The sequence below is a fragment of the Cydia strobilella genome, chromosome 7, assembly GCF_947568885.1.
Source record: "Cydia strobilella chromosome 7, ilCydStro3.1, whole genome shotgun sequence".
Lineage (NCBI taxonomy): Eukaryota > Metazoa > Arthropoda > Insecta > Lepidoptera > Tortricidae > Cydia > Cydia strobilella.
The window spans coordinates 13,128,457-13,200,545 of record NC_086047.1 but is presented as its reverse complement, the minus strand read 5'-3'; the positions used below and the strand labels follow the sequence as shown (position 1 = coordinate 13,200,545).

Below are 72,089 nucleotides of genomic sequence, written 5' to 3'. Positions count from 1 at the left end.
AATAAGCTATCGATATTACACTTTAAACAATATTAATGAGCAAAAAACAAAGGAATTAATCACGAGGCTAACTATCAAGATGGTGCTCGAAACCAAAAGTGACCTTTTTGGTTGAAAAGTTGGTTCTAGGATAATATCGACACGTTATTAGGTAAATTAACCTTTTTAGGGTTCCGTATCTCAAAAGGAAAAACGGAACGCTTATAGGATCACTCGTGCGTCTGTCTGTCTGTCCGTCTGTCACAGGCTATTTTCTCCAAAACTACTGGACCAATTAAGTTGAATTTTTTTCTATATCTTTTTTTTAAATAATGTTTACCATTAAATAAAACTATGAAAACGGATTATATCGCGTATATTCTTAGACAACTTTCTTAGATCACCTAAAGACTGTTCTCTCCCCTTCTTAGATGTATTGGTAAAAAGAAATCCTGATAAAAATGATAAGTGTATAGGAAACCTACTCATACTGATAGGTACTTAAATGGCAAATCGCATCACCATCCCAGTCAACTTGCTACAGTAGGCAAATCTTTGTTTCAGAGAGCCCAGAGGATATGTGATGACCAGCATCTGGCCGCGGAGCTCCAGCATGCCAGGCGCGCGCTCCAGGCGAACGAGCTCAGGATACCGCGGGTCAACCAGAGGTCCCACATTAAGATCCCCACAGTCGAGCGCAGGCCTGCCATTCTGCCTTTCGTCAGGGTGGTCACGGACAGGATCAGCCACATCTTGAAGCGTGCTTCTATAAACGTGTGAACGTTGAACGTGTGCTAGACCCCGCAAACTGGGCAGAAGATATTTACATCAAGCCTTAGAAGTTGAATTTTCGCACCTTTCGGAACAGTCGTGAGTCAGAAGCATCAACTAAGGCCGATGAATAAAATTACTAAAACTATGAATATTATTTATCAGACTGTTAGAGGACTTAACGTGAGAGGCACGCTTGTGACAAGAGGTACTTGGAGTAACTTCCCTAACCTCTGCGGGTTGTGTGGGATTATGAGTAGAGAAGAGTTACATTTCAATGTTTCGGTGGCTTGAAAGGCCCTAGATACAAGAGATATCTTCCTAAACTGTTGATCCGTATTGTGTAATGCCAATTTTTCTAACCTTAGAATGATGTGAGACAACCTCGAAAGACACCGCCTCCGACACGACGTCGTGGAATGATCCGCCTGCAACACCTGGACGAGTTTTTCCTCACAGACCTGGAATTCGTCATCAACGGACAAACTTAAAATGTACTGACTACTCTTAGCGCTATCGTGCGGTGTGCCTTTAGCAAGTCTAAATTGTCTTTTTAAGCCCTCAACAGTGGACTCTTCATTTGCTTCACAGCCTCTAGATCGTAGCTCAAAGATTAGTTCGTCTTTGACCAAACAGTCCACTTCTATATGCAGGGCCATTAAGCCTATGCGTTATTTAAAATTAACAGAAATATCTGTAAACACAAAGTAAAAAAAAAAGTAGATAATTCTAGATATTAAGTCGAGTTTGTAACCTAATTATAATGTTTAAATTTACACTAGTTCAGTGTAAACAAATGATGTAAACCAGCACACAAAGCGAGGCGTCTTAAAACTAAGTGTGTTATATTATAATATCGAGCTCAAAAAACAGCTGAGAGATTTCTTTAGAAACCACCGACTGTAATAACAATATGAGAACTAAAAGCGTCGCCCCACGTTGGGCGCCAATTGTAACCTGTATATTATTAAGCTATGGACTATATATGCAGGTTCTCTCAGGGTCGTGAGCCTCGACGCTGCTATCACAATACACGTCTGGCAGTTTCCTAAGGTATTTAGATAAAGTAGATTGATCCAAGTAGATAAAGTATGTTAAGCTAAAGAAAGACTGGGCGCCAGCACACATAGAGCGTGCAAAAGAAGGAAGATTATTATGAGATGAAATAAACTTTGTTTGAGCTCAGTTACACATTTAATTACAATCCTTAAATAAATAGATGGCGGGCAGTAGGCCTGATACAGAATTTACATACTTATGGTAATTATGCTAGGGTGAACTATGCTATAATGAGACGTTAAACATGAGAAAGTCTATGAAGTCCTGTTTTCACGCTTAGCACTTCGCACTTGAAATCAAATCTAAGAGGCCACTATTATATGTTCCTTGCTAGGTTAATTTAAGTCTTAAGAGATCACCAAGAGAAATTAGAGTTGACCACACAGAACTGCGGCTACATGCCGTTCCAGTGGCGCGCAGCAGACGGCAGGAGTCGCGACGATACGCAGCGAGACCGTCGTTGCGTATCCAGCCAGTCGTTCTACCGGTACGCCACAGCCGCGATGAACAGCACGGAGTCACAAGAACAATACTGCAAGAGCAGGCTGCGCTAGCACGTTCCAGAAGACAAAGCCAGGTGTGCAGGGGCGAAAGGAAGGACCCGGAGAAAGGACCGGCTTTCAAGCTACAAACAAAATTACACATTGAAACACATGTTGGCCAAAGCGCATGCCCATGTGCACCTTGATTTTATCTCCCACGAAAACAGACCAGACAATAATTAAAACTCCTACATTACTCTACTACTCATGAGAAAACTATTAAATTTGGTACCCATGGTCATTATTGCCACGTATGCACAAAGACAAAGAAAAAAACTACACTTTTCCATATTAAATCACAGTTCCTTACCCGGACTCTTGATGAAATTGTTGGTATCAACCTCTAACATGTTGACCCGAAGCCAAATTAAAATTATTCACAAGGAATTCAAAAGAAAGGACGCCATTGCCACGTTGTGTGCTAAAACAAAGAAACCAAAAATTAATACAAATCAGCACTTTAAAAATTGGGCCGTGCCTTCACGATGACAAATATCAAGAAACTTACCCCGCTACGGGTTATAAGCTGCAAAGTGTATTTGCATGTTTTACGGGCTGCCACCCAACCAAAATTGACTCTCAATCGTTGATGGCTGCCTTCTCACATCATGCCGAATTGAAAAGTGACGGAGCGCCGTCCACCTTCCACGTCCCCACGTATTAAGTTGCCATATCAACAGAGGACAAAAAAAAACTTTTACTCAGCCATCGAAATTATATTTATAGTTGGTCAAACCAATCTGTCAGCCAGTGACAACCAGGAAAATCCCATTCATCCCTTTCTTTCGGGCGCTAGTACTAGTGCAAGACAAAGACGGCATGATTCTCTCTGTCTATGTTTGAAATGAGACAGACTATAACAAACAACAAACAATTGACAAACTATAAGTCTAAAATAATTTGAGAAAGACGATGGAATATATGGGAAAATAATCCGTGTGCGCTATTTTCAATCATACTTCCAGAACAAGACCTTAAATAATGTAGCGAAACATCTGAAAACACGCCTTGCAGTAAATGTTGCCAGGTTTATGCAAAGGTGTTACCCGACCTCGACAGATGGCGTTAAACGCCTTCAGCCTTCAATTTTCAGAAAGCTAATTATGACCTCGCTTGTATGAACTTTGCTCCAAATTGAGCTGGCAGGAAGTTCTCTATTCTGATGATGTTGACTTAGCGGTTGACAAGTTTTATAAAATTATATATAGCGTATTTGATGCATCTATTCACGGCGGATTTAATTGCTGACATAAAAACAAAAGCACGTATTCACCGAGACTGGAAAGCTACTAAAGATGTGGCTCTTTACAGGCAATTTGCCCACCTCAGGACGAACTTAAAAAAGCGGATTTCCTTAGCGTATGCTCGTCATATTGATCGCATTCAAAGCATGCTTAAATGTAATCCACGTTTATTCTGGCAGCACATAGATAGCCTTAAGTCGATAGGAGGGTTTGCGTCTAAAGTTACCCTAGAAGGGAAACAATTCGTCGGAGTGGAAGCAGCGGAGGCCTTCTCCAGATCCTTCTCCAGTGTCTTTTTGCCTGACGTTCCTCGCCTTGCTTTAACTTCTCTACAGAGTAGTTCCCAAAAAAGTTCTGCACAATACGTTAACATAAATAACATATTTATGCAGGATGTAGTGACTGGTATTAAACATCTAAAGGGTAATAGCTCAATAGGGCCCGACAACTTACCGGCTTATGTTGTCAAGGGATGTATGGATTTCTTTAAAGTTCCTATACATCACTTGTTTAATTTGGCTCTTTCTACTGGCTGGTATCCAAATCAGTGGAAAACAACGCGGGTAAGACCTATTCCAAAATCTAAGGACACCGCCAGTGTCGACAACTACAGGCCTATAGCCGTGCTGTCTACACTAGCTAAATTATTCGAGTCGATACTTCACAGGTTGATAACAGGGCAAATAAAACCGTTCATGTGTGACTCGCAGCATGGTTTTAGAGCGAAGCGCTCCGTAAACACCAATCTGATGACCCTGACTGATATTATATCTGAGCATCTTGATAAAGGCGTCCAAGTGGACGTACTTTATTTTGACTTCAAAAAAGCGTTCGATCGCGTGGATAACGATGTACTTTTACACAAGCTGAATGGTCTAGGTTTTTCGCCTAAGTTGCTCGCTCTATTTGCGAGTTATCTACGCGATCGACAGCAGTACGTTCGTCATGGATGCTTTGTTTCAGCTCCTTATCACACGAGTGTTGGGTCAGCCGCATTCGAGGGAAGCCAGTACTGTCAAACTGGTTTAATTTGGCAGACATTCAGACGTACTCTATGAGTAACCACAATTGAAATGAAACAGTACACTTGAAACAGTGTCAGTCAGGGTTCCATACTCGGCCCTCTTTTGTTCGGGTTGATGGTCAACGATCTGGAGACAGTAGTCAAAAACGCTAAGTGCTTGTTGTATGCTGACGACCTGAAGTTGATTTATGGTGTAAAAAATAGTGTAGACTGTATTTCTCTGCAGGATGATATTAATTCTGTGATGCGGTGGAGCGTTGAAAATAAACTCCTCTTTAATGTAGCCAAATGCTGTGTATGCTCATTCAGCCGAGCTGCAGAACCTCTGCTTGCGCAGTATACACTCGGACCTGATACGATTAACAGAGTCTCTTCTGTGAAAGATCTTGGGGTGGTGTTTAACTCGCGTCTTACGTTCCACGATCATATACGAGCGCTAGCCGATAGTTGCTTCAAAAGACTAGGCTTCGTAATCCGCAACGTCAAGGACTTCCGTGATGTTGAGGCCATAAAGCTTGTTTTTAACGCATTGGTGAGAAGCAAGTTGGAGACCTCGTCAATTGTGTGGATCCCGTATGAGTCGACTTACGCCTTACTTCTAGAGAAGATTCAAAAGGCTTTTCTTAGATTTTTGTATAAGAAAATATATGGTTTTTACCCATTTTTATATCCAACCAAGTTTTTGCTCGGAACACTCTGTTACAACTCTCTAGAAGTAAGGCGTAACTGCAACTTGCTTGCTACCGTTTGTCGCATACTGCGTGGCGAATCAGACTGCCCCGATCTTGTGAGTCGCGTGCTCAGACTGCACGTACCGGATATCCCTAGGATTAATCTGAGACCGCGGGTGCGCCCACTGTTGGCGGTGCCAGCGGCGCGCACTGTGTCACGCAGAAATTCGCCGCTCCCTCGAGCATTGACATTACTCAATGCGCTCCTGACGTCAGCACCTGATTGTGATTTGTTTGCATGGAGATGGACGACTGTGTACCGTGAGTGTCTGAAGTATTGTGAGACTATCGATGATAGGCCTTCCACAGTCGGTGTATAATACTATGTTATGTGATGTGTTATTTCTGTTTCTTCCTATGTATTTCGTATCTTGTACCTACTTTTGTATTATATTTTTCTTGAAATGAAACATTCTGTTAGGTTAAATTTCTCGGCGCATTGGTATTTGCTGTAATGCCGTTTAACCATAATTGTATTAAATAAATAAATAAAAACATATTTCAAGCCAATGAAGAAGATGTCACAATTCCTGAGGCCTGTAAAATGCAATACCCCTCTACAGATTGCAGGAGTGTATAGGCTGGACTGTGAGTGTGGCCTATCATATGTCGGGCAGACGAAACGGAGCATTTCCACTCGGGTGAAGGAACACATAGCTGATGTCAAGCACCGTCGACCTAGGTCTGCAGTCTGTGAGCATGTCATGGATAAAGCCAATCACTCAATCAAGTTTGATAAGCCTCTGGTTCTTGCCAAGGAGAAGCGTTACATACCCAGAATACTGCGCGAGGCCATTGAGATTAAAAAATATCCAAACTTTAATAGGGAAGATGGCTTTTCTCTACCACCAGCTTGGGATCCTGTAGTCCTGTAGTCCATCTGATAAAGGAGCAAGCGAGACATAGACTGTGAGACCTTAGTGTTGGACGATGTTGGACATTCTGAGTATAATATGTTTTGAAAAGATGTGTCCCGCCGAGTTTGTTGCCGGTCCCATATTGGGATACCCTCCTACAATTTAGGAGGGAATTAAATCTTCCCGGGTCCGAGGTGTAGGGTTGGAGCCGGCGTAGTTTTTATCGCGTATATATATATATATATATATATATATATATATATATATATATATATATATATATATATATCTTTACCTGAAAGTAATTGTAGTGTATAACTAGCCTTATGAACCGATTTTGCATGTACAACCAGCCTTAAAGTTTATAGTCTATGATGGTTCATTATTTTTTAGGGTTCCATACCCAAAGGGTAAAAACGGGACCCTATTACTAAGACTCCGCTGTCCGTCTGTCCGTCCGTCTGTCCGTCTGTCTGTCACCAGGCTGTATCTCATGAACCGTGATAGCTAGACAGTTGAAATTTTCACAGATGATGTATTTCTGTTGCCGCTATAACAACAAATACTAAAAACAGAATAATATAAATATTTAAATGGGGCTCCCATACAACAAACGTGATTTTTTTGCTGTTTTTTCCGTAATGGTACGGAACCCTTCGTGCGCGAGTCCGACTCGCACTTGGCCGGTTTTTTAGTATGTGGGTATTTTTGCACTTTGTAATTTTTCCTTAGTCACCCGTTGACCACGAACGCTGTAAAGAGTTCGAAACGTCGGGATGTATTATAAATTCAATATACGCGATATAATCCGTTTTCATAGTTTTATTTCATGAGTAACTATCGCGGTAACCGAAGACAATATAATATTTACCATTGTTTTTCTAGTGAAAAACTTAGAAATTAAAATGTAAAAAAGTAACCGGGATCAAGATTATTTAGCTCAAATATACTTCGGCTGCTAATTGTTTTATTACCCTGTTGTAAAAAAGCCATTAGTCATAACATTTATCGGTGCAACTGCAAATAATATTTCCTCGACCATACTACATAAAGATAAGTACGTTAAAATTATATTTAATAGAATATCGAATCGTACGTCGGTACGGTACGACTTAACTATGTTTACTACGTTAACATATTGGCTTAATTTTTAGGGTTCCGTACCCAGAAGGTATAAAAGGGGACCCTTACTAAGACTCCTCTGTCCGTCTATCTGCCACCAGGCTGTATCTCATGAACCATGATAGCTAGACAGTATTTTTTTTTACAGATGTATTTCTATTATCGCTATAACAACATACACTAAAAGTACGGAACCCTCGGTGGGCGAGTCCGACTCGCACTTGTCCGGTTTTTACAACTACTATTGAAAACGGGCCCAGTGTTCAAAAGAGAATTAAATTCACATAGGAAAAATAAAGAACGTTGTCAAACAAAGGCAGAGGCATTTGTCAGTCTATAATGACCCTGCATGGATTTTGACTCTTGGAGACCCTATACAACTCTAAGGATAATTTGATAAATTATACTTATAATCTTATAGTGATACCTAGTTGATACAAAATATTACTGGTTTTATTAATTTTAGTAATATCCAAGTAGCTTGAACTATCAAAAGTATTGGTAATTATTATAAGGTAAATGCACGGTAAGCGAACATACCTGCCTCCAGAATTTTGAAAGAAATTCCATTGAATGGGCGATGTTCGGCTGTAAAGAAGAAGTAGCACAGTCATTTGAGCCAATACAGCCTATTTTTGAGGAGTCCTTGCAAGATCTCAAAAATTTGCACCATTCAATTACTGCCTACCTTTTCCTCCAAAAAATACTCTCTTACATGCCTGGAAAAAGCGGGTTTTGGGTACCAAGGCATTAAAATAGTCGTAAAGACGTGCAAATACCGAAAATAATAAGCGATTTGTTTTTGGTTTGCGAAGTGAGATGAGGTGATGACTGATGATGATGACAATTTTTTTATTTTCGGCACAGATTTGTCTAAAAAAAAACTCCTGGAAGATGGCACTTTTAAAGTTGTACCAAAACCCTTCTGTCAACTGTACACGATACACGCTATGTTGAACTACTTACGAGTCCGATAGTTGCCGCACCATTGTGCCAGTCATATACGCTCTTCTACCTGACAACATGGAGGAAACGTACGTCAGATTGTTTCAAACAACACAACACATCCAGCATTTCAAGGCTGACTTCGAATTAGCTGTTGAATGCCGTATCTCAGGTATATCCGTCAGTAAATCTATCGGGATCCTACCTGCATTTTATAAAAGCTACCTATATTTGGAGAAAATGAATCTGGGAAAAAAATCCTTAGGTTACTGACGTATCTGCCATTGCTACCGAATGAACATATTCCTGAAGCATAGTGTTCTCTTGTTTCAAAATTTCATCGTGTGCAAAATATCGACCAATTTAGAAAATATTTAAAAAAGTTTTGGCTGTCAATAATAACTCCGGAAATATTTGGTTGCGCTCATGAAAAATACCGCGCATATTATCATTTAGAAGAATGGCATAACAGGTTCAACAAAATGCCGTGTAAACAGTCAAATATATTAAAAATGTTGTTTACCCTAAAAAAGGAAGGTAATCATTACAACATATGTATCAAATCAAACAAGCCTCTGCTCACCGAGAAACTAAAAAAGTGGTAGGTAACTACTGGGAATTATTTTTCCCAGTATACATTCGCGCAACTGTACAATCGCCTAATGTACCCAGAAATTGATTGGCATATTATCTGACCTTCTCAGAATAAAGCCTATAACAGAATCCAATCAACATCGAATCGGTAATACTCGGAATTACACACACTAAGATTCTGGATATGTAATTTTCTCACCTACTCAGAATTCGGCATAATGAGAATCTGAAGTGCTAGAATTTTGAGATTTTAATAACCTAACATTTTAGAACTTGAATAACTTAGAAAATGCCCTATTCATAATCGAACCTATTTCGAATCCGGATTAAATAGAAACTGGCAACCTTAGAGTCGTACTTACTCAGATTAATACCTAAACCCCAACTGATTTAATACGAATCTGTCCTGGCACTCCTGGCCCGCCTAAAGGCTCCCAGAAAAATAACACTCAAATGCCTGACTCGGTACTATGGCAACTTGATAAACATATTACTGGACATAACGCATACTATCTACTATACGGATGTTGTCGCTCAAGCGTTTCCGGTAGATTTATTGGACGACAGCGCCATCTACGGAGCATAATACGAAGCCTCGGCAGAAGTTGCTCAACCGTACCGGTGAATTGGTTAGTTCACAACTTCCATCACCACGCGGCGCCTCTGTAGAGGAACGGAGGTGGGGACGTGACGATGAAGACACGGCCCGGCACTTTGCCATCGAGCAGCGTCGTGAGCGGTCATAATTGTATCGTCCAATTGGTGAACTTTCCTAAGCTTATATCAATTTGTGGTAAAGTAACGTTAAGTAATCTAGTAAATCATTGATCTAGCCAAATATCCATTGCAATTAGTAAACCCCCTTGCAGATTACATGTAACACATCATAAATCAATATATTGTAAAGATTCCTAAGCGATTTAAGATATATACGTTAATTTAAATAGTACTTACCTTGCCCTGTATTATACTTAGATATAAAATAAAAGGTGTTAATATCTACTCAGTGTTCTTTTTACTTTATCAGAAGTGTTGCGTACCTTGTGCGCCCTCAACAATGCCACGTGCTCGGAAGAGAAAGGCGGGGAAAAGAAGATCGCGCCATCGGTCTACTAGCTCTGAATCGTCATCTACGAGCTACAGCAGTTCAAGCAGCTCTTCAAGCAGCGACAACAGCCGCGCTAGGAAGCGGCGTAGACGGCAAAAGAACAAACGAAGCCGAGATGCACTGCCAACCGTGAGTCAAAACATTGTTTTATCGTCAGTGATACCCGAATTCGATCCGTTAATCGATGACGTTGATAGTTGGTTAGATGTCGTTGAGGCTAACGCGCGTACGTTTGGGTGGTCAAACAGTATGATAACATATCAAGCACTACAAAAATTGAAAAATACCGGTAAAATTTGGTTAGATTCTTTTCAAAAGAATGAGTGTAAATGGACAAATTGGACATGGAAACAGTGGAGTGGTATGTTATCAGACACGTTTCAAGTTAAACGAAATACTTATGTGCTTCTCAAGGAATTGATAGAATCAAAACCGGTGCCTAAGCAGTCGTTATATGAATTTTACTTTCAACAAAAAGCCAAAATTGACAGGTTACATTTAGGTTTCCGAGAACGCGACGTGATATCAATTATCGTTGGTTCGATAGGCGATGTAAACATTATAAGCGCTGCGGAAGCGGGTAGTTTTAAATACTGTGACGAGCTCGCTTCATTCCTGCACGGGAAAACCTACACAGAACTCGAGAAATCCGTACCTAGCAAACATAGTACGACTACCAAACATCCTTTTCGATCGAATAACACGATTTCAAGTCAAACAATCACAGAAAATAAAGTATCCAGTAGTGCAACTGAAATTTCTACGCCAAGTAGTAACAGGAATGCAACCAACGGTGTTACTTGTTATCGTTGCGGTGAACCGGGGCATAGGAGAATCAATTGCACTATTAAAGATAATGTCAAATGTGGCTCGTGTAATAAATTGGGGCATTTAGAAAAAGCTTGCAAATCGAAAACAAGTATGAAATTCGAAAAGGATGCGGAAGTCAAAATGATTAATGATTCTAAGGAAAAATTTTTCAAAAAAATTTCTTTGGACGAACTCGAATGTGAAGGTTTCTTTGATATGGGGGCCGCTTGTTCTCTGATAACGGAAGATTTCGTCAGAAGGAATAACTTGCATACATTTCTGTTAAACGCTCCTGTCAATCTTTTCGGATTTAGGAATGATTTATCGGCTCAGGTGACTCGCGCGGTGGCGGTTAATTTAAAAGTCGATTCAGTTGCGATGATTACGACGTTTTATGTAATTGACGAGTTGTCGGGTGGCGATATTCTAATAGGTCGCAATTTTACAGAAGATAAGAGGATTATGTACGTTCGACTCGGTAATAATTTAACATTTCAATCGGTCCAGTCATTGGAGGTGCTCAATATTGACACTAATACACTGAATAGTAGTAACAGTAAGGAGCACGAATCAATCCTGAAGGGCATTTTTTCAAAATACCCTAAATGTATATCCAATGACTTGACAGATTTGGGTAAAACAAGCTGTGTACAACTTGATGTTGAGTTGACAACTGATAAACCAGTATGTCAACGACCGTATAGAATGTCTGAATCTGAAAGAGCTACCACTCGCGAGATATGTAATGATTTATTAAAAAGTGGTATTATTCGTAACAGTAATTCACCTTACGCAAGTCCCGCACTGCTTGTTAATAAATCGTCAGGAGCCAAACGTTTATGTGTAGATTACCGACAACTTAACAAGATCACGGTCAAGGAAAAATACCCAATGCCGTTAATCGAAGATCTCATTGATAGGCTTAGGGGTTGCAAATATTATACCTCGCTAGATTTGAAAAGTGGGTATCATCAAATCACAGTCAAACCCGAATCGGTCCATAAACTAGCCTTCGTCACGAGTGATGGGCACTTCGAGTATGTTCGCATGCCGTTTGGGGTCTGCAATGGGCCTGCGGTCTTCCAACGACTGATGGACACAATCTTAGGTAATTTGCGTTTTGGGCGTGTCATTTGCTATATGGACGATTTGCTCATTGCCACAGAGACTCTAGAAGAAAATGTCGCGTGCTTAGATAATGTACTGAAACTACTTGAAAACAATGGCCTAACTATCAATATGGAGAAGTGTAAATTTTTTCAAACGGAGGTCACTTTTCTAGGGTATCTAGTCTCACAAGAGGGGGTGCGGCCTAGTGATCGTAAATTAAAAGCAATAAATGACTTTCCCACCCCAAAAACTGTTCACCAGCTAAGACAATTTCTGGGACTTGTAAACTATTTTCGAAAGTTTATTAAAGATTGCGCTTTACTTTGTAAGCCTTTAAGCAATTTACTAAAGAAAGACTCTGTGTGGCAATGGAGCGACGAGCAAGACACGGCGGTAGCAAAATTAAAGGGTGCTTTAGTAAATAACGTCACATTAAGCATTTTTGATCCCAAGTTGCAGATCAATCTATATACTGATGCGAGTCGCGATGGTCTTGGTTGTATTTTAATGCAAACCACGAAAAATGGCGAAAGACCAGTGCATTTTTACAGCCGACAGACAACTAATGACGAAAAGAAATATCATTCTTTTGAGCTCGAGCTATTAGCCATAGTTACGGGTTTACAAAAATTTCGTCATTACTTGTTGGGAACACAGTTTAAAATCATTACCGACTGTAACGCGGTGAGGTGTGCATTAACTAAACAGGAAATAGTGCCACGCATCAGTAGATGGGTTTTGTACACTCAAGAATTTACGTTCGAAATACAACACAGAGCTGGGTCACAAATGCAGCATGTCGACGCTTTGAGTCGCAACCCAGTTAAAAATGATGACTTACCAACTGAAAGGGACGAAGTTATGTTAATAACTGAGGGCGATTGGCTTTTATCAGTGCAATTATTAGATCCAAATATCAGTCAAATTCGAGAAATCTTACAGTCAGGCGAGGCCGAAGCAAATAAACAATTGTTTAATGAATACGAATTAGTCGGTAACAAGGTATATCGCAGAACAGAATTTGGTAGACGCTGGGTAGTTCCAAAGAACTGTAGATGGCAGGTTATCCGATTAAACCACGATGACGTTGGACATTTTGCGGTGGACAAGACAGTCGAAAGAATAAGAGCTAAGTACTGGTTCCCACGATTAAAGAAAACTGTCGCAAAATATATAAAAAATTGTCTCAATTGTATTTATAACAAACATGTCCACGGCAAGAAGCCCGGCGAGCTTTATCCTATACCTAAACATTGCAGACCGTTTCACACGCTGCATTTGGACCACTTGGGCCCATTTGTCAAAACTACGCAGCAAAACAGCCACTTATTAGTAATGGTAGATGCATTCACCAAATTTGTGTTCATATCTGCTGTAAAGAACACTAAAAGTCAAATCGTCATAAATGAATTGAATAAGTTGTTCAAATTGTTTGGGCCACCAAAACGGGTTATTTGCGATGCAGGTAGTGCTTTCACGTCAAAACTGTTTACTGAATTTTGTAAAAACTCGGGAATTAGGGCTCATATTATTGCCACGGGTGTTCCTCGCTCTAATGGACAGGTGGAACGTTATAACCGAACCATTTTAGACGCTTTACGTAGTTTAGGCGCGGACACTGATGACAATAAATGGGACCAACATATTACGAAAATACAACAAGGAATTAATAGTACAATTAATAAAACAATAGCTGCGGTGCCAAGTGAAGTATTTTTCGGGTATCGAATTCGGACTAGTAATGACGGAATCACTGATGATGATAATGTTGAGAACTCGGTCGATGTGACGGCACTCAGGAATCAAGTCGATTCAAACATCAAAAAGAATGCCGTAATACAAAAACAAGCATTCGATGCTAAACGAAAAAAAGCGCCTATTTATATGATAGGTGATTTGGTGGTACTTAAAATCCCGAGCCAGTCAAATGATGGACAAAGTACAAAGTTATTGCCGCTTTACAAAGGACCATTTCAAGTAACTGAGGTTCTAGGTAAGGATCGCTACAAGGTTGCTGACATGAGAGGAGCAGAAAGAACTTCAAAACGTTACGATGGTACTGCATGTGTTGAGAACATGAAGCCATGGATCAACTTTGGAGCAGATTCTGACTCCGAACGGGACCCGGATGTTGTCAACAGTATCGAAGGTAACATCTAACTAAGTATTTTTATCAATATTTGCATAAAACAGTTCATTTAATATTTGAAAATGTTTGTTACAGTTTGTTGATTTGAACATACTTACTCGAACAGATTAAACATCCAACTAAAAGGCTTTTCTTGATCTAATGCAGTAGCCTCGTACAGAGAACGTAGTGTGAGTACTTAAATTGTAGAAAATAGGAAGTGAATGTCACTTACTATTTTATCGGGTATGTGGTGATACACGACTTGTAATCTGAACATTACAAGTTCAAACCAAAACGGGGAGTGAGTTGGCCGGCGATGGGATAACAAACTCCACCCGAATAAAACAATTTATTTACTTGCACTAGTCTTTTAAGGCTGCTTTATTTATACCTACCTAGTGTCGAATAAAATAACTTATACATTTGTGTTCTGTCCTCAGCTCCTGCATAAGATCGGGACGTGGCTCGGGACGAGCACGTACTCCAGGCTGGCCGGATGTTGTCGCTCAAGCGTTTCCGGTAGATTTATTGGACGACAGCGCCATCTACGGAGCATAATACGAAGCCTCGGCAGAAGTTGCTCAACCGTACCGGTGAATTGGTTAGTTCACAACTTCCATCACCACGCGGCGCCTCTGTAGAGGAACGGAGGTGGGGACGTGACGATGAAGACACGGCCCGGCACTTTGCCATCGAGCAGCGTCGTGAGCGGTCATAATTGTATCGTCCAATTGGTGAACTTTCCTAAGCTTATATCAATTTGTGGTAAAGTAACGTTAAGTAATCTAGTAAATCATTGATCTAGCCAAATATCCATTGCAATTAGTAAACCCCCTTGCAGATTACATGTAACACATCATAAATCAATATATTGTAAAGATTCCTAAGCGATTTAAGATATATACGTTAATTTAAATAGTACTTACCTTGCCCTGTATTATACTTAGATATAAAATAAAAGGTGTTAATATCTACTCAGTGTTCTTTTTACTTTACGAATAAACATAGTTTCTGTAAGTTGGAAGTTATGTAATGCGTAGATGGTTGCTTGCGATTTGCATATAAATTAGCGTTAATATTAGCACAGTTTAGAACTCAAACGCGATACGAACATGAGACGGATGGTCCGGACGGACGGAGACGGAAGAAACTATTTACAATACCTTGTATTGTACAACATTATTTTGGTACACTTCGCAAGAATTTGTAAGTATGTAATAAATTGGTATCAAATGAAATGTACGTTTTAAACCTTTTTTAGTATGGTCCATTTGAAGGAAGGTAAATATAAAGACAAGGGCGTCGGCAAATACAGTGGAAACCCGTGCATATTGCTAACCCGTTATTTGATCATGAGTAACGGGCACTCAAAGCAAGTGGTAGGACATCTGACATATAATTGTATAAATTACAACCAGCGTGTGCACGCTCCTCTTTAAGCAGAGAGCCGAAACTATGCTATAGGTATATGCATCTATTCTGTGGTGTATTGACTGACTGAGTGAGAAGTACATCGGTGTGGTTCAAGGTTTGTGCGATTGATGTGTGTTATGTAGTAGGTCAGTAAATAAAAATTAAATACTTCAACTAACTATTTTCTATAAACTGAAATATAGTGGCAGAGGCCGGATTCGAACCGGCGGCAAATTAAATTATTTTATTAAACCTATAGCTAATGACGTTGGCTGCCTAAGCTGAAGACGCATGACAAACTGGAAGGCTTGGTTATTTTTTCCGTAGTTTATGACATGTTTCAGTTTATAATTTATATAAAGTAGTAAAAAACACAAATCAAAATAATAATTAAATAATTTGATTTGTTCCCTAGTTGTAAGTATTTTCTAGTTAAAAAACCCACCAGGCAAGTACCTCGTAGTCCGTCTCAGTTAAGTCGTACGTACCATCGCCCACACTGCTAACTGACAGTTCGTAAACCTTATTACAAAAGGTCCACAGATGGACAGTTAAGAGGGTCGCTGTTTGTACCTACCTATGAGTAGGTAGTGGTAGTGATATTATTATGGCTGTAGCCTTCTGTAAGGTGGAGATAGATAGTTTTCCAGTCAGGTTGCTGCAAATATTAGCGAGATGACCTTCCAAATTCCAATATGCCATAAACCTACACCTAACTTTATGATAATCGATTAATCGCAAATACGAGTAAGCGAAATTTCAAGCATTCCGCAACAGAATAGCGATGTTACGCAGGTAAATCAATATTGCTCTATTGTAATTTTCGTTAATATCTACTAATCTAGAGTCACTTCATACTTTGGCAACGTATACGAACGCATCTTGCTTATTGTTAGTACAGTAGAAAGTGTTTTTAGATAAGTTGATATTTTGCAATTTTCTAATAAAAAAATATATAAAACAATTTTCGAAATACATATTGGCAAAAAATCCAAATACGTACAAAAATGTGATATTAGATTAATATGAAAAAGGATAATTTTAAGAATAATTGCATTGTGACATTGTCTTTCTATTATTCAAACTCACGAGCTTAGAACTTGGTAATTTCGAAGTTACCAAGTTCGTGTGTAAAAGTAGCTTGCTCAATTTTTGTGATATATTGCTTGTATTAAATCCTTACGTAACCATTTCCTCCATTCTATTCCTAAATTTCTAAACATAAAGCCAATTCATTAGTAATGGTAGACAATACTCGCAGTTCCGAATAGCTTATTGTATTTGCTTCGCTATCTTGATTTTCAATAGGTACAAGAATCTCTTAATTATATTGTCAATAAGTTTATTAATTAGCATCACTAAGACCTCGCTTCAAGTGAACCAGTGTAAATATTATGAACTTCAACTATGAATAGTTAACGCATCAACCAACGAATCTCGAGATTTACAATAGGCTAGGCTTGTCTGTCCCAATCGAGCCTGTTTTTATGAGAAACCTCATTAAAGCAATAAAAAGTTCAGAAATTAGTCAAAGTCTCTCCGAAGGCGCTCAAAACGCTTTATGATAAATGGCCGTACATGGTGAAGCCACGACGTTACGAGCCGTAGGTACTGAACATATGGAAAAACCAGTAAAGCGTCTGCTAGATGGTCGCTGACAAGGTGACAAGCCTTCAGACCGTCTGACCCTTGGTCTGTGGGTCCGTCTGAATTGTCTGGCTAGACGGTGGCAGACCACAATGTGTTTTGGCTGTAACTCGCGAACGGACAACACGTATTGCAAGCGCACAAAATGTTCCCTAATCTATGAGAATTTCAGAAAGTTGGCGTGGTATTAGTACTCATAATAATAGTTACTTAACGTTTAGGAGAAATAAATTATATTAAGTATTTTTTTTATAAAATAAAACTATGAAAACGGATTATATCGCGTATATTGAATTTATAATACATCCCGACGTTTCGAACTCTTTACAGCGTTCGTGGTCAACGGGTGACTGAGGAAAAATTACAAAATGCAAAAATACCCACATACTAAAATAATGAACAATCATAGACTACAAACTTTAAGGCTGGTTGTACATGCAAAATCGGTTCATAAGGCTAGTTATACACTATAATTATTTTTCAAAGATATATATATATATACGCGATAAAAAAAAAAAAAAAAAAAAAATAATACCCTGTAAAATGCAATACCCCTCTACAGACTGCAGGAGTGTACAGGCTGGACTGTGAGTGTGGCCTATCATATGTCGGGCAGACGAAACGGAGCATTTCCACTTTATTTTCAGATTTAATTTTTTTTGAAGGAACACATAGCTGATGTCAAGCACCGTCGACCTAGGTCTGCTGTCTGTGAGCATGTCATGGATAAAGCCAATCACTCAATCAAGTTTGATAAGCCTCTGGTTCTTGCCAAGGAGAAGCGTTACATACCCAGAATGCTGCGCGAGGCCATTGAGATTAAGAAATATCCAAACTTTAATAGGGAAGATGGCTTTTCTCTACCACCAGCTTGGGATCCTGTAGTCCACCTGATAAAGGAGCAAGCGAGACATAGACTGTGAGACCGTAGTGTTGGATGATGCTGGACATTCTGATGTTTTGAAAAGATGTGTCCCGCCGAGTTTGTTGCCGGTCCCATATTGGGATACCCTCCTACAATTTAGGAGGGAATTAAATCTTCTCGGGTCCGTGGTGTAGGGTTGGAGCCGGCATAGTTTTTTTTTTTTTTTTTTTTTTTTTTATCGCGTATATATATATATCTTTGAAAAATAATTATAGTGTATAACTAGCCTTATGAACCGATTTTGCATGTACAACCAGCCTTAAAGTTTGTAGTCTATGATTGTTCATTATTTTAGTATGTGGGTATTTTTGCATTTTGTAATTTTTCCTCAGTCACCCGTTGACCACGAACGCTGTAAAGAGTTCGAAACGTCGGGATGTATTATAAATTCAATATACGCGATATAATCCGTTTTCAGTTAGTTTTATTTCATGAGTAACTATCGCGGTAACCGAAGACAATATTATTTTTTTTATAACCATTTTATTTTTTTCCAAAAATTAAACATCCTCAGTAATTATAAAAATCGGAACGTGCAACCCAATATAAATTATGATTTATATTATTGCTATGTTCCCTTATTACTCCTTCATTTTAAACGAAAGAAAGCATGAAACATGGCATGCATGTAGCTGGTGTAGGTAGGAATAATAATAGACTAGAAGTGGAAACAGCATGTATAGTGGATACCATGGCTGCCATAAATGTATTAATAGATACAAAGTAAATATTTGAAAATAAAGATTAATTAAAAACCTGTGCAGAGAAATGTGGACAAACTTAGAATAATTTACGCAAATCTGTGCCGGTAATGTGTTTTATAGGTATTTTGTGGCACCTAAGGGTCGGCCTTATGGCGCCTCGTAATTTAAACGCTAATGTAGTTAGGGTTGGTCTATAATTTTTCATGCAGCATTTTACAAGCCCCAGGCTAAACTCAAGTAGGGCAGTGCTAAACTGTTTCCGCATAATAAAATGTAGCCAGGTATGTTTTTCTTTACATTGAGTACCTATTCATCAGCGTATGTTATTAGTAATAACATATTAATAACGAGTAATAACTTATTACTTACTCGTTTTTGTAGACGAACTTTTAACAAAAATAAAACGTAGCCATTAAAGCGGACATGGCATTAAGTGTAATATTTGTTCAAAAAGATTTTTTTGCAAATTTACTTTCCAAATAGGATGATTTTAACTATTAAAGCTTGGTTTTTTTAAAGGTTTTTGATAGTATTTTCTTTCGCTACACAATAAAATATTTAATTTATTTGTGCTGTATTGTAAACGAATGCTCAAAATTTTTATTACATATTTTCAATTTTTTTTTCCTAGAAGCTACCTGTTTACTTAACCTGTAGTTAAATGTTAAAATAGACTCACCTAAGCTAACACTAAAAGCAATTCCTTAGTTTTAATCCTGTTTAACTAAAACATTTTCATCGTCACACGTTTCACTTCAAAGTGCCTAATCTTGCCGTTTACTTAGGCTATTAACACAAACACCGCACCACAGTTAACTTGATAATTTGGTTAACACTATAACTTCACACTCACAAACTCAGTCACTGTTTAAAAGTTGTCTAAAATCACTAGTTTGAATTTAACTTAAGAGTATGAGTATGGGATTGCTACGACGTCGTAGGCTTTCGTAGCACGCACCGAACGGGCGTCCGAGCGTGTAGGCGGATGGGAAGGCAAATCGCGACTGGCGACTAGCGACTGGCAACGTCGCAGCGCTAACCCAGGCCTGAAAACACCTATCGGAGGTATCACTGCTACGTAAACCCCGACACAGCTATACCCACTAGTAGGTTTGTAAACACAGTCGCAGCGTTTTTATCACGCGATCGTTGATTGCGACCCAAAACACCACATGACTTTGTCTAATAGCTTCAGCAATTCCCAAACCTTTAGATAGACAATGTAGAATTACGACTATAACGATGATTTCAAGTGTTGTTCACGCTACTATTGAGTTTTATTTCATCATTTAAAAAAGGCATCAAACTCAAACTCAAAAATTATTTATTTCAAGTAGGCTTAAAAATAAGCACTTTTGACAAGTCATACAGTCATAATCAAGAGAAAATAAAATATAACAAACATTCACTGAATAAAATAAAATTTTGAACAAATACAATTGGTTACAATTAATAAATTAATAGAGAATTTACATACAAGAAGGGAATAAAATGTCAGACAATTGGTAACAATTAATAAATTAATAGAAAATCAGTATCAAAATTACATACAAAAAATTGAATAAAATGTCAGCACAAGAAATAAAACAAACATAAATATCATTCAGTCCCAGGCAGTTTTGTCATTAATGTAATCTTTGGTACTATAATAAGCTGGGCAGTGGGACAATTTTGCCAGCATCAGGGTTGGAAGCATGTTGGAAGAATATCAAAACTGTGCTCGTAAAGCACGACGGTTGTACAGTCGCCATCAGATATATCGGAGCGGCCAGGATTCTCACAAATATCTGAACTGAACACGCCTCTATTGTCAAGAATTTTTGAGCACCCTGGCCGCTTCGATATATCCGATGGCGACTGTACGTTGTTAGTAAAGTGATAGCTGGACTGTAGACACAATGGATTGCCGGGTGTTGACTAAGGAACAGCTAAAGAATAATAAACGCGTTTCAAGACAGACTTCGTAACAGTAAGTCATCGATATTCAGTCATTCACGATGCACTGGAGGATAGCTGGAGCAGCAGTACAAAGCATGATGGCGGCCGAGACCACGAACCGCCGAATGATGTCCAAAGAAGTAGTTATTCGCATTTCCAAAAGAATTCTTCATTATCTGCACCCATTGCGCTTGCCATTCACTGCATAATATCCTATCAAAATTATACATTAAACAGCAGCATGCAAAAAAGTACAAACATATATAAGAAGTACCTACATTAATGCTCAAAATACAGTCTGGACATTTTTAGTTATCAAGTTAAACACAAAAAATATTGTAAGTAGGTAAATGTAGGTATTGCAGTTTTATGAAGAAATGAATGAACAAACGAATTAAATACACTGTAACTTTACACTTTAATTGCATATTTAATGTATAAAAATAGTTTTATCTTTATTAATAAAATTAAGCCCTTGCCCTAATTTGACTGTTGTTGTTAATTTTTAAGTTTAGTTATCCCGTATTTTGTTTTTCTTTAATGAGCAGTCATCACGACGCCACGTCACCGGTGTAAAAACTGAAATTGAACTTTATGCATCTGCACGTAGGTCTATGTTGCTCTGAGGTATATGACTGATTAATCGGTCTTTGGCGTTAAACCTACGGTGCGTATATATCGGTCATTGGCGTCCAAAAGTTTAAGTGGTGGCAACTGTCTTGGTTTATGAATCAATACATAGTATAAAACAAAGTCGCTTTCCGCTGTCTGTAATTCTGTGTGTCTGTCCCTATGTATGCTTAGATCTTTAAAACTACGCAACGGATTTTGATGCGGTTTTCTTAAATAGATAGAGTGATTCAAGAGGAAGCTTTATATGTATAATTTGTAAAGGTTTTATGTAAATTAGTTGAACTACCCGTGCGAAGTCGGGGCGGGTCGCTAGTTATGTATGACACTAGTTATAAGAAACATGTCTGTTTATGCCCAAATAAACATTAAAACATTATTACTTACATAAAGTTACTTTGGAAAACATCGTTCTCTAGCGATACGACCGCCCGTTATTACCTTCACTTTGAAGTTTTATGCTCTGTAAATAGTTGCTATTTTCTTATATAAAGGTGTGCTAGAGTTACTGGAGGTTTTATCTGGATTTTCTATATTTGCATCAGATAACCATATCTGTAGGTAATTTCCTAACATAATAGTTCGCGGAAAATTTTCCGCAGTATAGCTATGCTCTATAACTTCTATAAGTAAGTAAACAAAATATTAGGAGAGCTGCAATTAATATAAAAGTTTCTAAGCTAGGATTGCCTCCGTTTACTTCCAGCGGGGGAAAGTTGTAAAACTTTATTATTAATTGAGACTAATTTCTGTATGGTAATAATTAATAATTATTTGTTTTAGAAGCGGGCAAAGTTGTTGTTTAACCGCTCGGGCTAATATTGATACCCGAGCAAGCGAAAGATTCCAATAATTTTCACCACACCAACGCGAAGAAAATATGAGCTGTAAAGATATCAAACAAAATCAAATCCAAATGAACGTCATTCAATATTTATCACTCAAAATCATCATTTGAAAGTCAATTCTACCAGCTAACATAAGGAAACAACTTAAAATTTGCATCTGATTACTTTGCCGCACATGTGGATAAAATAAAATGCAACTTTATCATCAGTTTTTGAACAATCAAGAGAGCCTTTACCAGCTGGTGTGGTGAAAAAACGTATATAGTACAAGTTTCCTCAATTTTTAAGTCGGACTCGGTCCTCAAGGGGTCCATAACATCATAAATTTTTAGTACCACCGCACACTATCGTCTTTTGAGCGTCGGCGTCTAGTCAACGCTATGGAGCAGCAGCAGCCATGCCATAGGGATACGCTCGAGAGACGCTAGTGTGGGGTGGCCCTATTACTAAGCTTATGCTGCCCTACTGGCTGTCCAATCTGTCCATCCGTCATTCTGTCAGCGTGTTTTATTTTATCACAAGAACCGAGGTAGACTGTTAATGCAATGACGTATATGACCGCAACAAATGGCGTGGCATGGTTAAGAAAGCCGACCCCGTGTAGCGGGACAAAGGCGAGGACAAAGAATAAGAAGATTGCTAAGTCAATAAGGGTCGTAATAGATGATTGTTTATGCACTAGAGCTTAAAAAGCGATTTTAAGTCGTCTACGCACGACTTAAAGTCGAACTATACGAGCATGAGAAGTGAAACATACATTTTTTTGTAATAAATATGTATAGGTACTATATCATTTAAAACTTTTTTTTTTCATTTATTTACACAAAGGGTACATGCTTACAAACAAAATTTATGCATCGCCGAACTGTAACCAGTTTGTTGGCGAACTCTCGCGTTTTAAATCATATTAAATCACATTTACATAAATTCGCGATAGACCCGATTGTAAATGTGATTTAATATGTATAGGTACCTACTTACTGATAAATACAAAGAAATAGTTATTTGTTATACAAGGGTGCAAAGTTGTATTTTACCCGCGAGTGTGGAATTGAAACACGAGCAAGCGAAAGGATTCTATAGTTGAACCACGAGCGAAGCGAGTGGTTCTAAAATAGAATCCTGAGCGTAGCAAGTGTTTCAACACACGAGAAGTAAAATACATTTGCACCCGTGTGTAACACAAAACTTTTCCCCTCACTATAGCGAGGAAAGTGCAACATCCACAGGCGTTAGATCATCTTCATCACTGGAATCACTCATTTTTTTACGATATTATAACAGAAAACACTAGAAATTCTGATTTTTACGTGAGTCGGTGAGAAGAACAGTAAAAATTTTGTTGACAATGTTGACATTTCTGTTCTGACGTATGAAATGTCAACGATGCGTTTTGAAATTGCATCGACTCAACTTGTGCGTTCAGAATTATATTTAACATCATTACAAAAAATCTAACGTTTCTTATGGAATTTTAAGGTTTATGACTTAAAATTATTAAATAAAGCTAAATTTGGTATTTTTTATTAGATTCTCAAACCATTTATTTAATGATAATTAATATCGAACGAACCATTATCATGAGCGTTTTACGTTTTGTTATCTGTCAAGCTACTTAAACACGCTCCATCCAAGGTCAAATTACTTTCCCCACTAGTGGATAAAATGCGTTTTTCCCCGCTTGTTTTAAAGGATAATAGACGGCTTTCCGAGCTAGTGAGGGGAAAACATACATACATAAATACATACATATAATCACGCCTATTTCCCGGAGGGGTAGGCAGAGATCACGGACTTCCACTTGCTACGATCCTGGCATACCTCTTTCGCTTCCTTCACTTTCATAACATTCCTCATACACGCTCGCCGGTTTAGGGTGCTCTTGACTTGACCTGACCTTTCTTCAGGATTTCCCCGATCTAATCAAAAAAAGTCCGCCGAGGTCTGCCCCTTCCAACTCCCGTTTCTACCTCTCCCTTATACACTCTCTTTGTTAGCCTTCCTTCACTCATTCTTTCCACGTGTCCAAACCATCTCAACATACCTTTCTCAATTTTTGTCACTACATCTTCGTTCACTCCACACTTTTCCCTTAAAGAAAACATCATTCACTTTAATACAAATATCTGCGCATTGTAAAGAAATGAACGCTCTTCTAGGATTAGAATCCACGACCACTAATAGCTTCGCAGGGTCAAGCGACTAGGCGTAAGGCTAGACGAAAATTGGGTTATAAATAAGTAACTAAAGAAGCCGTTGAATAATATATAACGCTATATTCGTGAAATTACACGTTTTCCCCCGCCCTACCCTAGAAAACTTATTTCATATTCATACTATAAGTAGCTTAAATTATTAGTTTCATTCACAACAAAACTTTAATGTTAGGAGTTTCAACTTACTTAAAACTATAATTTTTACATTTCTTTGCTAAGAGACTTTCAGGCCAATTCGAACGTGCACCTGACATCAAAACAATATTGGAATCTTAACTATAAAACTCCCGTGGGACTCAAACATATTAAATTATTTTAAAACCGGGTCACTCACGTAACGGTCAAGTCCGAATGAAATGAACGTGCGAATTACAGCTAACTGATATGATTCCAATATGATTCAAATATCGTTTAGATGTCAAAGGGCATAGCCAAGATGCCAATCGTTTGCGCCGTAGCGAACGAAACGGTAATGTCTCTCTATCACTTCGTTATAAGTGCGACAGAGAGACATAAGCGTTTCGTTTGCTACGGCGCAAACGATTGGCATCTTGGGTAGGCCCCCAGGTGCATGTTCGAATTGGCCTGTTTCTTCTTCGAAGTCATTTGAATCGTAAAACTTTCTTAAGGCTTAGATACTGTTTGGTGGTTACGTAAAAGGTAAAAACAAAACGCATTAGAAACAAGCGGTTTTCTGTCCGATTTCTCATAATCATAAACAACGAGTTATATCATAGTGCTATGCCAAAAAACGCTGCAAATTGTGTTAAAAGAATGAAAATCGGTACGATTGATCTATAGACCATTTGAATCAATATGACCCGTAGCACCAAAAAACCGGCCAAGTACAAGTCGGACTCGCGCATAAAGGGTTCCGTACCATTATTTAAAAAAACGGCAAAAAAATCACGTTTGTTGTATGGGAGCCCCCCCTTAAATATTTATTTTATTTTGTTTTTAGTATTTGTTGTTATAGCGGCAACAGAAATATAATATCTGTGAAAATTTCAACTGTCTAGCTATCACGGTTCATGAGATACAGCCTGGTGACAGACGGACAGACAGACAGACAGACAGACAGCGAAGTCTTAGTCTTAGTAATAGGGTCCCGTTTTTACTCTTTGGTTACGGAACCCTAATAAAAAATAAAAAAGGAGATGAGTTATGACGTCATCTTTTTTTGTATGGGATTTTTTTTTTGTTCAGAAACCCATCGTGTGTGGTATTAAATGAAAGGGCTTTTTAATCCGATTCTAAAAATATATCACATCATTATATTTAAGTAGGTTTTTTTTATTAGAATAAAACAAATTTTCAAAACATACCAAGTTCGGGCTTCTTAATTTTTTTTTGAAAAATATACCTCAAATTATACCTAATATCCTCATATCTAACCCTAAGAGCAGCAATTTTGAAAATATTTACATTTAGTTTATTTTTTTAATTTTTCATTATTACAAAGTAAAGGTGAGTTTTTTCAGTTAATTCTTACATAGACAATTTTCACAGATGATGTATTTCTGTTACAGTACTGTACAAAATAAAATAATAACAGAATAAAATAAATATTTAAGTGGGTCTCCCCAACAAGAAACGTGATTTTTTGTCGTTTTTTGCGTAATGGCACGTAACCCTTCGTGCGCGAGTCTGACTCGCACTTGGCCGGTTTTTTTTTGTGCTACGGGTTAAATTGATTCAAATGGCCTAAAGATCAATCGTACCAATTTTCATATTTTTAACACCATTTGCAGCATTTAACTCCAAAATATCGTTTTCATGTATTTTATGTAATGTTCTTTCATTTAATACCCCATAATTAGAACTATTCTTTGCATAATATAAACCATAGAGTAACTTATACTAGAGCGGTACTGTCATAGTAAATTTTGTAACCCCAGTAAATTCACTGCCATCTGTCGACACACTTTAAAACTAAAAATGAAGATTTATAAAAATACGATGTGATGTAATGTATTTAAATATAGATAAATGTTTTTTTTTATTTGCATTAATTATTTTTATGATTTTGACCCATGTTCTTTCACTGATATGCGTTAAAATTGTTAAATAACAGACGAAACCGTCAACGCCATCTATACGACTGTAGGCCAAAACTAGTAGCGCCCTCTGAACGAGAATCAAATTTTCTTGATTTTCGGTGCACGTTTTTTCCTTAGACTGTATCCATCTATTACGGAGTTATATCTATCTTTGTATGAACGCATTAAGGTAGAATTGTTGGCGCGCTTTCGTTTTTTTGGTACAACTTCCACAGTTTTTATCAGAAATTAAAAATTTAAGCTGTGACGTATAGTTGAATAACTGGTTATATTAGAAGCAACACTGTTATAACGTTTTCAGTTGAGCTATAAAATATATATACACGAACTTTTCTCAAAAAAAGTGGTTTTTCTTTGTTTGTAGCTCCTAAAATATACATTGTTTTTATAAATAATGTATTAACGAATCATAATATATTTAATAACCTTACGTTTGATATAGCACACGTGTATGTATGACTCATGGTATAGTTATAATTTAGATTTTGCTAATTTCGGTAGTGGTCACATGTATGGCGCCATTATTTGTCACTAAGGCACTATAGAGATTGTCTCCCAGCAGTTTTATGATCCTTTTTATATTGCTAATAACATACTAGAAGCTTATGCGAATTATCCTGAAAATGACCAATTTCGAGTTTTTTAACTTTAATGCATTTGTTCTAGCAAATACCTACATTTTGATGCATAATTTTCACATTATTGGTCTGATTTTGATTATTTTGATTGATATCAAAAAAACTGATGTGTATGGCTTGAGACATCAGCTTTAATTTTGTAGTACCTTGCATTAACGTCCGACTTTTGGTTTGGTTGAAAAACCCAAATAATAAAAAAAAATCATCGTTTTTATTTATTTTTAATTTTCTCTTAAACTATTGTACATTTTGGTACATAGTGTATTAGTGAAATATATAATATTTTATTGGCTTTCGTTTAATACCCCACACGTGTATGTGCAATGCATAGTTTGGGTGCAAAATGCAATATTCGCAACGAGGCGGGAGTCATTTTGATGACGTCATTCCGCTGAAGTAGATGGTCGGCGCCGCTGTCTCCCGGCAGTTTTGGAGACCCAGTACCATGCCCAACAACATATTAAAATTTGGTAGCTGTTTCCGGATCTGAACTATCTCTTCGACCGTTTCCCATAAGGCATAGTACTAACAATAATTAATTAAACATAGCTCGGAATTTAACACTCATTTTTTTAGCCTTGTTATAGACGGTATCTTCTTTTGAGAGAGATATATCGTAGAAAGACAGACTCTTGACTGCTTTTTTACTACGAGGTTTAACTTTATTGGCCGCCGGCAAGGAAAACGAAGCCATGTAGTAACATCACTTCATTTAGAGCAGTGGTTCCCAACCGGTAGTCCGCGGACCCCATAGGCCTATTTCAGGAATGCTACAAGTCTTTTAAAGCGCAGAAACGAGATTTATCAGAAGTAACGTATTCATTTCGTGTACGTGTGAGTAATGTCTTCATAAATAGATATAACAATTATGACCAAAAATGGTACTGATGAAGAAAAAAGCGGGAAATAAAAAACCCTAAATGATACGGTAAAAGGGTGGTTCGGTTGAACTCAGCAAAACGCTAACAAATAATACCTATGAAATAAAACTATGAAAACGGATTATATCGCGTATATTGAATTTATAATACATCCCGACGTTTCGAACTCTTTACACTCAGTCACCCGTTGACCACGAACGCTGTAAAGAGTTCGAAACGTCGGGATGTATTATAAATTCAATATACGCGATATAATCCGTTTTCATAGTTTTATTTCATGAGTAACTATCGCGGTAACCGAAGACAATATTAAATAATACCTATTTAAAATTAAAACAATAAAAATTTCATACGGTACAGAAAACATGATATAGAGATCGTAGAGCATTTTAAATGGGCTAAACGCGACTTGAACAATATTCTCAAATAATAATACAGAAATAAGCTACTATAATGATGATTCTTTGACTTAGCTCCAGCAATGCGACGTTTCTCGCTTCTTCCATTTTGTTAGGAAACTTAATATGCTCACTTTAGCAAAAGCTTTACGGCTTACGGCAGTAGCTTTAATAACTAGGTGAAACAAATGGGGTCGTTCTCGACGTATATTTATAGATATATTATATATATGTTGTACCCTTCTCATCGATTTCATCCGCACGAGCCCAGCATTTACGAAGTTTTGTCTTGTTTGGACACTGATTTGGTCTCTAAACTTTACATAAGAACTATGAGTCTGTCCTGTAGCCTCGAGTGTCTGGCAAAAACACAGTCGGCTACAAAAATAATATATGTTCAATACCAGTTCAATACGAACATGTACAAAAGATTTTGCCACCGACAATAGGCACAGCCATTTGACACAGAGCAGGGAGATAATGCGCTACTAGTAGCTAAAAATAATAACCTTAACTGTTAACTGCTATTTGTTGGATCTAAAAATCATATAAGGTGCGTTGGGGTAAGATTGAAAGGGTTTTTCATGCGGGGTAACATGAAAAGTCGCCCGTAATGCTTCGGCATACGGACGATTTTTTGTCTTACCCCTTACCTATAGGTATTGGCTATGTTCAACAGGGTTGGCCACTATTTAACACAGCGAATAACTACCTATCGCCATTCAGCGAGGCAATACTCGACCAGCCTTTGGGGCACCCTGTCCATTGACAGCAATCTACGCCATTTTTTATAAATATTACTTTTATTTATTTGTACTTACTACTTACTTACTTACACCGTTGGCTCAGCGACCCAAAATGAGACTTGGCCTCCGACACAAGAGAGCGCCACTTTTCTCGATCCTGTGCGACCTCTCGCCAATTTATTTATTTGTACTTAAGTATTCTGTAGTTTATCTCAATGAAGTGAAAAAAAAAATCTTTTTTATTTTTAGTTGACATTGGCGTTCGGCTAAGTACGGTTAAGGAAACGAAATGGCACAGGCATAATATGTAAGTAGTTTTCGTAATTTCGGATTTTATTTATCAAACAAAATAATTAAATGATGCTACTGAACTATTGATATCTAGGTATACTGAAACACACACAACTTGTCAGTAGAAAAAGGCGCGAAATTAAAATTTCCTATGGGAAATCAACATTTCGCGCCTACATTAATTTTTTTGCCACCTTTTTCTACTGAGAAAGTGGCTGTGCCAGAGTATATTTGAATGTGTGTTGCATTTAAAAAATCCTTACGTGAGTACTTTGCTGGCAGAACGATGAATTCTTAGTGTTTCTGTTTTGAAAGTTTCATCTGATATCTTATGTATTTGTATGTATGTATATTGTATGTATTTATATGAATATTATATAAACAGATATATGTATGTATGTCTATGCCTATCCATTATTTAACTATACTTGTATATATGTAATCACTATGTTGCACCGCCTACAAATTATCTGCTTTGCCCGAAGGTTGACTGGTAGAGAATGCCTCATAGCATTAAGTCCGCCTTTTGTACGATTGTATTTTCTTTTGTGCAATAAAGATTAATTAAATAAATAAATGTGTAATCCATACTAGAGATACTCGTCTGTCTGTCTTTCTGTCTGTGTGTTCCCTCTTCACGCTTAAACCGCTGAACCGGGATTTAGATGAAATTTGGCATAGAGATAGGTTGAGTCCCTGAGAAGGACATAGGATAGTTTTTATCCCGAAAATTATCCCTTAAGAAAGTAAAAAGCGGGGTGGAATTGAGATAATTAACAAAGTGCCTGCTAATTTGTGTGCATAATGATTGCTATGAGATTTTTTCCAGGCGCTATACTTACTTTAACTGCTATTACTAAGTCCGCGCAGACGAAGTCGCGGGCAAAAGCTAGTAAAACTAATAAAGGCGCACAGCGCTAGTCGAATTTGAGTTTGATTGGTTAGTCATATTCAAATCTGAATTTAATAAAAAAAATTGTACTTCTTACAACGTTAAGGGACATTATAACTACATATTAGATATGTAGTATTTTCTATAAAAAGGGACCTTATTCTCGATGGCGCTTACGCCATTATACACGATGCTCCGATATAAATACAATGCCGCGCGACGTTGTGCGGCGTAAGCGCCATTGACAATAAGGTCCCTTTTCGTAGAAAATGCCCCATATAAAGGATATATACGCCATCAAATAATAGCGCAGCTTATCTCAGCAAGGGGGCAGTCTTACCTCTTGCCCCATATGAGAAAATGGACTAAGTGCGCGTCTGGCAGCTATAAATAACCACAGTCCGCCAATTCAGCGTTTGTTAAACCAAATAGTCGTATAACTTAAAGCGCTATTAATCACTTACGGCGTTTTGGCTTAACATAGCTGTATTTATTCCGCAAGGCAATATTTTCGGTGGAAACAATAAAAACGGAAAAGCCTTCGTTATTTCGTCCGGTAACTTCGTTTTCACCACACCAGCTGGTAAAGGCTCTCTGAATTGTTCAAAAACTGATGAGAAAGTTGCATTTTATCCACATGTGGGGCAAAATAATCAAATGCAAATTTTGAGTTATTTTCTTATGTTGGCTGGTAGAAGTGACTTTTAAAATAATGATGATTTTGATGATAAATATTTTGTAAAATTCCTTTAGAATTGATTTGCTTTGATTTTGTTTGATATTTTACTGTTAGTATTTTTCTGGTGTTGGCGTGGTGAAAAATGCTGTGTTTCATTCGGTGGCAGAACATGTTTAACCCTCGTGCCTTGAAACCCTCGCCACGCTCAAGATTCCATAGTCCGAGGCTGAAATGATGCGTCTCACCCGAGTTAAACACTCTACTTTTCATTTCGAATACGAGGAAAGTAAAATGCATGTGTTTTTTAAAAACATGACAGGATAATTTTTTATTGTATTTCTTGAGGGTATCTACTTTCAATTAACAATTTAGGCAAAAGTATCGTTATTTATGGAATGGGGAGCTAAATATCAAAATGGAAATTTTATAAGAAATTCATTTAAACTCTTTCAATTGTTTATCGTAAAATTTTTAAATAATCGTACTTGCTGTAAATGCTCTAGTGCAGAGACGTATCATTTTCTGCACACCTCTTAGAACAACAATGACCCTCTTTCAGAAAATGAGAAATGAAATGTCCGTACAATCTATTACTAAACTATTACAACATAGATATACCTACCTTAATTAGGTACCTACTTACAACTTACCTTACTCTCCATTTTCTTCAGTTATGTTGTCTAGGTTTATTAAATTCACTGCGACGGGCTTCGGTCATGTCATGGCTGTTTGGTTTTCGTATCGCTATTGTAAAAAACGGTTACTATGTACTAAAACTGTCCACAATGGCCACAATAAAATTATCTTTATAGCAGAATAGAACGAAGGAAATTAACTTTACAGTTATACGTAATATAAATTAAACATATAGGTAAGTAGATATATATTACAAATTTAAACGGTAATAAAAATCAAATAAATTTGACGTTGACGGGAAGAATAAACGCGTCATAAACGCGTGTGCGTTGCGTTTCTTTTTTTCATCTTCATTTTTAGGGTTCCGTACCCAAAGGGTAAAAATGGGACCCTATTACTAAGACTCCGCTGTCCGTCTGTACGTCTGTCCGTCTGTCCGTCTGTCTGTCTGCCACCAGGATGTATCTCATGAACCGTGATAGCTAGACAGTTGAAATTTTCACAGATGATGTATTTCTGTTGCCGCTATAACAACAAATACTAAAAACAGAATAATATAAATATTTAAATGGGGCTCCCATACAACAAACGTGATTTTTTGCTGTTTTTTCCGTAACGGTACGGAACCCTTCGTGCGCGAGTCCGACTCGCACTTGGCCGGTTTTTATTCACTAGTCAAATCACTTGTGTACATCCGGTCCATCTAGCAAGGGTAAAAATTATTTTTCTTTTTCGCAATAGTGCGCCTCAAACAAGGAATATCATATTCGCACGGCACGGGGGCAATGCTGATGTATTATACATATAAGTAAGTCATATAACCCTTCCTCTTGAATCACTCTAGATCACTCTTATCTATTTAAAAAAAAACCTCATCAAAATCCGTTGCGTAGTTCAAAGAGTAAAGTAATTATAATAGATAATAGGTAAAGAGAGCCCTCTTGAAGCATTTTGTGGAAACTCATTTCAAAGCACCATCTCTGATTTGCTCCCGAAACTAACTATGTATGTGTGCGTGCACATCTACATATGCATCCGTACGTGTACTTTCGTCCTACATAATATAAGCAATTTATTAATCTGTGATATTAGGTCTACTTATGCTGTTTACAAGTCAATTTTTTGTTTGATTTCTTATAACTTATTTTTGATTACAAGATATCCAAAAAAAAAATTACTCTTAAACCGTCCAAGTAGACCTAATATTATGTAGAAAAGGTTTTAAGGAGTGGAATTAATTTACCAAAAACATTAAACAGTAAAGTAAGTATTTTTATTGCTTTCAATTTGGAATACAAACAAAGTACCTAATAAGAGCAGGTGTAAGTGCCAAGTTGGTACCACGTAGGTTGAATCCATCACTTGCAGCTTCTGACTACACATATCCATTTTCTTTGCAATAATTGTCACATTAGGAGAATTTAAGGTAATACCTACGCCACGCCACGCTCTGTAGCTCCGTACACAGTTTGTTCCAGATATTGTTTAAAATATGAGTAATGATGTCATAATTCGGATCCATCTTGTAACTGAAGAATTTCAGACATAGGTAGTAGTACTCTAGTACTTATGTCTTGTTTAAGCAGGTAGGTACCTCCATAGATGCGCTCTAGTTCCTTCCACGTGTCTAGCGGAATCAAATGATTTTTTGCACAATGTCCTCGGTCTTTTTTCATAGCTAGTATTTTCATCGCTAGCTGCCGTGAGCGCCAATTATGGTATATCATTTTTAACTTCGAGAATATCTGAACCTCCCGGCATTGCCTTGAGCACTATTCAAATTTTAAGCCTCCAGGTGTTGGGAGGCTAATTTCCCTATTCTCGTGTTTAATGCTTGCTTGGTCCATTTTACTCGGTTACACTTTAAAATTACTTAAATGAAATAAATATTTTTGCTTAATTGTACGGAACCCTTCATGCGCGAGTCTGACTCGCACTTGGCCGGCTTTTTTTATACTATGTTGTGATATCGCGCGGCTCGCGGCTCGGCTCGTGGCTCGCACGCGAATGTAAACCGGATCCTTTAAGCTCCCTCCACACTCGTGCGCGAATCGCGGCGCGAAGCCGCGAACGCAAGTGTGGAATCTAGTTCGCTAATCAGCGAAATTGACTCCACACTCGCGTTCGCGTCTTCGCGCCGCATAGTCTGGAGCGTGCTATAGAAGTGGCCTACCGCGTGCGCCCGTGAGGGACAGGACATACGCAATGCGACAATATGATTTGTCGAGTAGATTTTTGTAGCCCGCCATAAACCTTACAAATTTACAGTAAGGAAATAAAAAAAAATTGGACCCGGGTATGTCCTTAAACTGCGTCCGGACCCGGATATGTCCTTAAACTACGTCCAAAAGAGAGGTATGGGCACTGTGAATGACATCTCGCTTTGTGTGGTAGGGCACAGGACAGCGGATGTCATTCCAGATCTAGAGCAGAGCCCAACTGGGGAAGTACCTCCACCTTACAGAAAACCGCAGCCAAATACAGGGACCGGACAACCCTTTCCGCGATAAAACCCTTTCAATGGGCGACACTTAAACACGGCTAACACATTGAAAGACTTTCCCTTTTGAACTGCAAGCCCATTCATACCCTTACCTTTGACTAACCCTTACCGAAAAGCTAACCAAAAATAAGGCTAGCTCTTAATAAGGGTTACCCTTATCTTTAAGCGCTTTTTATAAAGGTTTCCCTTTGCGTGAAAGAGACAGGATTAGTAGGTAGTGTATGAAAAGAAAAGAAAATACGTGCCTAGTCAAAGAACGCCGCCGTCGCCGCCAACGATCGCTCGGATTCGAAATAATGTGTGCTTTATGAACAAGGTAGACGACTTAAATTAGCACGCTTATATGCTAAAAGGGAAGCCCTTTATAAGGCTAACCCTTATAAGCAATATGCAAGGTGTTGGTGAGCGGATGATAAGGGTTTTGTAAGGGTATTTGGGCTACCGATTACTCAAGTGTGGTAGCTTTATATAAGGGTTTTTAAAAGCAAAACAAAGGGTTTCGTCTGGCAAAGGGTATGGTGAGTTAAGCCTTATGCAATACCCTTATAAAACCCCGATAAGGGATAGCGGGCCGGTCCCTGGCCAAATAACACTAGACCCTACTCATAGTGTTGTGTTCCTGCCGGTAAGTAAGGTTGCCAGAGCTCAACGAGGGAGAGGAGTGTTAGGGTCGGCAACGCGCGTGTAATATTTCCGGTGTTGCAGGCGTCCATAGCCTACGGTAACTGCTTACCATCAGGCGGGCCGTATGCTTGATTGCCACCGACGTGGTATAAAAAAAAAGTGAGACTGTAACAAGGACCAAAGAGGATATCTATCTTTGCAAGGACAAACAATAATAACGCTATCTCTGCTACTCCTACTGAAAGATACATAAGACTATCCCGTTCTGACAGTTCCCCCGCCACTCATGGCTTATCCCTTATCCAGTTTTATACTCGTAACACACCATCCATGAATCTAGTATAACTGGATCGGTCATGAGGAGTGGGGGAAAATGACCGAACGGGATAGTCTTATGTATCTTTTAGTAGGAGTACCAGAGAAAGCGCTGTTATTGTTTGTCCTTGTCATAGTTTCACTTTTCCACCGCTGCCACAACCGAGGTTGTGGCAAACAAATAAGTACGTGACATGTCATGTTTGTTCGTTGCTTGTTTAATTGTTGTTGTTTTGTATGAAATTGTGCTTTCTCTTATGAAATATAGTGATGGTTAGCGTTTTGAATGCTTGAACTTTGATAAAATACTGGTGAATTGTTCTGTAATCGGCTGTAATAGCCGCTCTGAGCAAAAATATGAGATCATAACCTTTCACACGTAAGTACGGTATTTTACACCTTCCTCTTAACGCAATATGTGATAATAACATCGTAAAATTACGTTACACTCAAAGCAATGTGGAATCAAACGATTTCCAGTCAGCCATTTTTAAACTTCTTCTTAATTTAGCTGCATAACAATCATGTTAGGGATACCAGATGAAAATATCATAATTTTATGGGTAATTTTGACCTCGAAGTTTTTTCGTACTTCTAATTCCAAAAAATAAATAAACAAATGTTGTGAAGATTAAATGTGGTGTACATTAATTGGTGTGATTGCGATTTGTGATTTCTTTAAATTAAAACCCATAATACATTTTATTTACTAAACATGTTTAGTTTTGTACCACCTGCGCGAATTATAAGAGGTATTTCATTGTTTATACGCCTAAAAAGAACGACCCATTGACATTTTGTTTAACAATTTTTTTAATACCGTCAAACAAGCTAACTTTGCCTCCAGGGTAATCGCCCCAACGTGATATCAAATATTGGGGTAATTTTTACCAATATGGTATCCCCACGTTTATGACGTCATCTATGTCTATCCCTTACGGGCGCACGGCGCACGCGTATAGCTGGTCTATGTAATGCTAGGTCTATGACACCATCACACCGCACCAAGGTCATTGTGCGACGTAAAGGCCCTCCCATACTCAATCGCAAATCGCGATTCGCGCATGAGTGTGGAGGGAACTCAATAGGTGCGGTGCGATGGTGTGTTACGTTACGGCTTACTATTATAGTTTGTCAAAGGTCTGTCTCATTTCAAACATAGACAGAGAGAATCATACTATCTTTGTCTTACACTAGTACTGGCACCCAACAGAAAAGGATGAATATAGTTTTTTTTGTTTTTATTTACTGACAATTTCGTTTGACCAACTATAGATTCATGTTTATTACACTAGTTTCTTTTTATCATCTATAGTTTTCGATTGTGAAACATTTACAGTAAAAAACATTCTTATGTTTTAGAACAAAAAGCTCAATATTGAATGAATTATAAGGCGTACTCGAATATTTGCAATTTTTTAGCTCAATTAAAACTTGTCCATAACTTGTCGAATGTGACGTTGACGTAAATGAGATTGACTTTTGCGGGCAGTCGCATGGAATTTATCAGTTATTTCTGTTAAAGTATAAAACATGGCTTCAATTCAGAAAGAGGAAGATTTGAAAAAAGACGTAGACGAAAATGGCGAAGAGGAAGAACTAGGTGACGTGGAGGAAGATACCAAGGATCCCGCCAAGAAGAAGAAGAAGAAAAAAAAGAAGAAGAAGGCAGGTTAGGTTATAAATATTATCGTATTCGGCTTATAATAAGAATGATAAGTACAATGGCAGTACATTTGCCCCAGGTATATGGACGTTTATATCTGTATAACCTCTAACATTCCTTGTCATACGATAAATATAAAAAATGAGACAAAGGCTTGCCAAGTACGATCCAGTCTAGTTGGAACATTAACAAATGAATGATTATGCCATATTTTAAATTGAACTAATTTATGTTGTTTTTTCGTACCCAAAGGGTAAAAACGGGACCCTATTACTAAAACTCCACTGTCCGTCTGTCTGTCTCTGACAGTTGAAATTTTCACAGATGATTTATTTCTGTTGCCGCTATAACAACACATACTAAAAACAGAATGAAATATAAATTTTAGTGGAGCTCCCATACAACATGTTTTTTTTGCCGTAATGCTACGGAATCCTTCGTGCGCGAATCCGACTCGCCCTCGGCCGGTTTTTGATTTATGTTGTGAATTTAATAATTCTAGTTATTTAATATAAACTTGTATTTTTCATTACCAGGTTACTTAATATAACCTTATATTTTCCATTACCAGATTCTGAAGTAACTGGTGATAACAATGAAGTCACTAATGCAACCGAAAAAGTTAAATCACTGTCTGTGGAAGATGCCACACCTGAGGGTGAAGAAAAAAAGAAGAAAAAGAAAAACAAGAGTAAGGGAGGCAAAGGAGCAGCAAAGGAACAGACCAATCCGCCCACTATACCTATAGCTGAGTTGTACCCGCAGGGTGAGTCATATTTTTAACACATTTTTTTATAGGAGATCATACATTTATCTTCCTCCTCTCTAAGCTCGCCTACTGAAAAACAGTAAAGTAAAGTAAACATTAAATGTTAAGTTATACAATGTACATAAGTTCAAAGAAACGAATTGATACATGTTGGATTTTAAACCAGGGATCAGATACCGGTATTTTTTGTATGGGAACGAAACCAATATTTTTTCATTCTTTGTTAATTATTTCATTTCTAATTGGGCAATCTAATAATACAAAGTCGTTACCTAAGAATACAACTGATCCTACATATTAAGTACCTATAAAATAATTCCAATTTTTGCAAAAAACCGGTTCCGATCCCCGTTTCTAACCCAACGCCTCCTGTTTGAAAGGCTACCAATGATACCTTGCTTGGAACAATACAGTGAAAATTTACACATATTCCTTGATATTTGTGTTATTATAGTTCCATTATAAGAAAAGCAAACTGCCCTTCTCATATTAGCACAATTCTGCTTCAGTCTAAAATAAACCTGAGGATAGAAGCAACTGCCCTCCAGCTGACCTATCAAAGCAGAAAATACTAGTGTATTTATAAATATGTGTAAGAATAGTTTCTGAATCAGCATAAACCTTTTGTTAAGTACACATTGAATGTCCTGACAGACAGAACTACTTTTGCTTATGTTATGTTATGTTTTGCTTATTAGGTTACCCTCCCCCAAAACCTATATCATTTTTAACTTCGAGAATATCTGAACCTCCCGGCATTGCCTTGAGCACTATTCAAATTTTAAGCCTCCAGGTGTTGGGAGGCTAATTTCCCTATTCTCGTGTTTAATGCTTGCTTGGTCCATTTTACTCGGTTACACTTTAAAATTACTTAAATGAAATAAATATTTTTGCTTAATTGTACGGAACCCTTCATGCGCGAGTCTGACTCGCACTTGGCCGGCTTTTTTTATACTATGTTGTGATATCGCGCGGCTCGCGGCTCGGCTCGTGGCTCGCACGCGAATGTAAACCGGATCCTTTAAGCTCCCTCCACACTCGTGCGCGAATCGCGGCGCGAAGCCGCGAACGCAAGTGTGGAATCTAGTTCGCTAATCAGCGAAATTGACTCCACACTCGCGTTCGCGTCTTCGCGCCGCATAGTCTGGAGCGTGCTATAGAAGTGGCCTACCGCGTGCGCCCGTGAGGGACAGGACATACGCAATGCGACAATATGATTTGTCGAGTAGATTTTTGTAGCCCGCCATAAACCTTACAAATTTACAGTAAGGAAATAAAAAAAAATTGGACCCGGGTATGTCCTTAAACTGCGTCCGGACCCGGATATGTCCTTAAACTACGTCCAAAAGAGAGGTATGGGCACTGTGAATGACATCTCGCTTTGTGTGGTAGGGCACAGGACAGCGGATGTCATTCCAGATCTAGAGCAGAGCCCAACTGGGGAAGTACCTCCACCTTACAGAAAACCGCAGCCAAATACAGGGACCGGACAACCCTTTCCGCGATAAAACCCTTTCAATGGGCGACACTTAAACACGGCTAACACATTGAAAGACTTTCCCTTTTGAACTGCAAGCCCATTCATACCCTTACCTTTGACTAACCCTTACCGAAAAGCTAACCAAAAATAAGGCTAGCTCTTAATAAGGGTTACCCTTATCTTTAAGCGCTTTTTATAAAGGTTTCCCTTTGCGTGAAAGAGACAGGATTAGTAGGTAGTGTATGAAAAGAAAAGAAAATACGTGCCTAGTCAAAGAACGCCGCCGTCGCCGCCAACGATCGCTCGGATTCGAAATAATGTGTGCTTTATGAACAAGGTAGACGACTTAAATTAGCACGCTTATATGCTAAAAGGGAAGCCCTTTATAAGGCTAACCCTTATAAGCAATATGCAAGGTGTTGGTGAGCGGATGATAAGGGTTTTGTAAGGGTATTTGGGCTACCGATTACTCAAGTGTGGTAGCTTTATATAAGGGTTTTTAAAAGCAAAACAAAGGGTTTCGTCTGGCAAAGGGTATGGTGAGTTAAGCCTTATGCAATACCCTTATAAAACCCCGATAAGGGATAGCGGGCCGGTCCCTGGCCAAATAACACTAGACCCTACTCATAGTGTTGTGTTCCTGCCGGTAAGTAAGGTTGCCAGAGCTCAACGAGGGAGAGGAGTGTTAGGGTCGGCAACGCGCGTGTAATATTTCCGGTGTTGCAGGCGTCCATAGCCTACGGTAACTGCTTACCATCAGGCGGGCCGTATGCTTGATTGCCACCGACGTGGTATAAAAAAAAAGTGAGACTGTAACAAGGACCAAAGAGGATATCTATCTTTGCAAGGACAAACAATAATAACGCTATCTCTGCTACTCCTACTGAAAGATACATAAGACTATCCCGTTCTGACAGTTCCCCCGCCACTCATGGCTTATCCCTTATCCAGTTTTATACTCGTAACACACCATCCATGAATCTAGTATAACTGGATCGGTCATGAGGAGTGGGGGAAAATGACCGAACGGGATAGTCTTATGTATCTTTTAGTAGGAGTACCAGAGAAAGCGCTGTTATTGTTTGTCCTTGTCATAGTTTCACTTTTCCACCGCTGCCACAACCGAGGTTGTGGCAAACAAATAAGTACGTGACATGTCATGTTTGTTCGTTGCTTGTTTAATTGTTGTTGTTTTGTATGAAATTGTGCTTTCTCTTATGAAATATAGTGATGGTTAGCGTTTTGAATGCTTGAACTTTGATAAAATACTGGTGAATTGTTCTGTAATCGGCTGTAATAGCCGCTCTGAGCAAAAATATGAGATCATAACCTTTCACACGTAAGTACGGTATTTTACACCTTCCTCTTAACGCAATATGTGATAATAACATCGTAAAATTACGTTACACTCAAAGCAATGTGGAATCAAACGATTTCCAGTCAGCCATTTTTAAACTTCTTCTTAATTTAGCTGCATAACAATCATGTTAGGGATACCAGATGAAAATATCATAATTTTATGGGTAATTTTGACCTCGAAGTTTTTTCGTACTTCTAATTCCAAAAAATAAATAAACAAATGTTGTGAAGATTAAATGTGGTGTACATTAATTGGTGTGATTGCGATTTGTGATTTCTTTAAATTAAAACCCATAATACATTTTATTTACTAAACATGTTTAGTTTTGTACCACCTGCGCGAATTATAAGAGGTATTTCATTGTTTATACGCCTAAAAAGAACGACCCATTGACATTTTGTTTAACAATTTTTTTAATACCGTCAAACAAGCTAACTTTGCCTCCAGGGTAATCGCCCCAACGTGATATCAAATATTGGGGTAATTTTTACCAATATGGTATCCCCACGTTTATGACGTCATCTATGTCTATCCCTTACGGGCGCACGGCGCACGCGTATAGCTGGTCTATGTAATGCTAGGTCTATGACACCATCACACCGCACCAAGGTCATTGTGCGACGTAAAGGCCCTCCCATACTCAATCGCAAATCGCGATTCGCGCATGAGTGTGGAGGGAACTCAATAGGTGCGGTGCGATGGTGTGTTACGTTACGGCTTACTATTATAGTTTGTCAAAGGTCTGTCTCATTTCAAACATAGACAGAGAGAATCATACTATCTTTGTCTTACACTAGTACTGGCACCCAACAGAAAAGGATGAATATAGTTTTTTTTGTTTTTATTTACTGACAATTTCGTTTGACCAACTATAGATTCATGTTTATTACACTAGTTTCTTTTTATCATCTATAGTTTTCGATTGTGAAACATTTACAGTAAAAAACATTCTTATGTTTTAGAACAAAAAGCTCAATATTGAATGAATTATAAGGCGTACTCGAATATTTGCAATTTTTTAGCTCAATTAAAACTTGTCCATAACTTGTCGAATGTGACGTTGACGTAAATGAGATTGACTTTTGCGGGCAGTCGCATGGAATTTATCAGTTATTTCTGTTAAAGTATAAAACATGGCTTCAATTCAGAAAGAGGAAGATTTGAAAAAAGACGTAGACGAAAATGGCGAAGAGGAAGAACTAGGTGACGTGGAGGAAGATACCAAGGATCCCGCCAAGAAGAAGAAGAAGAAAAAAAAGAAGAAGAAGGCAGGTTAGGTTATAAATATTATCGTATTCGGCTTATAATAAGAATGATAAGTACAATGGCAGTACATTTGCCCCAGGTATATGGACGTTTATATCTGTATAACCTCTAACATTCCTTGTCATACGATAAATATAAAAAATGAGACAAAGGCTTGCCAAGTACGATCCAGTCTAGTTGGAACATTAACAAATGAATGATTATGCCATATTTTAAATTGAACTAATTTATGTTGTTTTTTCGTACCCAAAGGGTAAAAACGGGACCCTATTACTAAAACTCCACTGTCCGTCTGTCTGTCTCTGACAGTTGAAATTTTCACAGATGATTTATTTCTGTTGCCGCTATAACAACACATACTAAAAACAGAATGAAATATAAATTTTAGTGGAGCTCCCATACAACATGTTTTTTTTGCCGTAATGCTACGGAATCCTTCGTGCGCGAATCCGACTCGCCCTCGGCCGGTTTTTGATTTATGTTGTGAATTTAATAATTCTAGTTATTTAATATAAACTTGTATTTTTCATTACCAGGTTACTTAATATAACCTTATATTTTCCATTACCAGATTCTGAAGTAACTGGTGATAACAATGAAGTCACTAATGCAACCGAAAAAGTTAAATCACTGTCTGTGGAAGATGCCACACCTGAGGGTGAAGAAAAAAAGAAGAAAAAGAAAAACAAGAGTAAGGGAGGCAAAGGAGCAGCAAAGGAACAGACCAATCCGCCCACTATACCTATAGCTGAGTTGTACCCGCAGGGTGAGTCATATTTTTAACACATTTTTTTATAGGAGATCATACATTTATCTTCCTCCTCTCTAAGCTCGCCTACTGAAAAACAGTAAAGTAAAGTAAACATTAAATGTTAAGTTATACAATGTACATAAGTTCAAAGAAACGAATTGATACATGTTGGATTTTAAACCAGGGATCAGATACCGGTATTTTTTGTATGGGAACGAAACCAATATTTTTTCATTCTTTGTTAATTATTTCATTTCTAATTGGGCAATCTAATAATACAAAGTCGTTACCTAAGAATACAACTGATCCTACATATTAAGTACCTATAAAATAATTCCAATTTTTGCAAAAAACCGGTTCCGATCCCCGTTTCTAACCCAACGCCTCCTGTTTGAAAGGCTACCAATGATACCTTGCTTGGAACAATACAGTGAAAATTTACACATATTCCTTGATATTTGTGTTATTATAGTTCCATTATAAGAAAAGCAAACTGCCCTTCTCATATTAGCACAATTCTGCTTCAGTCTAAAATAAACCTGAGGATAGAAGCAACTGCCCTCCAGCTGACCTATCAAAGCAGAAAATACTAGTGTATTTATAAATATGTGTAAGAATAGTTTCTGAATCAGCATAAACCTTTTGTTAAGTACACATTGAATGTCCTGACAGACAGAACTACTTTTGCTTATGTTATGTTATGTTTTGCTTATTAGGTTACCCTCCCCCAAAACCTGTTTTTGATAACTTTAGTGCCTTTACATTAGATGCTAAACCAACTCTAGAGCAGGTTAACCTACATAATTATAGATCTCTATCCAGTAGAATAACTAATGTTTAAACATAGGCAACTTCCCTGAGGGTCAAATAATGGAGCATGGACATGCTGAAGGCATTGATGACAGGACTGCCAAGGAGCGGTTCTCCAGTGAGGAAAAAAGAGCCTTGGATAGGATGCACCAAGACATATACCAGGAGATCAGACATGCCGCTGAAGCCCACAGACAGGTAACAATGTATTTTATAATGTACTAGCGATCTGCCCCGGCTTTGCACGGGTGCAATGCTGATGTTTTATACCATAGAATAACTTATACTAGAGCGGTACTGTCATAGTAAATTTTGTAACCCCAGTAAATTCACTGCCATCTGTTGACACACTTTAAAACTAAAAATGAAGATTTATAAAAATACGATAAAATGTAATAAAACTATGAAAATGGATTATATCGCGTATATTCACCCGTCACCCGTCAGCGTATTTACAAAGGCTATACTGATATGGTTCAGATGCGAACTGAACTAGATTAGCTTTTGTTTGGACAAAACTTAACAAAACCCTAATCTATTATAGTACAGAAATTTACTGAAATCGTATAGACTTTATTAACTCAATTTGTACGGATATTGTTACTACAAATGCTAGTCTGTTGCGATCTAAAACTGGAATAATTGGTAACTAAATTTGGTAGCTAGATACAAAACAGGAATCTAAAATTCCTTGTATGTAGCCAGTTACGAATTGGGCCAGAGTGGTACCGTTTGGTAAATAAGTTTTGTAACTGGCTACAAATGGGAATCCAAAATTACATTAAATCAATAGGTAGGTAGGTTAGGTTTGTTAGGTAGCTTCAAATGCCCAAAGGGCAAACCGCCCAGAAATAGAAGCCCCGCGAAGCGGGGCTCCGTCTAGTTAAGCGGCGAACTAAATGGTTTTTTTTTTAAAGAAACAGTCCGACGAACTTCGGGGCTCCTATTTCTGGGCGGTTTGCCCTTCGGGCATTTGTAGCTACCTAACGAACCTAACCTACCTACTGATTTAGTGTAATTTTGGATTCCCATTTTGTAGACACTAGACAGTTACAAAACATTTGCCAACCGTGGCTAAGAATGGGTAATTCAAAAGTCCCATTTTGTAACCAGTTACAACCCGGGATTTATTTTTCCCGTTTCGAAGCCGGTTACCAACTTTTAGTTACCAAACGGTACTAAAGGGTATCTACTTCTTATTAGGTTTTGTGAGAGCAAAATGTTTGAATATTATCGCGACAAAAGCGTTATACGATACTGACGTTACTAAACTAAACTCGTTGTTTTGTCGTGAATAATATTTGAAAATATGTAAGCAAAAAGCTAATCCATTTGAGTGACTACTTTTTACCGAAACGGTATAGATATTGTTAACTAATATGCATAAACAAAAACTCACCTATTATAATCTGAGTCGTGACTGAAATAGTTTGGCTTTTGTAAATACGCCACCCGTCACCCGTTGACCATGAACGCTGTAAAGGGTTCGAAACGTCGGGATGTATTATAAATTCAATCGACGCGATATCATCCGTTTTCATAGTTTTATTTCATGAGTAACTATCGCGGTAACCGAAGACAATATTACGATAAAATGTATTTAAATATGGATAAATTTTTATTTGTTTAATTATTTTTATGATTTTGACCCATGTTCTTTCCTGATATGCGTTAAAATTGTTAAATAACCAACGAAACCGTCAACGCCATCTATACGACAGTAGGCCAAAGCTAGTAGCGCCCTCTGAACGAGAATCAAATTTTCTTAATTTTCGAGGCACGTTTTTTCCTTAGACTGTATCCATCTATTACGGAGTTATATCTATCTTTGATTATACATATAAACCTTCCTCTTGAATCACTTTATCTATTAAGAGCCCGGTTACGATTTTAGTCGCAAAAATGTAAAGTTGATAGATTTCTTCTGTGAAATTGTACACCTTTTGTTACCTAATTGAAATAACAAGTACTGGTTTCTATTAGCACGACTTCTTATCTCTAGGTTTATCAGATCATTTTTTTGAAAAAAGGCTTACTAAATTAGTAATGAATTTTTTTCTGATGGACGTTTAGGTAAACGCGTGTAAAGCACTGACTTTGATGCTCTTATTTGTAAATTTCGTAAAGTTTGGACTGCTAAAAATGGTAAATTTGTATAACACATATTCTGTACTCTAGGTTTATCAGATTACATTGTTGTTATATGACTTAGAGTTCGAGGAAATGAAAGTTAAACGAATTCAATTTTCTCCAGAAATGACCTCAAAACAAGTGACAATTTCTCCGAAAATCTACTTATTTTCGACGTAGATTGCATACTCAAATAATCTGCAATGTTTACTTAAACTGTTGCTGTACTTCATTTTATTTAAATTGCAACTTTTATTTTCTGACGATTTTTTAAAAACTTCCCCTTTTTCTGGCATAACATCGGTGACACGCGCTCGCGGCCTCAGTCCCGCGCGGGAGCTGGTAGAGGCAGGACGTTTGTTGATCGGCTCCGCACGTTGCATCGACGACGACGAAGTTATTTATCATTGTGTGCGTCGCTCGCCGTGTAAAAAGTTATATTTGTTTGCGTGTTTGGCTGTACTGTGTGCGTGTAAACTGCGACCAGAAACTTTAATCCTTGGGTTGTAAGTACTTGTTTATTACGCCTTCAAAAAAAAGGAGGTTCTCAGTTTGACCCGTATGTTTGTACGTATATGTATGTATGTTTGTTCGCGATTATCTCGCATTTGGCTAAACCGATCTTGATGCGGTTTTTAGAAAAGTGTTTGTTACATTCTGGAGAAGGTTTTAGTATACATAGAGCTGAGCTGATGCTGAACCCTGGCTGTACCTAGTGGAACGCAGGTTTAGTGCAACATAGGCAAACGCTGTTTTGGTCTGTCTTGATGAGCAATTAGGAGAGCAGTACCCACGATGGAGCTGATGCTGAACCCTGGCTGTACCTAGTGGAAATCAGGTTTCGTGCAACATAGGCACACGCTGTTTTGGTCTTCCGACACGTCTTGATGAGCACTTGGGAGAGCAGTACCCAAGATAGAGCTGATGCTGAACCCTGGCTGTACCTAATGGAACGCAGGTTTGGTCCAACATAGGCACACGCTGTTTTGGTCTTCCGACACGTCTTGATGAGCAATTAGGAGAGCAGTACCCAAGATGGAGCTGATGCTGAACCCTGGCTGTACCTAGTGGAAATCAGGTTTCGTGCAACATAGGCACACGCTGTTTTGGTTATTCGACACGTCTTGATGAGCAATTAGGAGAGCAGTACCCAAGATGGAGCTGATGCTGAACCCTGGCTGTACCTAGTGGAACGCAGGTTTGGTGCAACATAGGCACACGCTGTTTTGGTCTTCCGACACGTCTTGATGAGCAATTAGGAGAGCAGTACCCAAGATGGAGCTGATGCTGAACCCTGGCTGTACCTAGTGGAAATCAGGTTTCGTGCAACATAGGCACACGCTGTTTTGGTTATTCGACACGTCTTGATGAGCAATTAGGAGAGCAGTACCCAAGATGGAGCTGATGCTGAACCCTGGCTGTACCTAGTGGAACGCAGGTTTGGTGCAACATAGGCACACGCTGTTTTGGTCTTCCGACACGTCTTGATGAGCAATTAGGAGAGCAGTACCCAAGATGGAGCTGATGCTGAACCCTGGCTGTACCTAGTGGAAATCAGGTTTCGTGCAACATAGGCACACGCTGTTTTGGTTATTCGACACGTCTTGATGAGCAATTAAGAGAGCAGTACCCAAGATGGAGCTGATGCTGAACCCTGGCTGTACCTAGTGGAACTCAGGTTTCGTGCAACATAGGCACACGCTGTTTTGGTCCTCCGACACGTCTTGATGAACACTTGGGAGAGCAGTACCCAAGATAGAGCTGATGCTGAACCCTGGCTGTACCTAGTGGAACTCAGGTTCATTTATTGTTATCAGAACTTCCACCCCCTTTTAACCCCCAGTACCTACTGCATGTTAAACGTGTGGTAGCTCTGGTCAGGTGCCTGCTTCATCTGGCAGCCCTCCAGGTGTTCCAGGTCTTGAAGAACTTAACCTGCCTACAGCATACTCTACCAACTTCAGATTAAAAGAGTTTTACCCCTGATCCGATGCGTCCAGCAGCACTCCAGGTGTTCCAGGTTTTGAGCTGTCTCCGTCATACACTACCCACAACACGTTGAGCGAGTGTTACCCACCCTTTGCCCTTGACCCTTTGCACTCAGCAGCACTCCAGGTGTTTCAGATCTGGAGCTTTCCCCATCATACACTACCAGCGGCACGTTGAGCGAGTGTTACCCGTTACCCCTGACCCTTTGTACCCAGCAGCACTCCAGGTGTTCCACGTCTGGAGCTTTCCCTATCATACACTACCAGCAGCACGTTGAGCGAGTGTTACCCCTGACTCTTTGCACCCAGAAGCATTCCAGGTGTTCCAGGTCTTGAGCTGTATCCATCGTACACTACACACTACCAGCGGCTTGTTGAGCGAGTGTTACCCCTGACCCTTTGCACCCAGCAGCACTTCAGGTGTTCCAGGTCTTGAGTTTTCCCCATCATACTCTACCAGCGGCACGTTGAGCGAGTGTTACCCCTGACCCTTTGCACCCAGAAGCACTCCAGGTGTTCCAGGTCTTGAGCAGTATTCATCGTACAACCAACCACACGTTGAGCGAGTGTTAGAAGAGTGGAGAAGAGAAGAGGATGACTTTGGAAATAAAAATTATTATCACCCTTCCCAACGATTAAGACTATCTCCATAATATCAAATTCCATCCAAATCGGTTTTATTGGATCCCATACAAATTTCCATTACCCCCCCCCCCCCCCCCTGCCCACCGTTTCTGGGGTAAAACCTATCCTATGTCCTTCCCCAGGACTCAAACTATGTCCATACCTCATTTCATCTTAATCGGTTCAGCGTTTATTGATTCCCCATACAAATTTCCACCCCCTTAAAGGGTGAGTTCTTGAATAAAAAGTATTCTGTCCTTCCCCGGGATTCAAACTATCTGTATACCAAATTTCAACAAAAGGCTAGTTTCCCCTCTGGGTTGGAACGTTGGAAAGTCAGATCGCAGTAGCTTTCGTAAAAACTAGTGCCTACGCCAATTCTTGGGATTAGTTGCCAAGCGGACCCCAGCAGACTTCCATGAGCCGTGGCAAAAAGGCTGGGATAACGCGAGTAAGATGATTATATATATATAAGATATTGCCTTAGTGCAAATCATTATCATCATGCTATATAATTTGTATGTATTATATGAATACATAGGTAAATTGTTAAGAGTAATAAACGATTATATCAAATTTACCGAAAGTTTTATTTTAACCTAATTAAAGTTATAAAGTGACGCATAATGTTGTGAAAGTATCAATATTGTTTAGGCGGTCGCGTTATTTCAAGCAGCGGCCTGCGTTCGGTTACTGTGTAAAAGTCGTATCTTCGCGCGTTTTCAAATCGACTACGGGCTCTTAAAAACAACAGCATCAAAATCCGTTGCGTAGTTTTAAAGATCTAAGCATACATAGGGACAGACAGACAGCAGGAAGCGACTTTGTTTTATACTGTGTAGTGATTAATAATGTATTTTGCACCACACCAGCTTGTAACCCCTTTTATTCTTCAATAACTGATGAGATAGTTAAATTTTATCCACAAGAGTAGCCAAGTAATTAGATGCAAATTTTATCCACAAGAGTAGCCAAGTAATTAGATGCAAATTTTTAGTAGTTTCCTTATGTTGGCTGGTGGAATTGACTTTTAAGTGATGATTTTGAGTGGTAATTTTTTAATTGCATTTATTTTTTCATTATATTATTATTATGGAATAATATTAACATCAATAAATTGCTCTGATAATTAGCTTAAATTAAAATATATATGTACATATTATTCACCATTCATAAGTGCTTGTTGCTAGGGCCTACATGAATAATGTATATTAGAACTGTGAACTTTGGATTTGATTTCTAATGTTTTACAGTTAGTATTTTCCTCGCATTTATGTGGTGAATTAAATAATTATTAAAAAACTCTTCCAAGCTGCAAACTAGTTGACATGCAAATAAGGTTTTGTATATTATTCCAGACACGACAGTACATGCGCGACTGGATAAAGCCGGGCATGACAATGATCCAAATATGTGAGGAGCTGGAATCCACGGCCCGGCGTCTCATTGGTGAAGACGGGCTCAAAGCGGGGCTGGCTTTCCCCACAGGCTGCAGTCGCAACCACTGCGCCGCGCATTACACACCCAACACTGGTAAATATACGTAATGTCTAATTTTCTTTAAGGCCTTTAGTGTTTTAATCCAAAACGTAAGTGGAAGGTAAAATCTACAGTTCTACAGGCTGAAAAGTCGCAAATGAGTTGTATAACCTATTAGTTGAACAAGAAATTTTATCAACATGCTATACATACACTGCTAAGAACATGATGGGTGTGTTCATTTTGTACTGGAAATCGGGTGCTTGGCACTGAAAGGGCCAAGGGCTGAAGGGACCTTAGGGCCGCCATAGACAGACCGCTTGAAGCAGTTGGACAGCTACAAGCAGTCCATGTATTAGAGGCCTAGCTGCATTTTTTCGCAGTGGCAGGCCTTAGTTAAACTATGAACGCACAGTAATGCTAGTGACGCCATGACCTGTCGCATTAATAGTTATTTAGTTATACAAGATTGCAAACCATCTTTATAATCATACTAGATTAAATACTCCCGAGTCTGCCGACCGGTTTTGACCGCGACAACTCTTAAGGCGTTCATGCGGCCGCATGTGCCTCGCGTTGCGGATCTTATTCACAAAGAAAAGACCTGCACACAACGTCCATGAAAGCACACCATTACCATAATTATACCTAATAATAGCTGAGCTTTCAGCTCATCCCGTCTGATATCCCTCTAGTTCTTTAAGATTCAAACTCATCCATGCCAGCTCTACATGATTTGAAAACATTTGTTTCCTCTAGGTGATACTACAGTGCTTGAATACGACGATGTAGTGAAGATTGACTTCGGCACGCATATCAACGGACGCATCATTGACTGCGCGTTCACTCTGCACTTCAACCCACGCTATGACCCGCTGGTGAAGGGAGTGCAGGAGGCGACAGAGGCCGGCATTAAGGCATCGGGGGTCGATGTCAGGCTGTGTGATGTTGGCGCTGCAGTGCAAGAGGTATGATACTGTTAACATTCCCTCTGGACTTCAACCCGCATTACAACTTGCTGGTAAAGGGAGTGCAGGAGACAACAAAGGATAGCGCCGGCATTAAGGCTTCGGGGGTAGATGTAGATGGTGTTCAGGTTGTGTGATGTGCGTGCTGCAGTGTAAGAGGTATGATATTGTTAACATTCCCTCTGTACTTGAACCCGCGCTACAACTCGCTGATGAAGGGAGTGCAGGAGGTGACAGGGGCCAGAATTAAGTCTTCGGGGGTAGCTGTCAGGCTTTGTGATGTTGGCGCTGCAGTGCAAAAGGTATGATACTGTTAACATTCCCTCTATACTTTACCCCTGCTACGACCAACTTGTAAAGGGAAGAGGCACCTAAACATCCCTTTACAGAAAAAAGCCATTGAAAGATTAGTTGTCAATTGAAGGCCGAACAATTTACTTACGTTTTAAATTGATACGCTATTCACTTAAGTGATATCCCCAGTGGTAGTTCTATTAAGCTGTTAGAAAAGACAACGATATATATAATACTTATACAAATACTTAAATACATAATAAAACATCCATGACTCAGGAACAAATATCTGTGCTCATCACACAAATAAATGCCCTTACCGGGATTCGATCTTCAAACCCAGGACCATCGGCTTCACAGGCAGGATCACTACCCACTAGGCCAGACCGGTCGTCACAAATAGTACAATAATAAACAGTAACCTTTTTACAGGTTATGGAGTCGCATGAAGTGGAATTGGATGGCACCGTATACCAAGTGAAGCCTATCCGTAATCTGAATGGACATTCAATCGGACCATATAGTAAGTAATGTTGATTATTTTGTTTCATTATTTATTCTGTGCTAAAACCATTGAAACATTATGATTTAACCAGGGATCCACGCCGGTAAGACCGTGCCAATCGTGAAAGGCGGCGAGACGACCCGTATGGAGGAGAACGAGTTCTACGCGATCGAGACCTTCGGCTCCACGGGCCGCGGTCAGGTGCACGACGACATGGACTGCTCGCACTATATGAAGAACTTCGACCAGCAGTTCGTTCCGCTAAGGTATAATTACACCGTTACAGTCAATTATTTATTTGGGTATTTGACAAATTTTTATGAATGGTATCAGTCGATCAGGTTTGTTGTGAGGATCGAATGTCTGTATGGGACCCATTGTCTTAAAGCAATACAAAAGTCACAAATAATGGTCAAAGTCTGGCACCCGTACTTTACTGACGAAACGCTCCTAACAAAATGGCAACACATTGTGACGTCACCATGTAACGTCGCTATTGCTTAGAAGCCGTTTCGATGTATGGAAAACAAAGAAATTGCGATTTGGTCGTGGTGCGTAAAATATTGCGTTTATGTATATATACTTTTTTTTTTATAAAATGTAAGGAATTGAATGGTACCATAATTTTTTCCTATTTGGAAGTAAAAAAAAGTTTTTTACAATTTATTGTGATAAATTTCTCAATTCAAGAGCTCAAATTTTACATACAATGTATGCCCCTCTGCGGACTAAATAAATATACGAAGAAAAAAATGACCAAAGCCTTTGAGTGTCCGGAGCTCGAAACAAACCTGTCTACTGGACAGGCGCCTAAACCACTCGGCTATCCGGTCACGGTGGCATGGGTCGAAATTTCCAAGTATATGACAATTTCCTGAAGGCTTGTGGCGCCCCCTGGCCATCTCTAAGGTAGAACAGTATGGTTATTTCGGTTTATAGTTTAAATAGTAGTGTGTCTACTTTAATGTGATGCTCTTCACATTACTGTTGAAAAAATATCAAAAACTCCTCAATTCACTCGTATACTTCATCAGAACTTTCAATTCCAGGTTACAATCGTCAAAACAACTTCTGAACCTGATCAACAAGAACTTCAGCACCCTCGCGTTCTGCAAGCGCTGGCTGGAGCGAGCGGGCGCGTCGCGCTACGCCATGGCGCTAAAGGACCTCTGCGACAAGGGCGTGGTCGACGCCTACCCGCCGCTCTGCGACATCAAGGGCAGCTACACCGTGCAGTTCGAGCACACCATCCTGCTCCGCCCTACCTGCAAGGAGGTCATCTCCCGTGGCGTAGATTACTAAGGCCACGTTTACACATTGATTAGTGTTTAATGCGAGTTCATACGTCTGCTACTGCTACTAAACGCGAGTAGAACATGTATGAACCTTGACTGATCACTAATCGAAGTGTAAACGGCCCCTAACGCGGGCGGCACCTACGAAAGCGTTCTCGTGCCGCGCTAATTGGCTGACAAAATTTGAACCTTTCTAGATACAATTATAAGACGACAATATTTACGATTACGTGTGTTTCACCAATAGTGTTGCGGTTTAATTGAATTTAGCAGTTCAACTGTAGTTAGCCAAATTGTCAAGGGGCCGAGAGTGGACTGGTCATTGAATAAAGAAGAACGGTAGTTGTTTACGATACAAGTGCGAAATTCGCAACGAGTGGCGAATTTTAAAAAGTGCTTTAAATCGATAAGAGTTGCGAATTATTTATTCCCACGTATATTGTACAACGTTTTACAGTACATATGGCCCTTTAAATTTTAGGGTGTCGTAAAGATGTAGGTACTGTAAAAATAGTTACGCTACTATTTGTGTTATGTATATCTGGCCGAGATAAAATTACCAAATGATTTGATAAAAAAAATGGGATCATATTAGTATATAATAAACTATTCGCGCTCATTAAATAAATAAATATTAGGGGACATCTTACATAGATCAACTTAGCCCCAAACTTAGCAAAGCTTGTACTATGGGTGCTAGGCGACGATATACATATACTTATATAGATAAGTACATACTTATATACATAGAAATAAATGCCCTTACCGGGATTCGAACCCAGGACCATCGGCTTCACAGGCAGGGTCATCACTACCACACTTCTTTATTGAATGACGTTTTGATGCTGGCTAGCGATGAGTAAATTTAAGTTACAAAGACTTCTTTAGCGCAGACATACTATATTAAGCCGGCGAATAAACGTCTGTGCTATGATTAAATCATATGCAAATACTCGTTCCGGCGCAATGTTTGTAGGTACTAGGTACTAAACCGGCTGTAGCGTATATCGCTGTGGGCTCCTAACGTCATAGCTGCGCTAGTAACTTATGTTATGAAAACGCTAATGCCTGAGCATTGGTAATCGTTACAAGACGGATGTTAAAAAATTGCTCTAATGAGATAAAAATTCGGAAATCTCTCTTACAGCGAAACTTGCGATTGAAATTATCTGTGCAATACAGGCTGCTCAAGCACGTATATAGAACGCTTTGACAGAGTAGTCGTGTACAAACTTGTAAACACCTTATGCGGTCGGATATTGTACTTATCTGATGGCGACGTTACCAGTATCAATTATTCTGACCGTGGCATTCATCAGCGGCGAGTCCCTAAACTTCACAAACTGAGTGATGTCGACTAATGCGTTAATCTGCCCTAATTTTTTTACAAATAATTACAAGTCGGTACTTGAAAACTTACTTTTTTTTTATGAAGTATCATGTAACTGTAAAAGTAACAAGACAAAACGAACACAGAAAAACATTAGACTATATACTTCAAGTTCATATCATTTTATAATTCTCCTTTAAAATATTAAATAGGTACATTAGGACTTAATTAAATAACTCGTTTTAAATATAATATAGACTAACCCTAGTTTGTATACATTTGTGTTTTGAAAACTGTGTTAATGTTATTTGTTTCTAATACAGCAAGGGTGCAGGCAAGTCACGATGTAATCGTGGATTATGAATGTTCTCTTGATTGCAATAGTTCTTAATTGCTGCAATTAAGAAGAACTTTTAGCAAGCTTATTTTATTTTAACCAGTCTTGTTAATATGCAATACGAAACTGTTAGCAGAAACTTGTCAATAAATCAACTTATTTGAGAATTGCGTTTTTATTTCATTTGCCTTATGTTTTAAGAAATCGATAATGCAGTGCCTTATAATAGTACCTATGTGTGTAATGTGTATTATTTATTATATACTTATGTAATGTGGGGATATCCTACAACAAGAAAACGTACGTCCAAATAAAAACACTACATTTCAAAGTTTAATTTCGTATTTTATAAGAAATAAATCACTATAATAATCACTCGGTTTTGCATATGTAAATGGTTACATCATAATTTACGTATGATACATGCTATTACATATTACAAAAAAACTCCAACTAACGTGAGGTAAAAATGTATAAAACTGCAATTTATAATATGAATATTACATAATCCTACATGACAATTCACTACCTACTCCTACAATGATAATATTCATAATTTTTAATCCTATTACTGCAATACTGAAATCACTAAATCATAATTGTCCTCGATCATTCTACTGAAAACTGTTATCACAAAACTCAAGCTAGGCCAAAGTAAATGCTAATATAAAAACTCTTTTACAGTACATATGGTACTACTTTCTCGCACTAGTGCGTAAAAGAGCACTTTTCGTGCATATTTCGAAAGTTTAAAGGGCCATATGTACTGTAAAACGTTGTACGATACACGTGCGAATAGGTAATTCGCAACTCGTGTCGATTTAAAACACTCCCTGCGGTCGTGTTTTGATTTATCGCCACTCGTTTCGAATTTCCTCTTTTCCGAACTTTTATCGTAAATAACTATTTACATTAAGACGCAAGGGCCTGACACTCTTTGGTAGAGAAAGATATTTGCGATTCCTATAAGAGGAAAGAGAAAATAGTGCCATGCTTTGTCCTTATCACCGACCGGGTGGCATAATAGGTAGGAGGCGATGGCGAAATACCGAAATGTATAAGAGAGAAAATCCTATGCTGCCCAAATTTTATATTTCTTTCTCTTACCGCGACGTGGCGCGTATATAACTACTTGTATATACTATGTCTCTGTTAAGACGGAATTCTAGTTTACCTTGAAACTATAGTTGTGTTAATTCGACAACCGCGGTCGAATAGTTTGCACCTACACTGACTTTACCTCGAAATTCCAGCAAAGGCAGCAAATCATATCAATTACAACGTGGAATAAAAATACCTAATGCATTTCAAAAATAGAACTCGATGTAGCTAAGGCAAAGACAACAATAACATGGCTCAACAAATATCAGGACTATGCCAGGGATCTAAACAGTGAAACATTGTCATTATATATATACAATATTCAATCAATTTCACGCCTGGTAGGCCAAACTATATTAATGGAGTGATATCGAGCAGGTTGTCCTTCTCCCTCAACAGAACAGTTACTTACTAAAATGTAAAAACGCGAAAAAAATCATAATATTATATGACAAGGTGCCAGCGACTTATGCAGTTGATTACTCGTATATCGCGGTACTCATAGCCCTATCAGTACCTACCTAAATTAGGTAGGTAGGTACTGATAGGGCTATGAGTACCGCGAGTTAGGTAGGTGCGTACGTAATAAAAAAAGTACGTGATATACCTAACATTTAACACGCTCATTTCTGATCTCGTCTACACTGGAATACATAATTTGAATAAGGTATTTAATGAGAAATATTTCATTAGCAGGTATATGCATTGCATTTTTTAGATATGACTAGATTTTAATCAATTATGATTTTATAGTACCTACCTAATATTTTTAAGTCATAGATGAAACAATCGGGCATTGTCTGTTTAATAAGAGACTCCTACACGGGATTTACAATTAAGTAAGCATATAAGTCCATCCGCATTAGAACTAAAGCTATACGGATTTCTTACAGTGAAGGTAGATAATTTATATTTATGATTTAATTACTTAAAAGTCGCTTTACCTACTAATGTTATTTATTATTTGGAGCCTTTCGTATTCCTCTGCTGGGCAAAGGCCACCCCGCAATTTCTCCACAGATCTCTGTCCAGTGGTGTCTGGCCATTCCTTCAAAAAACCGGCCAAGCGCGAGTCGGACTCGCGCACGAAGGGTTCCGTACCATTACGCAAAAAACGGCAAAAAAACCACGTTTGTTGTATGGGAGCCCACTTAAATATTTCTTTTATTTCCGCAAGAGAAATAAATCATCTGTGAAAATTTCAACTCTCGTCTAGCTATCACGGTTCATGAGATACAACCTGGTGACAGACGGACACAGACAGACAGACAGCGGAGCCTTAGTAATAGGGTCCCGTTTTTACCGTTTGGGTACGGAACCCTAAAAAGGAGTCCAGTTCATCCCGCAATCTCTGGCGCGGTTTGCCAAAATTCCAAATCCCCGATTTGAGTTTTCGGGCTCCCACTAGCGATTTTGACCCCCAACTCATTCGGCAGACGTGACCAGCCCACAGCCCAGTCCCATTTTAGCTTGGCCGCCTTCCGAGTTACTTCGACAATTTGGGTTTTGGAGATGTAAAAGTAGTTAGGTAGGTATACTAGAGTCAGACTAAGCTAACTCAGCAACAGATAAAATGTGATAGTGCCACCAGAAATGTAATGACGCTCCACACTTCCTGCCAAAGGCTAACTTAGACCGGCACCTCTAAACTAAGTACATAACTTACATTTTCATAGGTAGGTACGCGTTATCGCTAGAACACGTGTAAAGTTACAGCCGCTTATGTGCGCAATGAATATGAATCATATAGCGTTGAAATAAGTTATATAATGAGTTTCTGTCCTTTTTAGGTAAAGAGTAACACACGTCGGTGAACTTAAACATTGTTGCTAAATATCCTGAGATAACTTGATTAGGAAATTCTGAATTAAACACTTGTAGTATCGATAAAATAATAATGTTATGAGAATATCAGCACAAAGCCAATAGGAAGTAAAGTTCTAATTCAAGAAAGCGTATACAAGCTAAGAGAACCGTATTCACATATGTATAGTTTTAAATAGACCTTATTAGACTTGACCATGCTATCGCATAATCGATGAGCCTACTCTGCAAGTCTAAAAGCTCAACTTAAGCTACCGTAAGTTTATATTATAGTGGGGGTAATATTATATAGCACCTATTTACTAAAATATCCTAGCATTTTCACAGAACGAGCAATGCCATTACTCCAACAATATTTTAGTTATATTCTAGCAAAGCGATACAATCAAAGTAAAAAGAATTGGCCAAATAAATACCTAGATAACCTTTTATTTTTCTACATTATAAATTAAAACTTTAAATAAGTAATCTCACACTCAACTAAATTACAAGTCCCTTATACCGAACTGGTAAAGTATCACAGAAATTAACCATATCTAGCTAAACTATCGTCTTTAGTAACATTCGAACTACGTCAGATAAAAAGTTGGTCTCTTTCAAGTGCAGAAAAGATTGACGTAAAGCTGAAATGTTTAAATTTTACAACTAAATACGCTTATCGAAATCGCACACAGGAATTTGAAATCTAGTTTGTGATTGACAGGATTAAATTAAAAACAAGATAATGTCAATAGCTATTAAAAACAAGCCTTACAATGCTTGCCCATGACGGTTCTAATATGAACTTCATGATTATTACAACCCTCAGCCGTGTTGCATAATAAACTACAACTAATATTACAAGCGGAACTCGTAATATTAGCGGAAGTCTCTTTCCAATTCCTCCGTCATATTAGCGAAATTAACCTTTTGGACGCCAATGACGGATTCATCCGTCACAGACCACAGAGCATTCGCATAAAGTTCAATTTCAGTTTTGACACTTCGGTGGCGTGGCGTCAGAGTGACAGCTTTTGTGTTTGACACGGCGTCGAGAAGGTTAAGTTAGCGTAATGTAATTAATGTGTGTATGTAATGTGATGTGTGTATGTATGTGTGTTTGGTAATATTATGGTGAGAGACTTCAGTTATTATTATAGTTACAAGTTGTTATGCAACGGCCCCTGGTAGAAAATAAAATGTTACTAAAACCATCTGTCAATCACCATCAGTTAAAGAAATATTATTATAACGGAAAATAAATGTTTACAGATTTTATGATGAATGCAAAATAGAACTGTCTAACGACCCTATTGCAACGACGATTAATCATAAAAATATTTTTAAATTATTTTCAATAAACACAATTTATTTTTCATGATATTGATTGGTTGATAAGGAATCGCATTATTACATAATTACTTATTAAAATAATCGAAGAACATGATGGGTAAGGCGAAGAATCAAAACGGAACCATTTAAAAGCACAACCTGAAGTAAAATCAAAAATGGAACCACAAAACGTGTAATAAATACGACATACATACAAATTATATAAAGTAACTAAAACTACTAGAAAATTATCTGTGGCAATGATATAATGTTAGCTACCTACATAATGTATGATTAGTTTGGTATTTGTAATTGCGGGCCGTCGCCGTTGACGACGCTGGCGGCGGTGTAAGGCCAGTTGTAGATAGACTGGAGCGGGACGTGAAGCAGCTCAACTAGGTACCGGTAATTTGGTTCTGCAAATGTTAATAAATGTTTCGTAAATATAAACAAACAATATTCTCAGTTTTTTTACGAAAATCAACCACACAAAAATGCAAATATATACCTATAACTATAACTTTCGTAAATTAAGAAAACTTAATCTCATCTCTTCTGAATTTTCTCAGTTTCGTTGCATAAGTTTTTTTTTAGAGAAGGAACTTCACTTAAATTACATCCTATGTCAGGAACGTCAGGAACAAGAACACTCTTAAATCTTACCGTTTTCTGGAGTGATGAATCCCTTTCTTATCAGAAAGTCCAAAAGTACAGGTGCACTGGTAGTTTTGAACTGCGGCGTAAGGGCTCTCTGGATGCATTCCTGCGCCGTCAGGAGCTCGAAACTCTCTACTTCACCGTCAGCATTTTGTGGCACGAAATCTAAAGGCAACTCCAAGTCGTAGACATACTCCGTGTTTGGGAACAGTCCCCTCTCACTCTCGAAGTAGAAGCTGCAATGTGAAATGCAATAGTTAAACCAATGTTTATTAAACAAGTTCTTTTTCACTCCTCGCATACGAAAACCATATTTTCTTGCTTGTGTTAACCCGGTTTCGGCACCCTTTTTAGGGTTCCGTAACCAAAATGCAAAAACGGAATCCTTATAGCTTCAATTTCAGTCATGTCCGTTCGTCCGTCTGTTCATATTTTCACAGCTATTTTCATGAAATTTGGAACTTAAGGTATTTGTAAGCCGGTACTAAGTTTAGAAGTTAAAATAAATTAAAATAAGAATAAAAAATAATAATTCAGCCCATATACGTCCCACTGCTGAGCACGGGCCTCCTCTCATGCGTGGGAGAGCTTGAACTATGGTCACTCCATACACATAACTAAAAGTGATTTTTATATTTCAGTAAATATGAACGTGTGACCAGGTCCAGATTTAGAGGTGTGGAGGCCCCGGGGCAACAAAGGAGTGGAGAGGGGGCCTCCAAATTATTTTTCCTATCCTTTCCTTTTTTTTGGCCCGGGGCAGTTGCCCCGGCTGTCTTCCCCTAAATCCGGCCCTGCGTGTGACACATCATTTGATAAGTGAATAGTTTAGAAAATTATCGCTACGAAAGTCGATAATAATGTATCCCCCTCCCTTTAAGTTTTGAACTACGTAATAATACTTTCCACGAAAATTATTTTACGCCCGTCACAGACGGAGCGATAATATATCGGCAGATACCGTAAGATACGATATCTTTTACGTACTATTTGACAGAGTCCCTACGTCACCAGCTGACGGTCTTTCCACAGCGATACAATCGGTTGACGATTTTGTTTATTCACAATAGCATCTAAATTATCATCTGACAAAGTATCAAGCGGGAGGCGAAGACTAAATTTTTTTATAGACTTTATTTGCTACCATTCCTCAACCCACCAACGGAGCGGCAGCTGACGTTCACGAGGGTTCATCATACATAGCCGTTAACCACTATACGTTTTCGTCCGGGAGGCGATTGGTCATGGAAATCTGTTCCTGGCCCGCGGTCTAATGGGAACCAGGGTGAAAATTTTATTCACTGAAAGCCTACCGCGAACCACGTTCCACGTGTTGCCTCCCTGTCACACGTACGTACGAATTTACAAGTGCAACAGAGAGGCAACACGTCGAACGTGGTTCGCGGTAGGCCCTATGATCATTACTTTTCTGTTATATATTCTTGTAAGTAATGTAATGACTTAGTTTTTGAAGGCGGTGCCAAACCAACAAAAACATTCCTTGCTGCCAAATAGAAAAAAAAAAAAAACAAGAAGTAGTTAGTAGTGCAAGAACTAAATATGTCTTTTGTTTGGTTTGGCACCGCCTTCAAAACCTAAGTCATTACCCGGATGGTTATTAATTTGCTTATTATTAGGTATTAATTACTTTCTGGCAGAAATTTGCTTTACGACGGGATAGGGACTGGACAAGGATAGGGGTGGGGTATATAAAAATTATTTTGTGCTTTTCAGTGGGTTGGTTTTTTTAAGCCGGTTTACTTTTTTTTTAAGAATTGAAATTAAGTTGTTACAGTTTTTACTTATTTTTTGGTTTTTATTTTGTTCTTTTAATATATTTTTTTTACTTTTTATAGTCATTATTTATTTGTATGATGCAGTAGAGTTTTACTTAATTTACATGTTATATGAATCTAATTACATTGAATGGTGAGTAATATTCAGACTTTATCAAACGTTAGGTATTATATCATTAGTGTTATAAGTAGGTATGACTTATCATTTTATACATGCAATGCAATACACTTTGATGGTGAAAGGTTATCTTATCAAATTGGCAGAATTGTATGGAAGGTAGAGGTAAGGAAATGAATCTTCATGTATCAAAAAGTGACCGTAAAAAACAGTAAATAGGCGGCCTCACCATAAACTGAAGTACCTAGACCATATACCTAGTATTTTATATAGATGTGCACCCGTGCGACCGTGAGGGACAAAACATACGCAATGCGACAAAATTAAAAACACGTTTTAACATTCCTGACAACATACATATTTTAACCTATGACGAGACAGAGAAAATTGTACAAATTAGAAATTACTAAAATATGAGATGCAAACAAACTGAATTTAATTATTTTTAGTTTACTTCCGATAGCTTGTAAATCTGTGTAGTTTTAGAATTTTTAGTCCTAGTTAAACTAACATTAAGTAAAATTGTCAACCGGTTATAACACTCTTTGTTACAACTACCTACTGTTTTTGGTCCCCGCGATACAGGCGCGCCTAGTGCGGGTACCAAAGTTAATCTTACACGAATTGTAAACTCTTAGTTAATAAATATTTTTCATTTTCATTTTCATTTTTCATACATACCAGAAACAACCTACGTAATTTGGTCGGGTTATTTGCTGCCCCTCCCCCATTTCATCTCTACATTATTATACCTCTATGGTTCATGTCATAGAGTCTCCTATATATTACAATACTCTTTGGTCTCAGAGCCTACCTAGCGCCACCGGAGAGATTAGGAAGTATTATTTCAGCTGCAAGCTGGTCAACTTTGCAACAATTCTGACATACGAGATTGAAATCCTTTCTATACCATCCATACTTTACTGTTTTTTGATGGACACTTTTCATATATACAGATTGACATCCTTTCTATACCATCCATAGAACAGACCCTATAGTTTGATTTTATTAAACAGTATTCGCAGGATCATAACGACGGTCTTGTAAGAAAGAGACAATGTCGGTTTATTCTCATAAGAATTTGTACAATTCACTTAAAATGAGAACTGAAATATATACATTTTATTTACATATTCTGTGTCACAAAAGGAGCGACAGACACTGCTTAAAATTACAATAAGAATTTGATATTATTTTGCCGGTATGTTTAAGTATTTGTATTAGGGAGTAGGTTAGTGGACAACAGCGCGCGCAATACTCGTACGTGGATCTATGTAAAGTCGTTTATCTTACTATCTCACTCTATCCTACCTATAGCTTGCGCGGCTATAATAATTGACTGCTTGCATTTTTCTTAGTGGAAACATGTTTTAAAAAAGTAAAAAACAATACAGTAATGAACACTTCCCGTCCGCTAAAACAGGATAATAATGGTTTGAATTTTTTAAATTTGGGTTTGACCATAACGAAGAACTTCCCATAATATTTTAGGTACAATAAGGTGAACGTACCGTACACGTACCGGAAGACGCAGCGTGGGAAGGCCCCAGACTAGATGGACCGACGATCTGGTTAAAGTCGCGGGAAACCGTTGGGTGAGGGCAGCGAATGTCCGTTCGTTGTGGAGATCCTTCTGGGAGGCCTTTGTCCAGCAGTGGACGTCTTTCGGCTGAGATGATGAAGGTGACCATTTCCGAGCATATTGGAGAAAAAACTGTTTCCATTCCAATAGAGGCCGGGAAATATGCGATTTCATTTAATGCTCGCGGTTTTTTAAATTGATGAAGCCAAATGAAGCTTTTTAAATATGATTTTTAAGTAAGCGAGTTCTGATGCAAGTGATGCAACAATATTAATAATGAAAACAATAATTTCCGTTATCCCAAATTACTAAAGTATAAAAATGATTTAACCTGACACAACCAGACGGCACCAACTTTTTCGCCAACTCTCCCTCCACAGACGCCTCCTCTGCAGCTTCTTTGACACAGGTCTCCAGGATACCATAGCCCACTGCCAATCCGCCGCTGACGAAACAGTCCCATTTTCCTGTTCGGTCATAAAATTTATTCATAAATTATTTACTCTATAGGAGACATAGTAGAGTATGAAATACATAAATAAACAAGTTATTTACTTAGTTATTTACAAATAGTTAATTTACATTACTAGTATACCTGACATGATATTCACAAAAATAATGAAACGATCCCCTTTTGGAAATGAATACATAAAATTTTATTTCTTCAATAAACAATGATTAAGAACAGAAACAATGATAAAGCTTGTAAACTTTATCCTTATCTGAATCTGATTAGACTTATCTCAACCAGTGGAAGCATTTATTTCAGTTTACAGAGGGCCCGCGTATTTCGCGCTGGCACCTTCACACTTCCTGTTTATTTAGCAGTAGCAACCCTACTTTACTAAGCATTAGGCGGTTTTCAGATGTGACTCCGATGTGCAAGTGGTTCATAGCTATACATGTGATTACAGCATTTTCTAACTCACACATTGAAGCGGCATTGGGTATCCAAACATCAGCAAACATGATTGAACCCTAGAGAATAATCCTTCTACCTTACTATCATCTATTCTGTGGCACTAACCTGGCCATGTTTGTTTGGTGAAGCTCCTCTGTTGCAACCAGATACACAGCCCTTTGGTGGGATGGTTAACATAGCCAGAGACACTGACACCATAGTTCCTAATGCCAAACAGGCAAATCGCACTCCTTTCCATTTCCATCAAGCTTTCATAATAAAAGGGGGTGCTCACTCCAAAACACTAAAAACAAATAAGATTTTTTTTGCGTAAATTGTAGAATTTCCACATACAAATTTAATTATAAAAAAAATTTGGATCTAAATGGGTAAAAACAGGCTTTAATGTACTAAATTTTATTCCTAGGTTTTGTCACCATTGAACTTGTGTTTTTACCAAACAAAATATAAAAATGTTGAATCAATACAATCATGTTTTACTCATTATTATTAATATATTTAATGTAGAGCAATATGTTTCTAAACAACTAACCTCATCCCTCCAACCCTTAAGTGCACACAACTCTCCATCTTTTCTCAAGCTCTGTAACACGTCAGCTACTTTTGCTGTTCTTTCTTGATAGTCACGGAATGCAGGATTTAGCTCCACATATTTACCAGTGATTATAAAAACCTGAAATGAAAGTATTTATAATACCTATGCGCAGCAGCAGCAAGAAACAAATTCTCGCCAATGTTTGGATAATCCAAGTTAGCATTTAGATAGTTAGATTCTATTGTACTAAAAACATAATTACCTTATAACCAAATTATAACGTGTAGAAGGTAAAGGTTTTAAAATGGTTACCTCTGGAAATTTTTGAAGATATTTCATAATATCAGGTCGAATTAGCCCCACTTGGTGGCCAGCAACTATGAATGGTTTACATATGCCTTGATGTAAACCTAAAAACAAAACAGTCATACATCATACATACAGCAATTAAGGTGTAAAACCAAGAATTTATTTTTATTTTTTTATGTTAGAAGGCAGCTGATATTGATAAAAACTAAATCATAGTTCACTTAGCACAATTCCACTGTTTCAGATTGTTCACACTTATATGAGTTCTTAACTTTGGAGGTTAATTTGGTCAGTCTATTCCGATTGCAATGAAGTTTTTGCCGATATTTGTTATATGCTTTGTAGTAACTAGTTTAAGGCAGTGTCCTCTTGAGCGCGTGTTTGAGTTTCGAGTGAACAGATCGTTCAGTTTCGGACAGTCGTAATATACCAATTATTCAATCACCTGAGAAATAGAAGCAGTTGAACTTTTTGGCTAATTTTAAGAGCTCAGATATTTTGTTCTGTAGAGAATTCATATTTTTCATAGCTTGTAAATCACAGGGTAATAGATTCGTGTATCGGTGTACAAAATACTTTATGGTTAATAAAAAAAAAACTATCGAAAATAATGACGGGTTAACTAATTTCAATGAGTTTATTTCACTTTTTTCCCATCATTTTCATCAGCGAAAGGCAATAGTGCAAAAATAAGACACGACTACTACATAAATACGTGATTTACAGAACCGAATTTCAAAGTACAGGTTTCTGTAAATAAGTGGCAAATTTAATTAGAAATTCTAACTAGGTAGCCAGTCTTATTAGTTGGTTGATATCTCTTCAGTTTATTCCTTGAATTCACTTCACAAGCACAACTGGCGAAGCTAAGCTTTGCTTTTACCATGTCAGTGTCAGTTAGAATAGAAATGAAAAATGCAGTCCGTAGGTACATAAAAAGAAACATAGCACATATAACTAGGCGCCTCTATATACCAGGGTCCAATATGAAGGCACAACTTACAGAGTGGATCTTATTTATAACAAATCTTTGTTCTTTAATGTTTTTTTTTTTTCAGTATAAATAAATAATATAAAATTGTTTGTTTTTTTATATACAAAATGATCAACATGAAAATCTGATTAATCTGATCTGGATGAGTTTCCTACTACAATTTGGACATTTGCATATAGAAACCGAGTAATGTTCCAAAACGTATACACAGTATCGCGGCTTCGCGCTGTGATTCGCGCATGAGTGTGGAGAGCCCTATACAATCACGAACATGTCTACTACACGGTCCATAACAAAGAGTAGTATAATATATATATATAGTCCATAAGTTCGGCAACAAGCAAATAATATATAGTTGGTCAAACCAATTTGTCAGTCAGTAACAATCAGGAAAATTATACTCATCCCTTTCTTCTGGGCTCTAGTACTAGTGTAAGACAAAGATAGTATGATTCTTTCTGTCTATGTTTGAAATGAGACAGTCCTTTGACAAACTTTAATACTCATTATATATTATATTCTTTTCTTACGAGGCTCCTGGTAATTTTTGGAAATGTACCATGTAGCAGTTGGAAGTTTAGTTGCATGGAGACCAAAGAGTAGTATAAATCTCTATGTATGAAAAGTGTCCATCAAAGAACAGTAATTAGGCGGCGCCACCATACACCGAAATACTACCAAAAACAACCTACGTAATTTGGTCGGGTTATTAGTTGCCTTATATGGCTTATGTCCCAGAGCCTAACTAGCGCCACCGGCGAGATTAGGAACTATTATTTAAAGCTGAAAGCGGTCACTTTTGCAACAATTCTGCCATAAGAGATGTGCATCCTTTCTATACCATCCATATTTAGTTGGTCACTGACGTCACTGTCATAATACTATTACTTATTCTGTGTCACTGTGTAAAGGGCCCTCCACACTCGTACGCGAGTCGCGGCGCGAAGCCGCGAACGCGAGTGTGGAGTCTAGTTCGCTAATCAGCGAAATCGACTCCACACTCGCGTTCGCGTCTTCGCGCCGCGTAGTCTGGAGCGAGCTTAATGTAGAATGGCCCAAAGCACGTGAGGCACGTACAATAAAGGTTTTGAAAGATAAGGAATGTGATCTTGCTATTCTTGCTAGATTCCGAGTATTCCGACCGGGTAATTGGTGATTTGTATTGTATTGGGTTCCAACCAAGGTCAGGGCATGAACCTGAATATATAGTCTGGCAAACACAATTCGGACGACTGGACCGTCGAAGCAAAGAATACAATTCTCACTAGGTTGGTCACCGTGTAGTACGCTTAATACTATCAACTTAATATTAATTGGTATTTGGCATAAGGGCCCTCCACACGAACGCCGTGATTCGCGCATGAGTGTGGAGGGACCTATAGACATAGTATAGTAGTTAAAGACATGAAACCGAGCGACCAGGGGTTAGAGAAAAACATATTCATGTATTAACAGGTTAATGTATGGCAGCATAATCCTTTTTCTCTTTCACTCTTATAAATTTCGGTATTTTGCCATCGCCTCCTAACTATGCTGCCATAACCCGACCATGAAAAAAAAACCCGGTCGGTGGTAAGGGTGCATGGGACTATTTTCTCTTTCCTCTTATAGGAATCGCAATAAGACTTTTTCTCTATCAAAGAGTGTCAGGCCTTTGGTCAGGCCCTTGGTATTTGGCCAGTATTTGGCCATAAATCTAAAATAAATAATAATTGGTATTTTAACAGGTACTTTTAAATTTTTGTCCTGTCAATGATGACATTGACATTTGAGACATTTCTAATTCTAATTCTATTTCTTTCTACCGTGTACAGGAATCACTGTATATTTGAAATATTTGAATAGAGCCAGGAATGCAGAATATTCCACTGTTGAATTAAGCTTTCATTAAGCCGCTCAAGTATACAACAAGTAAACAAAGTTAATTAAGACAACCAATGATGGGAACAGAAAGCTTTGGAGTTATAAACGATATTGCACAAGTTTTTCGCCCATACATTCAAAACATTTATCAGGACCTTAAATTGGGTATGTACTTATGTAGACAAACAAGTTTTTAACCTTTGGTCTGTGTATGATAAGGCTCCTGGCCGAATTTTTTGTAAAATTTTTGCATTTTTTTCCACAACTTTCTGAACAAGTTTGGGAACAAATCAAATTATTTTATTAAATATTTTGATTTGTGTTTTTCTAAGTAGTCACACTACTATATATAAATTAAAAACTGTAATAGATGTCATATATTTAAAAAAAAGTGACGAAGCCCTCCAGTGGTGATGTAGAAATTATTTTCACCTAAACTCTTTTTGACCCTTAACATTAATATTGACAGGATTATGCAAAACAAAGGTTGATATCGAAAGAATATCTGGAGCTGCGGAAAGAGCCGAAAGTCAATTCCGATTAGTTCTACCATACTGTTCAAAAAAATTGAAATGGGAAGTGATCTTTGATGCTTCAACTCCATGGTTTGCTCCGGACTTTAGATTTGATGATGAGACATTTCTGAATAATCTTGATGAAGACTTTTTGGAGGATAAAGTGCCAAGCCTTGCTAAGTGGAATGAGAATGATCCTAAGGCTTTAAGTGGAGTCATATCAGAGCTGCTGAATTTGTACAAGATTCACCAGGTGTGTTTTAAAAACTTAATAATATATTTTCTAAAATATTAGAATGTTCTTAAGACACTTTCACTCAACTTTTTGTTGCTGTTTGTTGAATTATATGGAAATAATTTAAGCCATTTCACAATATTTATTATACCATTTCAAAGAAAAAATGTTATTACAAAGAAAAATACCATTCCAGATTAGAAAATTAAATGAAGATGAAAGTTCTCGAGCTTACTTTGAGTATAGTGCCTTACTTGGGGATGCACTTACATCAGAAACAGATATTGAAGTGTGGGTTGGGAGCCATGTTGTTGAGTTCCTGATAAGGCTGAATGTTGACACTTCTCGATTGCCAGAGTTATTTAATGAAAGGTATGGATATGATGGCATTCATTGTAAATATCTTAACCGTTTATTTTTGCCAGCTGGTTTAAATGGCAATATATTTCTACTTTTGTAATTGAGTAAAAATATTAGAAAGAGTTATTTTGAAACAGTCCATAAGATCATTGACCAAGCAACTCATCACTAAAATTTCTAATTTAAAGGTTTGATACCTATATCACAGTGTAAAAAGTATACAGTGGACTGACGACTTTGACGTGTACCAAGCTACTAACAATGGCGAATGTATGCAGCTTGCGAGCGCATGATACACCCCGCGCACCCCGCACAATTGCCCTGTCTAGACGGCTTCGTCGAATGACTGTATTGTTTTATAGACTGTGCCTGTAGCATGGATTTAGGTCATACCTACAGTATGTTATTGTTTACAGTGTTGATCAAAACCCTGGTATTGACACAGCCCTGCTGCTCGTGAGATATCCTAATTCTACCAATGCGGAGTTGATTTTGTCACCTCTGCTCACAAAATCTCTTGGCAACATAGCATTACCACCGTAAGTAACACTTAAGGAGTGTCTTTTCAAAAGGGCTTATTTCTATATGAAATCCATACAAAAATAAACGTTTTAAGTAGGGTAAAAGGGTTTATTTTTGTATAGATTTCATAGAGAAATAAGCCCTTTTGAAAAGACACTCCTCACTTGATTTCCGCAGATTTGTGTTTTTCCATCTGGAAGGTAACATAAGGTATTAGGTATAAAGATAGGGCTACCATCACTCCAGTTTGAAGCATCTGGGCAGGGCGGGGTTTTCAATAGTAGATTGTACACCAAGGGGATAAAGCACTGTTTTATGTCACGGGCGCGACATTGAATCCTGAACGTAACGAAGGACTCCCAGTTTTACTCCAGAGCCCAGCGAGGGAGTTATGAGTTAATTCCCGAGCGAAGCGAGGGAATTAAAATTGAGTCCTGAGTGCAGTGAGGGATTCAAGTGCCAAAGACAAAAACAGTTTTATTCCCGAGGTATATACTCTACTTTTCTCACCTTATGCGAGACAATAAAAAACAGGCTTAGTTCGCAACTTGTTTCTGCCGGCGTGGCCTACTTGATTTAACAAATGAAGATCGTGCGAATCTAATAGGCCGTGGCTTCGGTTTTCGAAAATCGAGTTGGCCACGACCGCTAATTACCTGGCCGCAGGCGGGTGCAACACATTTTGCTTAACGAAATTAGACTTTATCGTCATAGCAATAAGGATTATGAAAAGTGAAAACTACGTTATTGACCGGCGGGTTATAATGAAATTCCATACAACATTATAACCCGGCTAAAGCCAAAGGATATAATATCTTGCTTTCGGTGAGGTTTATATGATATATAATCCGGCTTTGTCGAGCATGTGGTGTGAAAAGTTTATAAGTAAGTATATTATATCTCATTTTAATTTTGTCAGTTCATCATCATTATAAAGAAATAAATATTTGAGTTAAAAAATTTTTTTGTGATGTTCAGAGGTCATTAATATACAAATATGTACTTACTAAATATATTGCTGCACAAATCATACTCAAAAATATGTCCCATAGCTCTTATGTCACTGAATTAAGAACTATGGGCCATATTTTTACACTTGACTGTAGCTATAACAATTATATAAATTACATCATTGATTTACAGGATGCATCAGTCTGGAGTCTTAATGGATTATGTCCCCATGGTCACAGAACTGTTAAATAATAAAGTAAGTACTAAATAAAGTATTGACAACCTGTCTGGCCAAGTAGGTAGTGCAGTGACCCTGCCTATGATATGATGAGCATGGATTTTTATTTTGTTCCTGAGTCATGGGTGTTTTCTATGTATTTAAGTATTTATAAATATGTTTATATTATACAGGATGTAACAAAAATAGTGGGGATATTCGGTGTCGTGTTCCGTTTTGTTTTTTTTTTTTTTACCCAAAGGGTAAAAACGGGACCCTATTACTGAGACTCCGCTGTCCGTCTGTCTGTCACCAGGCTGTATCTCATGAACCGTGATAGCTAGACAGTTGAAATTTTCACAGATGATGTATTTCTGTTGCCGCTATAACAACAAATACTAAAAAAAGAATAAAATAACTACTTAAGTGGGGCTCCCATACAACAAACGTGATTTTTTTGCCGTTTTTTGCGTTATGGTACGGAACCCTTCGTGCGCTGTTGAAGATAGTTGGCTTCTCATGTGGCTTTTGTTCCTTACAACCATTATATATTTTATATAAATTAAAGATCTATAATATTTCCTCCCTAGCTAAAAAAGTAGTTCGAATCTGTACTTTGTTACACAGGCATAAGGTATAACATTAAATGAGTTTTCTATGTAACATACAATTATTCTGAAAACGCCAGAGAGCCAAGGTTTATTTTGTTTTTAATTTTTAGATTCAAGCGCTTTTGAATAATGAAAAGCTTAAGAGGGAATTACTGGCCCAGCTCATTGTGAGGTACGAAGGCGCGGTGTTGGAGCACGACGCAAACAACGCAGCATTCCTGTTCGAAATGAACGATTTTCATTGGATGTTACAGATAGATATAGGTGAGAAATTTTGACCATGCTAGATTTTAAAAACTTATATCCGTAGGTACCTACTATACGAATAGATGCAAGTGGAGTAAGTACCTTTATAGCTGACACCGAAGATACTGATACTTTATTGTCAAATTTTAATGACATTTTGTATGCTTTCCTTTCGAGGAATTCATTGGTACGAGCTTTACTGCTTAGGCTATAGTTAATTTTGATGATGTCGTAATAGTAGGAAGAGATTAGAAGTAACATTCAGAAAAAAACATCTCAAAGAACCTTATTGTAAATAATTTCAAATATGAATACGAATTACATATTTTCAGGTGCGAAGTTCCCCGACAAACCGCCGATTCTTACGCTCAGATCAGTGTACCACAGCAGTAAAGGCAAACCGAAGTTTAAAGTGCTTCCGTCCTGCCCATATAATAACTTTGAAGGATACATTGAACAACAAGTTGAGATTTTTAAGAATGAATGCAAAGGATTATGTTCTCAAATTGTCAATGTGGAAAATTAAACTTAACGTACCTGTACGTAATTACCTGTTTATTTTTTATATTTGATAGACAACGAAAAGAGAAGAATTGTTGCAACAAATAGCTCTTTAATTAGATGGTGCTTGTGCAGTGTACTCCATTTTATTTTCCTGGTGTTAGACTAAAATTAGAACAGAACACCTCACACATGTGGCAGAGTTATGTATATCTGAAGATAATTCCAGCTATAATATGAATCTTCTCAAATGATTTTTACGCCTAAGACCCTAATCTGTTAAACAAAAGCCAAGCCAAAACCAAAGCCAAGCGAGCGGTGCTCAATTGTGTCTGAGCGCGTGGCAGTCTTAGGCGTAAAATCATTTGAGAAGATTCATACTATAGTACAGCTCCTATTCATCATAGACAAAAGAATACTTAAAGTACATATTGCAAAATATTGGTGTATTCCCATTAACCTTTTGGACGCCAATGACCGTAGGTTCAACGCGAAAGACCGATTAACCTTTTCGACGCCGTGTCAAACACAAAAGCTGTAACTCGGACGCCACGACACCGAAATGTCTACACTGAAATTGAACTTTATGCACATGCACGTAGGTCTATGTTGCTCTGTGGTCTTTGACCGATTAATCCGCCTTTGGCGTTGGACCTGCGGTGCCGATATATCCATCATTGGCGTCCAAAAGGTTAATCCGTCAAAGACCACAGAGCAACATAGACAATTCAATTTCAGTTTTTAGGCCAAGCAATAAGAAGGTATAGAGGGAAATGCTAGGAAACCAATTTTTGACTTCGTAGCTTTGTTTGGACTAGTTAGGAGGTGAACATATCAAAAGTCCCCGACCATAACC

At 38.1% G+C, this 72,089-nt stretch overlaps 3 protein-coding genes and 1 long non-coding RNA gene across 5 annotated transcripts; 2 read left to right on the top strand and 2 right to left on the bottom strand.

Moving 5' to 3' along the window:
* Positions 1 to 20,023: 20,023 nt before the first annotated feature.
* LOC134742777 (uncharacterized) lies at positions 20,024 to 21,737 on the bottom strand. Its single transcript, XR_010127964.1, has 2 exons — positions 21,672 to 21,737; positions 20,024 to 20,867 (listed from the first exon to the last, which is right to left on the bottom strand). It is a non-coding gene; the product is annotated as an uncharacterized LOC134742777 (long non-coding RNA).
* Positions 21,738 to 36,475: 14,738 nt separating this feature from the next.
* Positions 36,476 to 54,230, top strand: LOC134743232 (methionine aminopeptidase 2). 2 transcript variants are annotated; one of them, XM_063676636.1, is made up of 9 exons: positions 36,476 to 36,683; positions 38,009 to 38,020; positions 42,124 to 42,318; positions 43,151 to 43,311; positions 49,214 to 49,388; positions 50,094 to 50,302; positions 51,029 to 51,119; positions 51,193 to 51,367; positions 52,151 to 54,230. In XM_063676636.1, the coding sequence occupies exons 1-9, from the start codon at positions 36,545 to 36,547 to the stop codon at positions 52,401 to 52,403; spliced, it is 1,410 nt and encodes a 469-aa protein (XP_063532706.1). In that variant the 5' UTR covers positions 36,476 to 36,544; the 3' UTR covers positions 52,404 to 54,230. The 2 variants fall into 2 exon arrangements, with proteins under 2 accessions (XP_063532706.1, XP_063532705.1); XM_063676635.1 differs by lacking the exons at positions 36,476 to 36,683; positions 38,009 to 38,020 and adding an exon at positions 41,351 to 41,558.
* A 4,246-nt stretch (positions 54,231 to 58,476) lies between these two features.
* LOC134743240 (uncharacterized) lies at positions 58,477 to 65,099 on the bottom strand. Its single transcript, XM_063676646.1, has 7 exons — positions 64,664 to 65,099; positions 64,222 to 64,319; positions 63,907 to 64,047; positions 63,480 to 63,657; positions 62,784 to 62,919; positions 58,963 to 59,192; positions 58,477 to 58,715 (listed from the first exon to the last, which is right to left on the bottom strand). Exons 1-7 carry the CDS (start codon positions 64,743 to 64,745, stop codon positions 58,594 to 58,596), a joined length of 987 nt encoding a protein of 328 aa, XP_063532716.1. The 5' UTR covers positions 64,746 to 65,099; the 3' UTR covers positions 58,477 to 58,593.
* Positions 65,100 to 67,025: 1,926 nt separating this feature from the next.
* On the top strand, positions 67,026 to 71,268 carry LOC134743237 (BRISC and BRCA1-A complex member 2-like). Its single transcript, XM_063676644.1, has 7 exons — positions 67,026 to 67,240; positions 67,545 to 67,843; positions 68,022 to 68,197; positions 68,602 to 68,724; positions 69,851 to 69,914; positions 70,597 to 70,750; positions 71,065 to 71,268. Exons 1-7 carry the CDS (start codon positions 67,150 to 67,152, stop codon positions 71,256 to 71,258), a joined length of 1,101 nt encoding a protein of 366 aa, XP_063532714.1. The 5' UTR covers positions 67,026 to 67,149; the 3' UTR covers positions 71,259 to 71,268.
* The last annotated feature ends 821 nt before the right edge of the window (positions 71,269 to 72,089 follow it).

Coding starts and splice junctions, on each gene's coding strand:
- LOC134743232 (XM_063676636.1), top strand. CDS start 36,545: ATGGCTTCAATTCAGAAAGAGGAAGATTTGAAAAAAGACGTAGACGAA. Junction 42,319..43,150: donor AGCTGAGTTGTACCCGCAGG/GTGAGTCATATT, acceptor GTTTAAACATAG/GCAACTTCCCTGAGGGTCAA. Junction 51,120..51,192: donor ACATTCAATCGGACCATATA/GTAAGTAATGTT, acceptor TGATTTAACCAG/GGATCCACGCCGGTAAGACC.
- LOC134743240 (XM_063676646.1), bottom strand. CDS start 64,745: ATGAAAAATATGAATTCTCTACAGAACAAAATATCTGAGCTCTTAAAA. Junction 64,320..64,663: donor CAACTGCTTCTATTTCTCAG/GTGATTGAATAA, acceptor TTTTGTTTTTAG/GTTTACATCAAGGCATATGT. Junction 63,658..63,906: donor TTAAGGGTTGGAGGGATGAG/GTTAGTTGTTTA, acceptor ATTTGTTTTTAG/TGTTTTGGAGTGAGCACCCC.
- LOC134743237 (XM_063676644.1), top strand. CDS start 67,150: ATGATGGGAACAGAAAGCTTTGGAGTTATAAACGATATTGCACAAGTT. Junction 68,198..68,601: donor CCAGAGTTATTTAATGAAAG/GTATGGATATGA, acceptor TATTGTTTACAG/TGTTGATCAAAACCCTGGTA. Junction 69,915..70,596: donor CAGAACTGTTAAATAATAAA/GTAAGTACTAAA, acceptor TTTAATTTTTAG/ATTCAAGCGCTTTTGAATAA.